This window comes from Leptodactylus fuscus, chromosome 6, assembly GCF_031893055.1.
Source record: "Leptodactylus fuscus isolate aLepFus1 chromosome 6, aLepFus1.hap2, whole genome shotgun sequence".
Classification (NCBI taxonomy): domain Eukaryota; kingdom Metazoa; phylum Chordata; class Amphibia; order Anura; family Leptodactylidae; genus Leptodactylus; species Leptodactylus fuscus.
In genome coordinates this window covers 153422138-153494226 of record NC_134270.1, presented here as the reverse complement: position 1 = coordinate 153494226, position 72089 = coordinate 153422138, and the positions used below count along the sequence as shown (strand labels likewise).

The window sequence follows — 72089 nt, the reverse complement described above, 5'->3', positions numbered from 1 at the left end:
CTTTCATTTTCAGTAAACATTTAGCCATGTGTGAAGCTGTAGGCGTACAGAGAAGTACCGTGCAGCTGTAATAAACAGATGAGTGGCTATAAACTATACTTCACAAACAGAAGAGACACATTAGAAGAATGATGACTCTGACGATCCTGGACGTATTATTTATCAGGCTTCTTCATATGAAACTAGATCTTAATCTGAATGTTTTGCAAATTGTAAATGACTATGTTGCAACAGATGTGCCAAATATTAGGATGGTACTATCTATATACCATGCTGTACCCCATAGCGACCAATCATGTGTTGGTTGTTCATTAAAGAAGAATTTTCACCACCTTCAGCATCTTCAACTCTTGCATCCTGCAATAGGTGGTGCTCTACTGATTCTGGTGCAGTTGGAATTTTTTCTCTAGCCCTTACCCTTCGCGAGCAATCATTTCCGTAAGTTTGAGCACAATTATGTTTTCTGCTGTCAGGTGGGAAGTCCCTATGTGTGTGCTCCATCCAAGGACCGCCCACCTGACAGTGGAGATTATAATTGCGGTGAAGATAAAAGAAGCAGTTACTCAGGTATGGTGAGGGCTAGAGAAAAAATTCCAACTGCATTGGGATCAGTAGAGCGCCACTTATTGCAGGGTGTAAAGAGTTGGAGTTGCTGGAGGGGGTGAAAGGTCCTCTTTAAGATTGTCTACACTAGAAAGCAGAGAGGAACCCCCCTGGACCCCACTCTTCCATAGCCTTGTACTGTCAGGAAGCGTTCCTCAAAGTCCAACGATGATCCTAAGTAGTAAGGTCTGCCCTTCTGACAGTGGAGGGATACGGGTGCCGAAACTAGTAGTACCGATATCGCCAGCACTGCGGTTCATACAAGCAAAGCTGACAGTACTCTGAATTCTCTTACTGTACTTGTTTTGGAAGCAATTCGGTGAATAGGTCCAGACCATGAATAAGCAGCTCTGTCTGCCTTTCCCGCAGCAGGAAGTCACAGCTAAGTCTGGATACTACTCAGCAACTGAATCATGTACACCCAAACAATTTTATGTAGTCGACTCTTTTTCTGTCTGCAGCTGAGAAAACCCCTACAAGCTTCCCACCCACACTAAACAGGCTCGTACAATAGTATGCAGCTGTCAAACATTCTGCCATGTTAATTCATGGGCAAAAGTTTCCAGTCATTAGTAACAAAAAAAAGTGATTTCAAGGTTATTAGAGCTGAATATTCTAATTTTGGCAGGATGCTGACAGTCCCTTGTATTATATTGCAGCATATCGATAGGGGCTGTCTAGCTATACCTAAGATAACTATCTGCCAAATGCATGTTTGGCAAACAACCACCCGACCTGAGTCCCCCAACTGGGAGAGGGAATAGGGCTGTGTTCTACCTGGGAACAAAAGGATTGGGTAACTGAAGTCCAACAGCCTGAGTCTTACCTTTCCTGGAATCATACAGGAGGCTCCCATATATATTACATGGCTGGCTGAACCCAATCAGCAGGTTCAGCTGATATATATAATGTGCATGGCCAGCTTTAGTGAGACATCCCCTTTAAAGAAGACCTTTCTCTGCCCCAGATTCATGTCCCCCCATCTCTTCCCCCAAAATCATGTCCCCCCATCTCTGCTGTCAGTTTCATACCATTCTCCCCCCTTCATCTGCCCCCAGTTTCATGGGCCCCCTTCATTATGTTCCCCTCAATGTTTAACACAAAAAAAACACGTATATTCACCTTCCAACGCTCCCCCGCCGCTTTCTCCGCAGTGTCACTAACAGAGTTGTAGGCGCGATGTGACGTCATCACATCGCGCTTACACAGCCACTAGTCGGAGCGGCGTGACAAAGCAAGGAGCTGAGCAGAGACAGCTCCCTGCTTTAGTCGCGTATGTATTCAACTCAGATCTGCATCCGGAGGACATGCGTTCTGTGCTGGGGCAGGCAAGTGCTGGTGCGGGCAAGTGCCGGGGAGCCCCCAGAAGCTCTGTGGGCCCCGGCACTTGCCCGACTATGCCATGTGCTGATGCCGGCCCTGATACCTACAATTCTCACAGGTTGGGGGGTGTTGTCTATATAAATAGGTGGGACACACCCAATAAATTTACACAGTGTGATACTCCCGCTGCTTTTTTCAGTCCTTAAGAAGAGAAGTTCTGCCCTGTATCGATGTGAATAAAGACCTAGGGTGCACTAGAACGCTTATGCACACTCGGCTTTGCTATATCAGATGGGCTGACCGGCACACGGTGTAGTTGAGCAGAACTGGCTCAGCACTGCTAAGTCTCTGCATTCCCATAGGAATGCATTGGCCAGCCTTCGGCCAATCAGCGCTGGCTCTGCCGGAGGAGGCGGAGTCTAAGGTCGGACCTGAATGGAGACTGGTGTGGAGCGATCTTAGACTCCACCTCCTCCAGCAGAGCCAGCGCTGATTGGTCGAATTCCGTACTCTTGCCAATCAGCGCTGGCCAATGCATTCCTATGGGGAAAAGTTAGCTTGCGAAAATCGCAAGCTGACAGGGATTTCCATGAAATAAAGTAACTTATATGCCCCCAGACATGCTTCCCCTGCTGTCCCAGTGTCATTCCAGGGGTGTTGGCATCATTTCCTGGGGTGTCATAGTGGACTTGGTGACCCTCCAGACACGGATTTGGGTTTCCCCCTTAACGAGTATATGTTCCCCATAGACTATAATGGGGTTCGAAACCCGTTCGAACACTCGAACAGTGAGCGGCTGTTCGAATCGAATTTCGAACCTCGAACATTTTAGTGTTCGCTCATCTCTAGAATCTACGATTTATTGTCTTCACTCATCAAGAGAATGGATATCAGTCCTACATATTACATGTTATACAGCACCATATAAAGGTGTAGGAGGAACTCTAGAGCTGACTGTCGGACATGTAAGGAGGTGTAGTCTTGTAACACTGACACAAGTTGTTGTTGATATCTCTACAGCTTTCCGTTGGTGGAGATAAGTTTGGTAATTTGCAAACTCTACAACTTGCGGTCGATGAATACATTTACAAAACAAGATACAACTGAGTCGTCTAGAGTCTCGGTGATCTTACAGTAAGGAATCCTCATCTATCATGATGGTGAAGGCTTCTTTCTTCTAGATGTAGAAGATACTTGAATGTATAAACCTACAGATTACCCCTCCACTAGATTTTACCTTTGTCTCATCAGTCCATAGAACATGTTCCCTGAAGCATTGTGGAATATCTAAGTGGTCTTGGCCAAACTTGAGACAAGCCAGAAGTTGTTTTGGACTGCAATGGCTTCTTTTGCATTGTCCATTTTGTCCAGTAGTGGACACCTAAGACTCATGTAGAGGCTTCAGAAGGCCCATTGTTCTTGGATTGCCCATGCTCTTGGAGTCATCTCATAGGAAGGGTAACACCAGTTTTAAATATTCCTTATTTGTCTAACCATGGATTGATATATGCCCAGGTCTTTCCAGGAGGTACAGTTCACCCTAAAGCAGCTCATATATATATATATATATATATATATATATATTAGATATATGTTGTCCAAACTCAACAAACCATCCAATGTGAATGGAGTCCTGACTCTCCCCTATGGCAGATATCAGGGGAGATATGACTGGAGCAGATGGATTGCAGCTGCCCATTTGTTATGTTCATTGCCATACAGCTTTCTCCTCTCCTATCCCATACATAAGCTGAGCATGCATGTGTTTGGGAAGATCGGGGAAGACTGCTGTCAGCTGAGCCAGCATTATTTGACAACTATCCCATATGTATAACCCGCTCAAGTGTTTTTATCTTTAGAAGAACAGATTTGTCAGTAACCAGACGTGGTGTGCCTTTATTTAACAAGCAAAACACTTCCAGTCTGATGGACTTAACGGAGACGTCTTTCAAGGCACAAGCATTCTTGGAAGAACCAAGTGCACGTGTATGGTCGCGTGGGGTTGTAGGAATAATTGCTATTAGTTAATAAACATGGTTGTCTACTGAATGCATCTTTTGTATGTGATCCATACTTATGTTTCTCTTTCTTTGTCTAGGTGGACTTTACTGACCCCTCACCTACTTTAGGCGAAATTTTACGCGATGGTGGATTTGTATGCAGTCCCGAGGATGATCAATCACAAGAACCTGAGAGTTACAACAAAGTTTATTCTGTTATCATCCCAGTACTCTACAGCCTTGTTTTTGTGGTTGGAGCACTGGGCAACAGCCTTGTCCTCTTCATTCTGACAAGGAACCGTCGCTCCCGATCCAGCACGGACAACTTCCTCTTGCACTTGGCCATCGCTGACTTGCTGATGCTCTTTACTTTCCCCTTTTCTATTGCAGAGGCTATTGTTGGGTGGGAATTTGGAGATTTTCTCTGTAAGGCCGTCGGAGTCATCAGCCGTCTAAATTTCTACTGCAGTAGCCTCCTCCTGGGGTGTATCAGTATTGATCGCTTTCTGTCTATAATCTACGCTATTCACACCTTCAAGAAGCGAAGCCTTGTGACCGTCCACTACTCCTGCTGTATTGTATGGATCATTTGCTTTTTGCTTTCGATGCCCAATATATTTCTTTTAGGAGTCCAGCGAGTAGACAATAACACGTGGTGCACGTACAACCAAAGCCATTTTGCCACTAACCATTGGTGGCAAGCCGGGAGATTTGTGAATCACATTGTGGGGTTTCTCCTTCCCATGATCGTCATGACGGTATGCTATACCCATATAATAGTCAACCTATGCAGGTCCCCAAGGCGAGAGAAGAAAAAAGCGGTCAGAGTTGCTGTTGTGATCACCGTTGTCTTCTTCCTGTGCTGGACGCCGTACAACGTGGCGGTATTTCTAGATACTCTGGAGCAAAACGAATGGATAGAAAGTTGTGCGATTTATAATAACGTGGAAATGGCGATAACCGTTACGGAAGTGATCGGATACATGCACTGTTGTCTCAATCCCTTGCTCTACGCGTTTGTGGGGGCGAAGTTTAGAAATGACGCTCTGAAAGTCTTAAAACACATGGGGTGCAACAAGTTACAGATGTTTGACAGGGTCGCAACAGTCAGCAGGAAGAGCAGCAGCATCGACTCTGAGAGTCGGACAGTCATCTCCAGCATCTAAAGACATTACATGATGAAAGAGTGTGGCTTAGAGAGGACCTTTCACCCCTTCCACCAACTCCAACTCTTTACATCCTTTATGCGCCACTTCACTGGTTCCGTAGAATTTTTTTTCTCTAGCCCCCGCCATTCCTGAGCAATCTGTGTGGTTATTTTCATTCAAGTTATGCTCTCTGGTATCAGGTGGGTGGCCCTTGTCTTTCTGCCCCAGCCCAGGACCGCCCACTTGACAATAAAGAGCCTAGTTGTACTGAAACTAACAACTCTTATAGCTCAGGAATGGCGGGGTTAAGAGAAAAACTTCCAACTGTGCTGGAATCTTTGGAGCGACTCCTACTGAAGGATGAATTCATCTGTCTCTTCATGTCATCTCAGACAGACTGGATAATAATGAGATCAGGACTATATCTGTAGAAACCATATCATCGCTTCCAGGTCACACCAAATATTGATGGGATTTAGATTTCTCTTTTCTTCATTCTCTTAATTTTATTAATAGCTTAAAAAAATTAAACTGTTAACCCCTTTGTTTCTGAAACCATTCATATTTTGCAGTATTTTTTTTTCAAGCCTGCCTAAATTTTTTGCACATCTCTGTCTAGTTCAATCCTCCATTCCTGTATTACATTTTACAGATATAGTGACGATATTGTTTCAGTATATAGATAAGCAATCATATTACATGCATATAATCATAGTACCGCTCCATACGAGGTCTTGCCCTATAGAACCCTATAAGGGACCTATAGAAATCGACGAGTCCGTTCTTTCAATCTAATAGTGAAAATTGTGGCACTGCGTCTAGGAAATACAAAGCCATAGCAAGGCGCCAGGTAGCGGCGCACAGTGTCTATACGTGTGTGTAACATTGTAACGGTTGTATATAACACTGCTGACATGTATATTGCCTTAATAAATGCTATGCTAATGACTTGAGTGTTTTCTAGTGTTTTTATGGATAATTCTCTTTTTACAGAACATGTTTGCTATGAGCGAAGTCACGTGTTGGGAGTAGAGAAGGGTAACCCTATGAGATTCATCTTGCGAACATTTGGCAATTTCGCCACCTGTTTAGTTTTGGATTGTTCAGTCCACACTGAAGTTCTATTATTATATTCTGGGGTTTCTTTACACTCAGAGTAGACGTGAAGGCTCAGGGGAGATATGGAAACATAATAAGCAATGATACTCACCATCCCTTACCTCTCCTGGGCTCCCTTGCGGAGAATGGTGCAGAATTTCAGCGCTGAGAAAAAAGCCTCCCATTGACTTCAATGCTAGCAGAACAAGGAACCCATTGAAGTCAATGGGAGGTTTTTTTTGCAGCGCTGAAATTCCGCACCAAATTCCTCCATGTGAATGAAATAGCCAGTAATATCTGCTACTCATGACTGCAATGTGTGAACCCAGCCCTGAGCAGACCTGAATTACTCATGTTCCTGGCAGCCTGCTAGATACTTTCACCTCGCTCTTCAAAGCATGTATTGTGGTACTACCCGAATTACTCATGTTCCTGGCAGCCTGTCATGTCCTCTCCCCTCACCCTCCAACGTAGGTTTGGATGCTACAACCGACTCTTGAGTGTTCACAGCTTCTACATTGCTTAGTATACAGACATGTATCTGCAATCTACATGTATAGTATCTCATGTTACTAGACGGTAACAATATACAGTATATAGCTCAGTAATAGAGTTTTTGCCTTTGGTGTGTCAGTAGTTACTGTATCTCCATATTTTACCATGTCTTATATTATTGTATTTTAACCCAATAGTGACAAAGTATTAATATTATAGATGAGCGAGTACTATTCAAAACGGCCGTTTCGAATATCACGCTCCCATAGGAATGAATGGAAGCGGCCGGGACACCGACTTTGCCGGCCGCCGGCTGCTTAACCCCCTGCGTGCCGGCTACGTCCATTCATTCCTATGAGTGTGTGCTATTCGAATCGGCCATTTCGAATAGTACTCGCTCATCTCTAATTAATATCACATGAAGCCCATTTTATTACTACAACTCCATTCAAAGGGGGTTTTCTGGACTGTAATCCCATTTTTTTTTCTCTCTCTGTCTTCTAAAAGCCATAACTTTTTTTTTATTTTTCAGTTCACAGATCCATATGAAGGGCTTAGTTTTTGTGGGACAAATTGTTCTTCGTAATGATACCATTTAATATTCCGTACAATGTACTTTGGAAGCTGGAAACAAATCCAGAATGGAGTGAAATTAGAAAAAAAACTAAACTGAAACACCCCCCCCCCCCCCCCCCCGCCAAAACTGCATTTGCACAACATTCTTACGGGCTTCGTTTTTACGGCGTCCACTGTGCGATCAAAATGACTCACCCTATAGGGATCACAACGTACTTTTTTTTTCCCTATCAGTATGTCTTGGTAGAATAGGAGGAATTTCATGCAAACACGGGGAGAACATACAAACTCCTTGCAGATGGTTTGTCCTTGGTAGGATTCAAACCCAGGACTCCAGCGTTGCAAGGCTGCAGTGCTAACCACTGAGCCACCATGTTGCCCCTACTGTATTCTATGGGTCTCTATGATTCCAGGGATATCACATTTATATAGTATTTTTCAACTGCTTAAAAGAAATCTAAAACATTACAAAATAAAAAAAAACTAAATTCTTGTAGTTGCCATATTCTGATACATAGGGCTTATTTTTTGTGGGGCAGGATGTACTTTTTAGTTAGACCATTTTGGTGTATGTGTATTGTTTTGATTGCTTTTTATTCAATTGTTACTGAAGGTGAACAACAAAAAACGGAGGTTCTTTTAGGCTAAGGCCCCACGGGCCGTATCCGCAGAACTAAATTGCTGCCTGAACGCATTGCGGTTCTTTCCGCAGCGCTTTTAAGAGAAAGTTCACTGAGTTTTCCTCTGCAGACTTTCTCTTCCCATTATATCTACGGGAAAGCCGCCGGCATTTCCATAGATATAATTGACATGCTGCGATTTGCAAAGCCGCAACGACTTTGCAAATCGCAGCGTGTCCACACTGCGTTTTTTTCCGCAAAGTGAGCATGGGATTCGCATGAATACCATCCCCTTTGCTTGCACTGTAAAATGCCGCAATTTTTCCCACAGCGTTTCTGCCCATTTACGTCCTGTGGGGCCCCGGCCTTACTTTGATTTTTTCCCCCATTATGGTGTTAAGGAGCATCACGGTACAGGAAAAACATTGTAGACCGGGCGTTTTTGGACACAGAGATACCTAATGTGTATGCATTTTACTTTCTTTATATACGTTAATATCTGATCTAGGGGAAAAGGGGGGGATTTCAACTTGTAATATTTTTTTTTAACTATGGTTTGTAGAGCCCATAGGGGCCTTGAACTCCAGGGTGTCTGATGACTAATACAATGCAACTGCTAATGCATTGTAAAATTCCTATGTTTTGTATTACAGACTGCCTAGCACAGCCTGTAATAGAAGTAATTGAAAGACAAGCCTGGGAGTTTTCCACAGGCTCTCGGCTATCGTAACAGATTGCCGCCTCTGTATCTTGTTCCGGGGGGGGGAATCCATAGGTAAAATATGGCACCAGAAATGAATGATGCCCCAGGAGGATTATAATACAGCAGAGGAGACCCAGCAGTTATGGAGGCACTCAGCTCTTGACATCCGCCAAAAGGGTTAAAACACCCGACACCCCCTGAAAGGTTTACAAATGGTTTACATGCAGATAGACTATCTCTAAAAACCTGTCTCATGGATACGTAACCATACTGTGTGATTATATTCGGCTAGTGTGACCATGTAGTAGTGTAAAAAACAAAAAAAACTTTGCAAGTCTTCAGTAGGTGATACCTTTTTTAATGGCTAACTCATAATGATGACAGAATATGACGTTTCGAAGCTTCCTCTGAGCTTCTTCTTCAGATATAACTAAAAAACACTTTCTAGAGGCTGCATATTTATGTACAACAGGACACATAGGGATAGGATTACAGGAGGGAAGGGGGGAAGAGGCTTATTACTATATACTTATAACAACAAACAATCAATTGCCAGATCCCCCAGTAATCCTATCCCTATGTGTCCTGTTGTACATAAATATGCAGCCTCTAGAAAGTGTTTTTTAGTTATATCTGAAAAAGAAGCTCAGAGGAAAGCTTCGAAACGTCATATTCTGTCATCATTATGAGTTAGCCATTAAAAAAGGTATCACCTACTGAAGACTTGCAAAGTTTTTTTAGTTTTTTATATTTTATAACCACTGGCTAACACGGTACCAAAACAAACATTTTCCTTTTACCATGTAGTAGTGGAAGTCGAACATCACACACCTCTTATATCCACTGTTCCCTGGATTTCTCCAGTATCTCTGGATGGATAGTGTTTCACACGCTGGGCAGCAAATAATGCTCAGTAAGGAATAGCAGAGAGTAAACACAATACCTTAGAACGTATAATACAACATGTATTTGGAACTGCAGTCCGGCCCTGTTTACCAAGGACTCGAGGCCATTTTTGCCTGTTCTTCTTACTTATAATAAAACGACATACAAAGAGGCAGTGCACGATTTTCACATTTCATATCTTGTATTTACATTTTTTTTTTCAAAAATGTTTTCACATTTCACTGCTTTATTAAAAAAAAAAAAGATAAAAGCCACACTCACAAAAAGTATACATAGGAAGAGACAGCACTATACAGAGACGTTACACTGCACCAACTCCACTGCTTCTTCTCACCATAAACCTTTCTTACGGAAATGACTCAATTTGGCTTTAAGTACATGACAGATGGCAATGACTGAAGATACGGGACACGACATCACCTAAAATATGTGGACACCTAGAAGGGAATACTTAACACTGTGTTATAAAATTAAGGAATCAACCATTTTAGATGTCGCATTTTTGAAAAGCATTTGACACACAGACACAAGCACACTTGGCCAAGCCAAGGTCAGAAAGGTGGGACGTAAGGGGTGAAGGTTGAAGGGGTGTTCAGATGGTAGCCATTAAAGGTGTATGGGCACCTTCACTGATACCAAAGATCTGACTAGGCAGGGTCTCAAATTCGGTCGGGCAATTGGGAAAATTTGTGGTTGAGGGGTCGCATTCCTTCCAAATTCTGTATAATACAAGTTTATTTCTAGATAACCCCAGCAGCAGCCCCACAACGTATAATGTCCCCCATCAGTGACCCCGTACAGTTAATGTCCCTCCCCCCAGCAATGGCCCTATACAGTTTAATGACCCCCTCCTAGGAGTGATCCCATACAGTTTAATATCTTGCGGAAGTGGCATCATATAGTTTAGTGATGCCACACTATTTAATGTCCCGCAGCAGTGGCCCCGTACAGTTTAATGTCTGCAGCAGTGACCCCGTACAGTTTAACGTCCGCAGCAGTGGCCGTGTACAGTTTAATGTCTGCAGCAGTGGCCCCGTACAGTTTAATGTCCGCAGCAGTGACCCCGTACAGTTTTATGTCCGCAGCAGTGACCCCGTTTAGTTTTATGTCCGCAGCAGTGACCCCGTACAGTTTAATGTCCTGCAGTAGTGGCCCAATATAGTTTAATGTCCACACCAGCAGTGACCCCCACACAGAAGTGTTCCCCAGCCAGTCCATACCTCTCTACTCCAGACACACGTCACACCGGTGCGCTCAGAGCAGACAGGTAAGTATTTACAACGAAGGTGCCCCAGGCTGTTGCGGCAGAATTGGGAAAATGGCTGCAGGTCGCTGATAACCCAAGGGGAGAATGTGGTCTATGTGTTTGAGATCCATAGATTAAAATCAGATCTAGGTATGGCCAGCAGGGCTGTGGAGGTGAAATCATACTCAGAGTCAATTTTTAGTAGAGTTGGTACCAACTCTTGACTCCAGCTTCAAAACTATATGACAATTTTGACTTTAGGAATTTATGAGCTGGAGTCAGACTGTGGAAAAATAGAGGTTTGGCCTACTGACTCCATAGCCCTGATGGCCAGTGAAGTTCTTACACACCACGCCGAAATGAGGTCTATGGGTCTATCATAAAGGAAGGGTCACTGCCATGGCCAAAAAATTTAAGGGATTATACCACTGATCCATAGGATAGAGGATAAATACCTGATCAGTGGAGGTCTACCCACTGAAATCCCCCCCCAGATTCTGAGAATGGGGGGACCTTTCTGAAAGTAGTCATGCCTCTTGGTGGCCATCCCCTCCATTCACCTCAGACCCCAACGATCAGGTGTTTATGGTATAGCCTATGGATAACGGATCAATACTTTTTGTGCCTTGACCCTCCTCCTCTGATCACAGATTGGACAGCCCCTTTAAGACAGGCGTAGGAAACTCAAGTCTTAGTAAAGTTCCTCCACTGAATTATTCACTATTCTATTGGCCTCTATTAATGCAGGCAGCTGTTACTATGAATTTTCCTAAAATGGCTGAACCCATAGACATGGTGTCCACATACTTTTGGCATTGGCAATGACTTTTAAGACATAAGACATGAATTTTCTACCAATCAGGGTTGGGCCTCAAAAACAATTGTCGTATATGTCATGACCATCTTTGAGATCTTCGGCAATGCAAAACAAAGCTTCTTGAAATATTACCTCTCATAGCGACCTATATCGTAGTAAGTGGCTCATTTCTATTGGCCCAGTGGTTTAAGAAACCACTGAAACTGGGTTTATACTGATCTTGGCTGTCTGTTGTTCTGGTCCGTCGGAGGACCAGAACAACGGACAGGCGGATCACTAAGATAGCGGTTACCTACGGAGCCCGATAGACCCCACTGGCTCCCGTAGCGAGTCTGTTGTTTTTACACTGAAAGTGGTGAACAAAAAAACGTGCGTGTAGGACTTTTTCATCCACCGATTTCAGGTGGACATAGAGATGGAGACTCCAACGCAAATGTGAATGTAGCCTTAGTGGGTGCAAAGGCACCATCTACTTCAGCTTGAATAGGGCATTGTGCAGACAGTGACTTAGAATAGTCAGAGGATGAAGGTGAGTGAATGGAAAATGAATCATGAAAATGACCCAAGACATAAAAGAAGAGCAATAAAACCACTGTCAATAATGCGCATCCCCTGCAAGCAGATATTGGAAATCAAAGTACAAGGTAAAATTTACAGCAGTACAGTACATTGCGTAGTTTTTCATCCAAGATTTTCTAAAAGCATACAACAATGGACCACCAATGCCGGCTGTGAACAATAAGCAAGAATAGATGACATCATCGTATCCGGGGACTGGAGAAACTAATGAACAAAATACGAAGAATAGATTCATGGGGAACAATTCTGGCTCATGGATTCAATTTAAGGGGTTTGCTGGTCTGCTATAAGGAAATATGGCTGCCAAAGCTAGTGCAGTGTACTGAGCCAGAAGCAGATAGCTCTGTACACTGTATAGTGGCCGATCCTGGTTACTATTCCAGTGAATGGAAGCTGAGCTGATACGGCCATGATACAGTATACAGAGCTGTCAGCTCCTACCTCTGTACGTGATCATGGGGTACAAGCTTTTGAACCCTCACCAACCTGAAAATTCTGACCTATACTAAGGAAGGACAAGTCAGTTTTTCAGGCCAAGAAAGATTTTCTCTAGCGATGATGAGACATCAGTATGTCATGTGGGGGGTCCAACAACCAGACCCTGCATCAATAAGCCTTCCGATGCCAGAAGATACTGCAATAAATGGGTAACGTATACAGTCAAGTAATAGGAGTAGAGCTAGAGATGTAGCCCCACCCACTGCAGCACCCTCTGGTGCCGGGAGGCTGCAAGACCAGCCGATTGGTGCAGGATCCATGTGTCGGACCCCCACGAAATACACATAAATAATTTATACTGTGGACAGGTCATCAGTATGAAATATCCTCTTGGGGTCGGAGAACCCCTATAATGACCTATCATTCCTTAGTATACATTTTAATTTTCAGATCGGTGGAAGATCAAAAACAGTGACCACCGCGATCAGGTGGATTAAAATCCTGGTGAAACCTTTTAGTAAATAGACTAATCAATGCTTAAAGAGGTTGTCTGGGATATACAGTTTTCCGCAAGGAGGCCAGGGACTGTAACCCCCCCCCCCAAAAAAAAAACCCATATTTACCTATCCCTGGTGTTACGGTGACCAAACCTGCTGCTCTCTGGGTCTAAGGAAAGGACATGGGACGCATGAGGCGAGGAATAAGAATCAGGGCGCCAACATTGGCGGGAGACACTGGAGCACCAGGGACAAGGGAGCATGTGTTTTTTTCCCCCTCCCCCGCCTTCTCACAGAAAACTATATGTTCTCAAAAACCCCTTTAATGGGGATGCCATGGCATATATTGCAGTAATGTGAAATCAATCCATTATTCCCCATAGATCACTACAACAAAATGGCAGAAGTGGTACAAAAGCGTTGTGTCACTTTGTCTCCCATCCACTTTTTCGGGAAACCCAATGGTCTGAAGGAGACCATGGGGAATCCAAAAGAAGCCAAAGTCAATGGAAGACAAACCGACACAGCTTTACCCAAAGAGGTCAACCACCAGTTGGACATGGATGGCGTACTCTATAGATGTACTGCCAATGGTGCCACTGAGACAACCACTAAGGACAACTGAAAAAAAAAAAAATTAACAAAAAAACACCATAGTTTTATTACAGAGAAATACTTCTATGCCCTGCCATCCAGAAATTTGGCGATTTGTCCCCGTAGCCGAAACCATATCCAATTCTACTGTCAAAAAAAGACATTTTATCGTAATCTGCTCAGACTTCAGATAAAAAACAAAAATGCTGGAATATACCAAAGCCAAACTGATCCATCTATGGTTTCGAAGGATCTTCTGTTTTGCCGGAAGATGAGAGGTTGCACTGAAAAGACATAAGTTCTTCACTCATAACAACTACATTATTAAGCAAACACCGCAGCTCAGGACACACAACCAAAAGTGGACAACCTCTTAAAGATTTGCTTCTGAATTTCGGACAGAAGAGTGTGATTTGTAGCTAAGGAAGCTGCTGTAGACTGTTCAACCTTGAGAGCCATCTTCAAATGGAATCGTCGTGGAAGGAAGAACTCGGTTGGTGCTAGTGAGTCTCTGACACTAAAATGGTAAGTGTCCTGGTCCTGGGATGTATGTATCTAAGGATACACTACGCTGTCTCAATTGGTGTCCAACCATCATGCTTTGTTGTCCATGCAAGTGGCCACCGAGAGCTCCCTGTGGTGACAACATGGTGGAACTCTGGGGGTACATCTCTCCTGACACACTCCGCTGTTTCATTAACATGAAGTTCTGTTGCGCTGTCTGAGATGGAGGTGCCATTCCTGTCCTACCCATAGGGTGCATAGGTGGCATTCCCAGGGTTCTCTGTGGGCCTGGAAGACTTGGGCCTGAGCGACCCGAATGTTGCTCAACCATCATGTTCTGCAGGCCAAGAAGGTGCATATTAGTGGGGTGTGGTTTGGGGGGTTGTGTACTTCCTTTAGGAAAGTACTGCAGAGTACTGCTTGGCTTTTCTGATGGCATGATACGGGACAAGTCAAATTCTGGAATACCACTGGGTGATGGTCGGATTACCTCTCCGAGTTCTGGGTCCGTGAGCACAGCAGGAAGACCAGGACCGTAGGGTTCTGACATCCTGGGTGGCAGACGGGGCTGATTGGGTGTATCTTCTGGATAGTTCTGCTGCATGGCGTTATTTCCACCTCCCTGTGGTAAAGATGGATTGTGTGGAGGTCCAGGCTGCAGACGCGGTGGGAAGACCAGCGGGTTGGAGGACATCATTTGTGATCCAGGACCAGGACAGCAAGAATCTTGGGTCACAGAAGGAATCATCAAAGGAGTCTGTAAAGGGCCAATGGAGGGGTGCATGGGAGGACCAGGAGAACTAAGCATTGAAGTAGGAGGTTCATGGGAAAGTGGTGGCTGTCCTTGCAGACCAATGTTTCCTACTGGACTATGCGAAGAACTTAAATTCAAATGCAGAGAAATCGGAGGATTCATCCCGGGGCCTGAAACAAATAATACATCACCAGTAAATGTAGGTTTAGAAACCCCCTCCCCACATGCCCTCTACTCATGTAGGTGCCAGCCAGGACGAGAGTTGATAAAGAGTTGACTTTTTTCAACCCTATTATTGATGTCTTTCCCATTGGCTATGTAGCACCAACATATTCCACAGCGCCATAGAGAGATTACCATCACTCACATCAGTGCCTGATCCCCCTTAAGGCTCAAAAAAATAATTGGTGGGTGCGATGACCAGGCAATGCACCCACCACTCCGTTCAATTCAATGGCAGCACCAGAGCCAAAGTACACCGCTCAGCAATACCTGGCACTCTCATTGCAATGAATGGTGCGGGGTGAGTGTGGCCCAACCTAAGTACCATAGACCTGGCATTGAAGAGTCTTACCTTGCTGACTACCGGGTGGAAGGAGAACCCGATCTGGTAGTAAATCATCGTCAGAGGTGGCAATTGTTTTAATCGCATTGTGATACAATGGCGTAGAGCTGGGCATGGCGTACTTAGACATCTGCGACATCATCAAGGATAAAGGATTCTGGGTTGGTGCACCATCTAAAAGATTTTAAAAAAAAAATGACATCACAGTCTATAGGATTTATTATGAAGTCTTAAAGATACAGTGCAGTTGTAGAGGACGTATAGATTTTTAGGACTTAATCTAAGTCACAAATGCTGACGTATTACACAAGAAAGCAAGTAAACAACTAAACCAGTGTAGTAAACTATACCGCATACTAGGACTGTAGAGTTGGAGTTGGGGCAGTTTTGGTTGGAGTTGGGAAAAAAAAAAGTGATCGTCTCCAGCTTCAAAATAAAATGCTTAATTATTATATTATATACGAATGATATTCTACACTTATTAATATTGCATAATTCATTAGATGTATAGTTTGGTTATTACATGTTAATTATTATGTCTATTGTGACCTTATGGAGACACAATGTTAAAAATAAATAAAATAAAATTAAAAAAAAAAAGTGATTCCATCCGATTTTTGTTGATTGTAATTTCTGATATTGTGCGATTTATACTCCTGTTTGTAGTCATGTGAACCGACCAATGCCGATTGGAACCAGTTGTTACGGGCACTGGGATGTGACGCGTTGTGCTCAACATAACACTGCCATCTGGTTCAAGTATTTCCATACTCAACTCCTATTGCATATAGTTATATGAGGAAAGCCTGTCTGACCTTGACAAAACTAACCTTGAACTACCATCTTCTGGCCACCGGCTGTCATCCCGCCGCCATTTTGCACTCGTGCTGTCCGAACCAGCTCTTCCGTTCCTACTCCTGCTTGGGAACCTATGAGCTCGTTGCTCATTTTCTGTGACAATAACATCTGTTGGTGGGGTGTCATCTGAAGATTAAGGTTCATATTCATGTTGACACTCATGTTCATATTGAGGTTTCCACCGCCTCCTGCTGATTCCAGGTCCCTGCCTGCCCCTGGACGCCCCATGGTGGGGCTTACCATGTTTCGAGAACCTCCAAAATCCATACCCATGGTAGATCCACTACCCAAGCCATCTCCTTGGAACATAGAAGGGTCACCTGAACGTTGTTGCATGATCACTCGTTCCATATCGATGCCCTGCCCGCTAGGTCCCGACAACTGTCTCTGCAGGTGAACAGGGGAACGTTTCTCTAGCAGTTGTTGTCGCAAAAACTCATCACGGGAAGGAGGATTTAAAAACCTCTCCACTTCTCCTTGACCTCCTCCAGGATATGCAATTCCACTTTGTGGAAAGCCACCTTGCCCCCCACCCATTGGTGTCATATCTTCAGGCCATCTACCTGTTCTCTGCATGACTCCCATGGCGTCCATTGGTATGTTTTGCACAAGTCCATATCTGCCTGGAAATCTTGGACCCTGGAATGTTATCCCTCCACCTCGAAGTTGCATGGCTTCCTGTCCCTCTAAGGATCCAGGTAACCGATTACCAACCCACTGTTCTCCAGGCTTGTTGTGGTATGGCGGCGGAGGTCCCCGCAGCATCAAATCAGGGGCTGACCTCCCGTGTATAGTCATGTGCTCCTCCTTCCTCCTCTTTTCGGCATAATATTCCTCCTGGAGTTTTCTCCATGCAGCTTGCTCTGGTGTAAGACTGTCTTGTCCTAACCTCTGCATCATGAGACTCATCTGATGACCCATGTCTGGTCCTGGTGGAGGACCTCCCATTTCTTGATCCAATCCTGGGCCCCCCAAACTTTGAGTCTGTGTGATCATAGATTGCAAGGGCTCTTCATACTTTTTTATTGGAGTTGGTGGGTTTGAAGGGACATGAGGTGGAGGATGAGAAGGTACAGACCCTTCCACTGGACTTGTGTTGTGCCTTGAAAATGACTCACTGTCAGCACTGCTTCTAAGTAACAGCCTCTCTATGTCTCGTAACGTCTGAAGAGATCTTTCCCGATGCTCAAGCTGCTCTCTCGATAGACCCTCTGCACTCATTGGCACGTTGGGCTCTTGTGTACTTTCCAAAAGTCCAGGGTCATCGACAGGTAATGGGGCCGACGCAGCGGGTGGCGGATTGGAGTGGCTACTGGCAGGACGGCTACTGTTGTTTCCCGCCGTATTTGGGGTCAAGTCTTGTTTTGTCTCCTCCACTGCTGCTTCAGGTTGTAACACATTGGGGGGAGGCTGGATAGGCGTGCTTGCAGGATGACTGGCTGGTGCGGGTGAACTAGTAGGTGGTAGCGTGGGCACAGAATCCTCTCCTGCTGTATCTGGAGTGCTAGGTTGTTTCTGGAGAGCATCCTAAAAAAACGAGGAAAAGAAATATGTTGAAATATAGTTAAATAGGGTATCCCACAAAAACATGTATCGCCTACCCACCAGATGGATAATAAACGTGTGACTTTTATAGGCACCACAGCTGGAACCCCAACGTTCACTCACAGTAGTATTCCAAGCCCCTGGTCCTCAGTGAGGAGGAGAGTGAATTGAGTAGTGGTCACACATGCACACTGCTGGCCTACTCATGTCTATAGAGAGGACAGAAACAGCCAAGTGCTGTACTCAGGTCTCTCTAGCGCTCCCATAGGAAATAAATGGAGTGGCAGGCTGCATGCTCAGCCTGCTGCTCCATCAGGATAATGGCCTGACTGGATCATCATGAAATTATCCCCTACACTATTGATAGGAGATAACGCCTACAGTTAGTATAATCCCTTTAACACAGGGTAGTTTGTATGTTAATGCCCGGGGACTTTTTTCATATTTTCCCTCCTCGCCTTACAAATGTCATAACTTTTTTTTATTATTCTATCTACATAGCTAACGGCTTATTCTTTGCAACTTCTGGCTACCAGGGCAACCCCTCAGATGAATAATCCAAGAAGGGGCCACACGGTGGCTCAGTGGTTAGCACTGCAGCCTTGCAGTGCTGGGTCCTGGTGTTCAAATCCCACCAAGGGCAAAAAACCATCTGCAAGGAGTTTGTATGTTCTCCCCGTGTTTGCATGGATTTCTGATAGTGTGAAAAAAAAAAGAGTACATTGTGGGGCTCACAATCTACATGACCTCGGGCACATGCGGTGTAATAGACCACTAGAAAGCCAACAATGCCCTGAATTCAGGGCACTATCGGCTTTCCCGTTCTGTGCCCCCGCTGAAGAGCTATCAGTGCCAGTACCGTAGCTCTTCAGTGTCCGAAGGGCGTTTCTGACAGCCCCTCCTCACAGTAGCGTCTATTGCGCTGTAGGGGTCGTTTCTTACCATTCAGCGTCATGGCTGGGCAGTAAGGAGCGCCCCCTCAGACAGTACAGCGCAATAGACGCTACTGTGAGGAGGGGCGTTCCTGACAGACCGTCAGAAATGCCTTTCTGACACTGAAGAGGTACAGTACCGGCACCGATAGCTTTTGACTGAGGGCGACAGTGCACTGAATTCAGCGTACTGTGGGCTTTATAGCGGTGTATTGCACCACGTGCCCGAGTACATGAAAGGTCCTCTTTAAGGCTAATTTTACACACAGCAATTTTTGGAAAAACACCAATCACAGTTCCTGCTGATGAAGAGACAGGCTCCTGGCATAGAGTTATAATAGAGGACAGCTCAGCTTCCCTTACTGTATACTAAGAGTCAATAACTTATGTGGGACTATATATAGGAGAGAATTCTCACTCTGTGCTCCCAGACGGCAGACATGGTACTGCTGATATGATAATGTGTGGAAACATCATGCACATAGGAAGAGAAAGCAATAGAACATCCTCTTATACCAAAGTTATGAGTCGCCGTACAGTGATATAAACAAACTACAGTACATACAAGCAGATGACAATGGGATATTGAACTGAAGGGTTTGCACACCTCATCCAGCTTGGCTCGAGGAACATTTTGCTGGTGGTAAAGCAGGATGGAGTCTGCCCGGCCCTGTAAAACAGCTTCGGCTGCCCTGTGGGGAAAGAGGGGAAAATAAGAATATGTCTCCTGAAACTCAAACTTAAACTCTTAAACTCGCCCTTCACTCAAGCTGCAAACCCGAGCATAAATCACAACCCCTACAGTCTATACCCCCAGATACATGCTGTCACCACCTACTGATTTGGGGTAGTAGGAACCCAACTCACATATGCACACGTCTCTCTAATAGTCAGACGGCAAACACACTTACAGCCTACAGGGACCAATATTACAGCGAACACTTTAATACATAAAGGTTCAGTGCTTACAAAAACAGGAAAAACAAAAAAAGTCACATAAACGAGCAAAACACAAAATAAAAGCACAAAACCTTCCGAGTTACAGCTCTTCTGATCTCATGGATCTTAGGCTGGTCTTGCACGACCGTATTGAGTCTACGGTCCGCAAGTTGCTGATCAGCAACATAGACACCGCAGATGTCCGTGTCCTGCCGCACTCGGCCATAGAATTCTATGGGCGAGTCCGTGCAGTGCCGTGAATTCATGGCCTTTACGGACCTGCTCTATTCAGTGCGGAGGCCCGACACACCATGGATAAAGTATCCGGTGGTGTAAGAGGCCGCACTGAATATAAGGTGTCTGCAATTGAAGACCCTCAATTGCGGACTTACATTACGGCCGTGTAAGACCAGCCTTAGGAAGAATGTTAAGATGGCCACCACCCAGCTTGGCTGGCTCCAAAGGTGTTACAAAGTTTGTCTGGACACCAATGGTTTCCATAATGTTAGACCTTATCTCATGTTTCAGAGACGTCCTCCTTGAGTCTTCTCCCCGGTCAGTCAATGGACAGTGGATTGATATGGAGGCGAGTTCTGTGAATATTATTTGTTCCTGTCTAGTTTACCCCTCTGGGATGGGGGTTAAAATGTTTCTATGTCATCTACTGTGTCCACCAGACCTCTCCCCTTCCCCCAGTTTGCCTGTCTTTGCATTTTTATAGCCCCCTTATCTGTCTCCTGCTGGTTTCAAAGGAATGCCTTTCACACACCCTAAGTGACAAAACCATTGGGGTTCTCCTGTGACAAGTAATTAATCTGGAAATCATCAGGTCCAAAAATTACTTTTTATTCCCCTGGACAGCCCCTTTAAGGTACATCTATCATAGCCCACAGTCGGTGATATAGGTTATCACATTTAGAATCAATGACTTACGTGTTTGCCAAGTATGTTGTGAAGACATAGACGTATTGTGAGGGAGCTTTGGATGGACCTCCTGGCCCTCCTCCCTCTCCATGTAAGCCTTGGTTGGCCCCATGGGATGTGCTGGAAGAACTGGAGTCATTGAGTCCTGGAAGGGAAGCTGATCCTGCTCCTGGCACTGTAGGAGCGGTTATTGTAGATTCAGTAACACTACAGCCTAGGAAGATGGAGAGAGAAAAGAACACTGAGTAGTCGCTCTCATAACCAGCCTGTTCTCCAACATTACAATTATTTCCTATATAGGCATGGAAGGTTGTTTCACAGGTTGCCTAAAGACCCAACTTGAGCCCTTTCACTCTTTTAATAGGCTCCCCTCCTCCCAGGTGGAGATGGTGAGGTCCTGGTCGTCTTATGCCCTCTTGCTTCTGGAAAACATGGCGGATCCCTTAATGCACCACCCTCTTCCATTCCTTGCAATCGCAGTATTGTCTGCCCAACTTAGTGACCTACAGCGATCGACAAATATTGCACTTCTACTACTGTATGATGGATAAACTTTAATTAAAAAATAGTCATCCCTCTGGTGATTCCGGCACAGTTGGAATTTTTTCTCTGGCTCTGACCATTCCTGAACAATCAATGCAGTTAGTTTTGATGCCTGATACGCTAACTAGACACCCTAATGTCAAGTGGGTGGTGTCAGGTAGGAACAGGCAATTTGGGAATGACTCAGAGCTCCAATCAGAGGTGACAGTGTTAATAAACAAAATCACATCCCCTTACCTGTTCCTGCCTGACACCACCCACTTGAACTTAGACAGTCTAGTGAGCGTATCAGGCACCAAAACTAACTGCAATGATTGCTCAGGTACGATGTGGGCTAGAGAGAAAAATTCCAATGTGCCAGAATCAGTGCAGGGATGGCTATTGAAGAATATACACACACACACATATATATATATATATATATATATATATATATATATATATATATATATATATATATATACACATATACATACACACACACAGACATATACTACATATTTATAGGGAAGTACAAGTGTCTTACTATGAGAGACCACTAGATTCTTCTCATCCTCTTCACTGTCTGGTCCTGAACACCACTCATCTCCACTATATGGCTGTTTACGTTCCAAAACACAGCGCCTCTTGCTGCGAGGGGGTGCCTCTCCTGAAAAAAGTTCAACACATAGCAGGTAAAAGTCGAAACGTCAACACCAATGTTTTACGAATTATTTTGTAGCCAACGTCAACAAAAGAGCAGAAAGAGATCGGGTTACTTTTTGTTCATTTTCTTTAGGAGTTGTGAGGTCAGGACAGGCAGAGTTCGTGCATGGTCAGGTGCAATGGTCAGAGCTCCAAGCTGCCGGCATTACAATGTGTTTTTTCTCTTCCTATGGGTGGATTTATCTGTACCCCAGGCAGGCGAAAATCACTTACTAATGATTACATTGGAAAGAAACCAGGACCAGGAATGGTTCTGCTACCTAAAGTGAAATGTAGAGCTCAACATTCACTTGTGCAGTGAAAGCCTTCACATGCTGTCAGCTTTATATATTACCTAAAAGCTGAGTTATAAATGCTAAAATCCAATTACACAAGTGAAAATGCAGCGGGGACACCGCGTGCCTAATTCTCTACAAGTGGTAGTAATAAAAATGACCTCATGGGTCAAATGGGTTATACAAATTGTAGCAATGAACATATGGCCTTAGGCTAAAAAGAGGTAATTTGTAGGCCTGAATGTGCTAAAAACCTTCACCTATAATGTAATAACGTAATCACCGTGCTAGTCTGACCAGACTAAAGCCAAAGTCTAATAGGACACTTCAGCCAGAGGCGCAGGGAGGATCCGCTTTTTGACGTGGTTGGTAAACAGAGTCATTCTTCGTTGCTTACAGAGTCCAATTTCAATATTTGCAGACTATATTAACTTCTACAAAGACATTAACATAAAAGAGGATGGCGCGGAGGGATCAGAAGAAGCTTGGGACAAGTCCAAAGTCGTTGCAGAGTAATGTAGATAAATTTAAAGGGATCCTATCATTCAGATGGAATTTATGGTGACTAACACGTCAGAATAGCCTTAAGAAAGGCTATTCTTCTCCTAACTTTAGATGTCTTTTCCACGCCGCTGTTCCGTAGAAATCCTGGTTTTCGCCGGTATGCAAATTAGTTCTCTCACAGCACTGGGGGCGGGCTCCAGCGCTCAAACAGCACTGGTGGCGTCTCCAATGCTGCGAGAGAACTCTCCAGTGCCGCCTCCATCTTCTTCAGGAACGGGCTCTTCCTGTGTCTTCTTCCGTAGCAGGCGGTGAAACTTGTAGGCCTTGGGCAGAGCCTACTGTGCATGCCCGCGGCCACAAGAAAAATGGCCGCTTACACAGTAAGTAAGCGGCCATTTTCTTGTGGCCTGTGGGCATGCGCAGTTGGCTCTGCCCGAGGCCTACAAGTTTCACCACCTGCGTTGGAAGAAGACACAGGAAGAGGCCTTTCCTGAAGAAGATGGAGGCGGCGCTGAAGATTTCTCTCGCAGCATTGGGGACACCCCCAGTGCTACGAGAGAACTCATTTGCATACAGAAACAAAATGGGATTTCTACCAAACGGCAGCGTGGTGAAGACATCTAAAGGTAGGAAAAGAATAGCCTTTCTTAAGGCTATTCTGAGGTTTTAGTCACCAAAAATTCCATCTGAATGATAGGATCCCTTTAAAGGAACCCGTCACGTGGCTATACAATACAGCTGTTATGGGATTCCTGCCCCTCATCCGTACATCATGGGGCACTTAGGTAGTTGAGAGGTCTTGGCTGTACTATTGTAGAGAGCAGGGATAGGGATAGAGACGTAAAGTGAAGCTCCTGGACCCCAATGCAAAGTCTGTAATGTTCCCCCACTTACCAAGTGCGACCTATAATACTTGTGTTATCTTATGTTGTTGAGAGACCTTTGGGCCCTCTCAGGCTCCATGGCCCGATAGCGATTGCCACCTCTGAACTCCCTAGAGCTGGGTAGGAAGTTGGAAAGGCCAGGTAATGTACCCCTAGCCCTATCCATGGGGAAACAAATCTGTCTCTGTGGCGCCACCTACTGGATATTCTAAAGTCTATATCCAACCTTGCAACGTGATTTGGGATATCAGCCAACCAAAGATCCGTCCCAAAAGGAACTATTAATCCCCTAACGTGCAGATTATAACAATTAGCCTGCATCCTGGAACAATACTTCCGGCTGGAGAAGCGAACAGTACGGCATGTGAATAGCAGCAGATGTTGCGTAAAACACGTTATTTGATCCATCTTAAAGAAGACCTTTTACCACCTCCACCAACTCCAGTTCTTTGCATCTTTTAAGAAGCACCTTTCGCTGATTCCGGAGCAATTAGAATTTTTTCTCTAGCCCCCACCATTCCTGAGCAACTCGTGCTGTTATTTTTGGTGCCTGATATGCTAACTAATGTCTAATGTCAAGTAGGCGGTGTCAGACAGCAGTGGGTAAAAGGCGTGAGCTCCAATAAAAAGACCCCCTTGCCTGCTCCTGCCTGACTCCAGTCACTTGACATTACCTACTTGTTGACATATCAGGCACCAAAACTACCTGCACACATTGCTCAGAAATGGTGGGGGCGAGAGAAAAAAGAGACAGATTTGTAAAACAAAGAAATAAAAAGTGCAACGTCAGCCAGGGGGCGCAGCTGAGGTTCTGGGACATATAAGGATTTCTTTATATAGGTGTAACTTTTATTTCTGAGGCAAAATAGGATAAGAAGAAAAGAGAAGATGAAGGGAGGAAGTGCTGGGATACTCGTGTTTGTGTCCACTTAAACAATGATGGATTATCCTTATAATAGGTCATTAGATGTCCAAGCCTTAAAGAGGGTTGGTCACCAGAACCCAACATATCAAGCCTTGCAGATAGATAAGTTACAATCACCAGGACCAGCATATCACCCCAGCCCTGCAGATAGACAGGTTACTGTCACCAGAACCAGCATATCACCCCAGCCCTGCAGATAGATAGGTTAGTGTCACCAGAACCAGCATATCACCCCAGCCCTGCAGATAGACAGGTTACTGTCACCAGAGCCAGCATATCACCCCAGCCCTGCAGATAGATAGGTTAGTGTCACCAGAACCAGCATATCACCCCAGCCCTGCAGATAGATAGATTAGGGTCACCAGAATCATACTGTGTTTTCCTCGTGCCCATTGCCAAATAGGCTCTTCTGAGCAACGAGAGTGTTCCCATTGCTCCAAAGGGTTGCTGGCAACACCCTCGTGGCTCCAAACAGATCATCTGTATATTGTCAAAAACAGCGATATCTCCACAACTGAGGCATCGATTCACAAGGAGCGGGCACCATATGACTCAGGTGACCCTAACCTATCTATATGCAGGCTGGGTTTTGGTAACAGGCTCCCTTTAAGAACACTGCTGAATAGCACAATGGAAGGACTGTCATGCTCCTGAGACTAAGCTACAGTCCGTATGGATGAAGAGGATAGTTCTGGTCAATATGAACTACCATAAAAACACCCAATAACATGACTGTGTTAACATCTTACCTTTTGGTTCTGGGTCCAATGAGGGGGTCTCCGGCTCTTTCTGCTCGGCTACCTCCCCAGCTGGCTCTCTTTGCCCATTGCCATGGTTTGGAGCCTGGTTCTGTGCGGTTTTCAGACCCACACCACTTGGTGACATGTGATTGGGTTTGGGGCCAAGCAGCCCTGTCCCTTTGGATCCTTGGCTCACATTTGCAGGCTGTGATTGTCCACCATTGCTAGATGCCTTCCCATGGTTGGTCAGTTTGCTTTCAGGGTGCATTGGATAGGCAGAGAATTACACTGATGATAAGAGGGATGTCAAGGACCTGGACAACAAAATGAGACACGTTTTAATAGTACTATAAGTATAAACTCGAGAAAAAAATTCAACAATTTTTGGTAACAGCAGCACCCCTCACCACCACTGCAGGAGGGAATCTTAACACTATACCAAATTTTAAAAATACCAAATACAAAAATGTTCCTTTTATATATATTTTTTGAAGCTTTTGGGTTTTTTCTGTTTCTTTAGTTCTTCTTGGGGACCTGAACTTCTATGAAGTTATCGCTTATATAATACACGGAAATATTTCTGTTCAGCTAGAGGAAAAAATAGCATCAATCTCTATCCTTGGCCTAAAAACACCCATAAAAGTAAATGGGAGAAGAAAAAACTCTAAGGTTGAGGCCCCTGTTGTTGCAGATTTTCCTGTCTTTTTTTGGGCCAAAACCATTAGTGTATTAAGCAGAATGGAGAGGTATAAGGCCGGGTTCACACAGGGATTTTTGGACCGGATTATGACGTGGAGGCCACCTCAGAATCCGGTCCATATAACAGCTAGCCACTGGCATCCAGTCGCGATATTCCGCTCCGGATTAGGCCCAAATGAATGGGCCTAGTTGGGTGGGAGGTGTCGCACCGTGGACGCGTGGTGGATTTCGCAGGGCAGGTGGCTTCTTTTTTCCGAGAGCGGCACAAAACCGCTACCGGGAAAAAAGAAGTGAACGGTTCCCATTGAAGTCAATGGGGGGCGTTTTTTTGGGACCGGATTCTGAGGTGGCCTGCGCGTCAAAATCCAGTCCAAAAACCCCCGTGTGAACCCGGCTTAAGACCTCCTAGATATTTTCCGTTCCTGCTGCAACCACTTTTGGCTTTGGCCAAAAAATCGCTGCTAAAATTTGCAACAAAAAAGCCTTAGCCTAAAGACGATTTTGAGGCGGTTTTTGAGAATTTTTTTAATGTGCACTAGGCAAAAAAAACTTCTTCACAAACTTCTTAAGGCTGAGGCCCCACGTTGCAAAAAAGCAGCACTCGAGATCAGATCAGATCAACCGTAGAAAACGTTCTATTTCTTCACGACTTGGACTATCAGGACCAATTTTACAGATCTGATTTGGCCATTGAAGAGAATGGGTGTCGCACAAATGCCGTCTTGGCTTAGTCGTGTGAATGAGACATTACCCTTAGTCCTTTACCCCAGCTGCTGTATTACCACCCAGATACTGTATTCAGCATCTAAGAGGTTAAATAATCTAAATCCAAGTGTAAGAGACGAGGTGAAGTCCACATAATACTGTGATGCCCTGTGTCCGCGCTATCACTATGACGTACTGCGGGAACTGTATAGTATCGGGAGGTGAGGGGGTCTTCTTTGGTTTTCGGTAGATTGTCCAATGACTCCATTGCAGCAGAACACGGCAGGAGCGACTCTAGTGCGTTACATTGGAATAACCAATTCTCACCGTTTGGATGGAGTGGAAGACTCCAACATAGATCAACCTAGGGCAGTGAGGTTTATAAGATGCCCCCATACACATCAGACACCCCCAGCCCAATCAGCAGTTTGGGCTGGCACGAATCTAATGTATGTGGTCACCTTAAGAGCAGATGAGAAGGTCCTGGCAGCTTCCATTAGTCTGCATGTTCTCTGTGAGTTGGCAAGGTGGCCGCAGAACGCTGTTAGACACATTGAACAGTCAACAGCAGGGAGACGCAGAAACAACAAGGATGCCGAACAGAAAATCCTGGAAAACAAACTGTTCCTGTTGTACATTATATAAGCTGTCACATACACACATCTTCCCACGTGTTTCCACAACAAACTGGTTACCCAGCTACACAGCTTCCTGCCGCTGACGATCTAGGTCGAAGTAGAAAAATACTTCATTCGGTTGCGTTCACATCTGCGTCCAAGGCGCCATTATTGCAGGTTTCGTCAAAAAATGCCAAACTCCCTAAGGGTTAGTTCACATGGAGGAAATTGAAGAGCTGACGGCTAGCCGCGATGGGATGCCAATGTAGTGCGTAAGTATTCCGTCGTACCATCCCGACATGATGAGGCCCAGATACATAGAGGGAGTCTCAAGCCGTGGACCCCACAAGCGCAGTCCACGGCAAGATCGAGCAGGACGCTCCTTTTTTTCCACTTCCTGTAGTGATCTCTGACTCCCATTGAAAATATTGGAAAGGCGGATTCGGGAGATATCTTCCAGCTCTGTGCACTGGATAGTAGCGGCATTGGAAGCAACCAATCTGACTGTTGGCCCCTCCACTTATCGTACATTTATGGCATAAGGATAGGAAAAAATTCTGGAACAGGCCTTTAGAGTGCAAGCCTTTGGACTGTATGCACCAATGAAATCACACCCCTGTATATAAGGTTCCTAGCTTATCTAGTTCCTGCAAAGATGTTTCCTGTGTATATCCAACTAGCCATATTTGACCTCTGCCCATTAACTTGACTCTGAACCTGTGCCACCTGTCCTGACCTATGGCCTGGATTACCATTATTCACAAACTCTGCCTGTCCTGACCTCAGCCTGTCCCCTGACCACATCTTTGCCTGTCCCTGTAGATGCCAAAGACAGATATCTCTCGAATTGTCTGGATCGGCTGCCACTGAACAGAGACTACTGTAGCAAAGTCCAGATCCCTGCATGGGGTTAAGGGGTTGAAAGATTACAGGGGGGCACTCAAAACAACTTAGGAGTACCCCTAAGTCATGTCATGTGTAATGCACACTCACTGCATTACACATGCATGTATGTTTCACTGAGACATGCATGTGGTCATGAGATATCCACTAACCTGAAGGGGTATTTGTAGACATCTGCTAAATACTACACTGGAGGGGTCCCCAGAAAAAGTCCATGTGTTGCTATCTGCAGCGCCCTGTCCTTGCACATTGCTGTGAGTGGCGCAGTGGATTCTCTTTGTAAACTAAAGCAGCTCTGTAGTAATGACACAGCACAAGTCACACTCCGTACTATAAAATATGCATTATACTCAGAAGCAGGGACACTGGCATCTATCACAGAGACGTCTGCAAGAGGCTATACTCCGACTGCTCTAATATTTATATACCATTGCACCACATAGCAAGTATATTAGTCTGGGCTAGAACCTGATCAAACGCAATAGCCAAGTTCTGACCCATCACAATCTGACCATCTGCTGCTTAGATATAACTTTACATTACACTCATTGTACTTTGCTGCTTTCTGTCCATTGAGCAACAGCCAGACCTAGTGAATGGGACTGGGACCTAGTTTAGGGGAACTAGATTCAGACATATGGCTACCGTGTAGGAGTATGTGGCTAGTAGCATATTCATCCCTTAGCAAAATACTGCATAATAGGATAAGTAATAAATGCAGATTCTGCAACAAATAGATGGAGATATGGGTGTTGGAAAAAGTCCATTATGTGTGGACATAGCCATAAATGTGACATTAACACCCGCAAAAACAGGCCCCAAATATGAGAGAGGGGGAGTACGTGTACACTGGAGGTGGGAAAATAGTTTAGGGGCTCCTGTGCGGATAATAAGGTAGTGGGATAACTGCCCTAGTTTCTGGTGTCCAATGGTTTTGTGTCTTGGGCCTTGTTGTCCAGTGGTTTACCCCAACTCTAGTCCCTGTTGTCCAAAGGGCTGTATCCTCAGTTACTGTTATCCACTGCCGTATCTACCTAATCCCAGTTATCCAAATATGTTCCTTGCTAGTCCTTGATCTCCAGTGGACTGGACTCCAATCCACTGGAGATCAAGGACTAGGGAGGAACATAGTTGGCCAACTGGGACTAGGTAGATAAAGCAGTGGATAACAGTAACTGAGGATCCAGTGATTTACCTCCCCAGTCCCTATTGTCCAGCGATTTACCTATCAAATCCCTATTGTCCAGCGATTTACCTCCCCAGTCCCTATTGTCCAGTGACTTACCTCCCCAGTCCCTGTTGTCCAGTGATTTACATCCCCAGTCCCTATTGTCCAGTGATTTACCTCCCCAGTCCCTATTGTCCTGATTTACCTCCCCAGTCCCTATTGTCCAGTGATTTACCTCCCCAGTCCCTTTTGTCCATTGGTTTATCTCCCACGTCCCTTTTGTCCATTGGTTTAGCGCTCCAGTCTGGTAGTTTAGAGCCCCCCAGTCTCCTGCTATCCAGTCTGTCTTTTCCAGAGGATTAGCTCCTTAGTCATTGTAATCCAGTGGATTATCACTCATGGTAATCCACCAGATCCGGCAGTGCAGCAATAGATGCCACATATAGCCGAGTCCAATGGATTTTTTCATTACTCTTATTAGCTATGCTTCCAAATTTTTGTACCATTTTGGCCACTAGGACACCATACCTGTATCTGTACAATAACACGTTGACCTCTCTGGAATTTAAAGCATATGACCACTATAGCAAGTGACTGACTGTATAACATAACATACCATCGCTGCAGCCAATACACAGCCCTGTAGGAAGGACCAGAGGGCTTTTTATTGGAAATTTAACCCATTTTCTGTCTTTTCATAACATTTTAATAGCTCCTAAAACCCCTTTAACAAATGTAATCCTTCCATAGATGAGACGGTGTCGCCATAAGGAGGTGGCAGAGTGAGTTTTCCTTTTCTCACTGCGGCTTACCAGCCTTGCAAACCTATGTATGGAAGTTATGGCAACAGCAAAGCTCACTGATCTACGCTGTTTCCGCAAATGCTATTCACTTTTCTCTTCATTGTTTGGGTCCGTCGAAGGACCCAAGCAGCGGAGACGCTGACTTCTAGAACACTGGTTACACGTGGAGCCCAGCAGACCCCATTAATGGGGTCCGTCGGGTGTCATTTGTTTAGGAACTGAAAGTGGCAGAGATATAGTCCTCCTTGCAGGAGTTTCTTATGCTAGGTTCACACCAGCGTTCAGGTACGAAAAACGGAAACCCTAATCACTTAAAAATCGGTTACATGCAAAAACCCACAGACCCCATAGACTGTAATGGGGTCTGCCAGGTTTCTGCCAAAAATGGCGGACAGTAAAGTTCTGCTTGCAGGGCTTTTCTTTACGCCTATTTTAAGCAGAATGGGGAATGGAGTCTTCAACGCAGATATGAGCCTAGCCTCAGACTCTGTCCTGCATTTGTGTATGCCTCCGATTTCATTATACCCTATTCTGCCATGTGCACGAGGTCTCGTTTTGCTGAGATATTCACAAAACCACAGCACATACGCCAAGGGCGTGAACGCAGCCTAAGGGACTCTTTGAGGAAAAGCAAATATATCCGCATGATATTAGGATCACCAGACGCATTTCTACATACAGAATAGTTGACATTGCGACTCAGCCGCCTCTATCAGGTGTTCACTTTACCCGACATCCATTATAGCAAGGGCTCAAGGAATATAAAGTACAGCTTACTAAACTAGCGGGAAAGAGGTTATCCCTAAAGGAGCCGTGCCAACGTTATAACGTTATTTCCTATCAATAGAGTAGGGGATAGTAGTCTAAGACCAATCCTGACAACAGGGCTCCAGTTCTCCCGTCCTGATGGAACGTCAGGCCTAGCAAGAGTCCTGCCACACCATTCATTCTCTATGGGAGCAATGGAAATAGCCAAGTATTCAGCATTCAGTTACCTCCAGTGCTCCCACTAAGAATGGAAAGGAGCAATAGGGATCATGGTCAGAACCGATCATAAAGTTATCCCTACCCTATCGATAGGGGATAACCTCATAACTTGGTACAACCCCTTAAAGATGGCCAAACATTCTAGAAGTTGGTTGATGGTTTAACCAATATCTGGTACATGATCATTCCACCAATGTGGTCATAAACGTTCAATCCCACTGCAAGTAATGGCAGATGTATTGCTTGTATATAGGCCATAAAAAATGTAGGCACCTCAAACTTCTATCTAGACAATAACGTTCTGTCATCGGTTACTTAAAACTATTGTTTGTTGTTAAATTGTATCCATTTTTGTTGAATCTGCCCGTCTTGATCAACTTTAGGTCTAATGTATATGGCCACCTTTACTAGAAGGAAGGCACCCTACATTGAAGCCATGGGAGGCAGATTTGGGGGTAGAAGATGCAGATGAATTTGAGGTAGAATCTAACTCAAAATAAGTGCCGAATTCCACTGCCAGAGCATATCATATAACTTCTGTCCATTATAGGACTTCTATTGATTGTATTTAGGACATTTTTCCCTCTGCAGGTTCTAGCTGTAGTTTGAACTTCTCCCTGAGCTGGTATAAGGTTGATGAGGTTGGATGAAGACACAGGTCCATCAAAACACACCTATAACCCTACAGTGCTGATCCAGAGGAAGGCAAAAAAAACAACAATATGGCTGATGGCAAATGCCCAATGTCAGGGGAAAAAATTCCTTTGTAAACCCAACTCCAAATCCGACAATCAGTATAAAACCCGAGATTAACCTGTCATGTCCAAAAGCCTAAAATCCTTAACCTGTAATATTTTTTCCTTCAAGAAAGACATCCAGGCCCCTCTTGAACTTGCACAGTAAAACCACAATCACAATAACTTGTGGCACTGAGCACCATAGTCTCACTGCTCTTACAGTAAAGAATCCCCATCTATGATGCTGATGACATGTCCTTTCCTCTAGGTGTAGATGTCCCCTTGTCACTATCACTGGCCTAGGCGTAGAGGATGTCCCCTTGTCACTGTCACAGGTGTAGAGAATGTCCCCTTGTCACCGGCCTAGGTGTAGAGGATGTCCCCTTGTCACCGGCCTAGGTGTAGAGGATGTCTCCTTGTCACTTACCTAGGTGTAGAGGATGTCCCCTTGTCACTGGCCTAGGTGTAGAGGATGTCCCCTTGTCACTGTCACTGGCCTAGGTGTAGAGGATGTCCCCTTGTCACTGGTCTAGGTTAGAGGATGTCCCCTTGTCACTGACATAGGTGTAGAGGATGTCCCCTTGTCACTGGTCTCGGTGTAGAGGATGTCTCCTTGTCACTGGCCTAGGTGTAGAAGATGTCCCCTTGTCACTGGTCTAGGTTAGAGGATGTCCCCTTGTCACTGACATAGGTGTAGAGGATGTCCCCTTGTCACTGGCCTAGGTGTAGAGGATGTCCCCTCATCACTGTCACTGGTCTAGGTTAGAGGATGTCCCCTTGTCACTGACATAGGTGTAGAGAATGTCCCCTTGTCACTGTCACAGGTGTAGAGAATGTCCCCTTGTCACCGGCCTAGGTGTAGAGGATGTCTCCTTGTCACTTACCTAGGTGTAGAGGATGTCCCCTTGTCACTGGCCTAGGTGTAGAGGATGTTCCCTTGTCACTGTCACTGGCCTAGGTGTAGAGGATGTCCCCTTGTCACTGGTCTAGGTTAGAGGATGTCCCCTTGTCACTGACATAGGTGTAGAGGATGTCCCCTTGTCACTGGTCTCGGTGTAGAGGATGTCCCCTTGTCACTGTCACTGGCCTAGGTGTAGAAGATGTCCCCTTGTCACTGGTCTAGGTTAGAGGATGTCCCCTTGTCACTGACATAGGTGTAGAGGATGTCCCCTTGTCACTGTCACTGGCCTAGGTGTAGAAGATGTCCCCTTGTCACTGGTCTAGGTTAGAGGATGTCCCCTTGTCACTGACATAGGTGTAGAAGATGTCCCCTTGTCACTGGCCTAGGTGTAGAAGATGTCCCCTTGTCACTGGTCTAGGTTAGAGGATGTCCCCTTGTCACTGACATAGGTGTAGAGGATGTCCCCTTGTCACTGGTCTCGGTGTAGAGGATGTCCCCTTGTCACTGACCTAGGTGTAGAGGATGTCCCCTTGTCACGGGTCTAGGTGTAGAGGATGTCCCCTTGTCACTGGTCTCGGTGTAGAGGATGTCCCCTTGTCACTGACCTAGGTGTAGAGGATGTCCCCTTGTCACGGGCCTAGGTGTAGAGGATGTCACCTTGTCACTGGTCTAGGTGTAGAGGATGTCACCTTGTCACTGGTCTAGGTGTAGAGGATGTCCCCTTGTCACGGGCCTAGGTGTAGAGGATGTCCCCTTGTCACGGGTCTAGGTGTAGAGGATGTCACCTTGTCACTGGTCTAGGTGTAGAGGATGTCCCCTTGTCACTGGTCTCGGTGTAGAGGATGTCCCCTTGTCACTGACCTAGGTGTAGAGGATGTCCCCTTGTCACGGGCCTAGGTGTAGAGGATGTCACCTTGTCACTGGCCTAGGTGTAGAGGATGTCCCCATGTCACTGTCCTAGGTGTAGAGGATGTCCCCTTGTCTCTGGTCTAGATGTAGAGGATGTTTCCTTGTTACTATTACAGGCCTAGAAGTACAAAGATCATTAGAACGCTCTTTGTGTTGTCCCTTCATGTATTTGTACTTTGTGATCAGATCTCCCCATAACCATCTTTTATCTAAAATGAATAACCCAAGGTGAGACAAGATGACATACATTGTCCACATTAAATAAAGGAGAATCTGCTGTATAACTGCCTCTCATTTAGTCAGAAACAGCTGTAGGACATACAAAGAGAAGTACTGACCTGTACTAATGTGAATAAAGTAGTGGGATATGATAGAAACTTCCTATTTAGCTGCAGCATCAGCCCACTCTACTTTCAGTCATCTGACCCTAATTCAGAGCGTCACAGATCCATAAGTTGCTATCAGTTCAGTTTAGAGGACCTTGGTCAGGAAATTAAAGGAATTTTTTTTTTTCATCTGGGCAAGTTATTTCTTATCTACAGGATAAGGGATAGTTTGCAGATGGGTGGAAGTCTGACTACTGAGATCAGCGAGGGAGCGCCCAGATGGGAAAACCCCTGGAAGACTAAGTTTTTCCACAGCGGATTATCCAGGAAATCTGCAGAAAATCATTTAAGTGTTACATTGCTAAGAATGGAACGAGCAAATACCTGGCAATTTTGCCAAGTCTAAACGTGGACTATGGCTTAGTGCATAGAGAGAGAGCCTGCATAGTGGCGGACATAGTCCTTAAAGGGATTCTACCATTAAAATCACATTTTTTTCTCGATGACATGTAGGAATAGCCTTCAGAAAGGCTATTCATCTCCTACCTTTAGAAGTCTTCTCCGCGCCGCCGTTCGATAGAAATCCTGGTTTTCGTCTGTATGCAAATGAGTTATCTCGCAGCACTGGGGGCGGTCACCAGCGCTCATACAGCACTGGAGGCGTGCCCAATGCTGCAAGAGAAATCTCCAGCGCCGCCTCCATCTTTTTCAGGAATGGCCTCTCTGCGGGTCTTCTTCCGGAGCTGTGTTCAAACTTCTATGTCTCGGGCAGAGCTGACTGCGTATGCCCGGGCCACAAGAAAAATGGCCGCTTATACAGTAAGTAAGTGGCCATTTTCTTGTGGCCTCTGGGCATGCGCAGTCGGCTCTGCCCGAGGCCTAGAAGTTTGAACCCAGCTCCGGAAGAAGACCATTCCTGAAAAAGATAGAGGCGGCGCTGGAGATATCTCTCACAGCATTGGGGATGCCCCCAGTGCTGTTTGAGTGCTGAGGACCGCCCCCAGTGCTGCGAGAGGACTCATTTTCATACAGACAAAAACCGGGATTTCTACCGAACAGCAGCGCAGAGAAGACATCTAAAGGTAGGAGAAGCATAGCCTTAAGAAAAAATGTGAGTTCAATGGTAGAATCCCTTTAAGGGTCGGTTTTATAACACTATAGATAGACAATCTGTGCCCCAATGGTGAAGCACTGTGTTGAGGAAACATACCATAGACAAAAAGACCCCATATAACACATAGGGGGGTACAGTACGAGCCTGGAGACGTCTAGGGCAGTCGTATTCCAGATCTATATCCCCCAGCTTTTTGTACTATAAGTTGGATCGATGAAGTTTCGGAACCCGAAATGATTTTTAAGCAAATCTGACAAAATTTTCTTACTACACAAGTAACATGAACGTGCAAACTATCAGTCTGAGAACTTGCCATCAGTTGAGATGCCCAAGTTCACCAGACGTCTATGTCTTGAGGCTGGATACGACTACAGTGTTTAGTTTTCTTTATGGACTTCCTAAATTTTGCAGTTTGGACCTGGTTTCACCAATACAGTAGACTAGATGTTAAAGGTGTCATAAGAGTCGAAGCCACCTCCAATATGATCCAATACTGCTTGGCTGTGATGGTATTGGCTACGTCTTGGACGTCTTAGGTGGGTTGAGGTAGGTTCCTCACCTACGACAGCACACTTGCTGTGGCCCTGGTGTACATGACGCCCACTTGGACACCTCAGTTAGATGTTACCTTGCAGTTCACCAAATCCCATTAACACAATGCAATGAAAAAATCCAACTTTTTACCATTTTTCTGCCATGTGATGTCAGGTTGACTTGCAGAAGGTACAATTTTGGTCGATCTTTGTGACCAGGACCATATGCACCATGATGGCCTGTATCGAGTGCTAGAAATTATGGATCAGAGGTGTAACTTGAAGCACTGGGCCAAGGGTAAAATTTGAAGTGGGGTCCCTACCTTGTATATCTTAGACCTTAGGGGTCCCCTGCGGGTCCATGACAAGTGGTGACTTCTACCATTGAACCCCCTATAACTACAACCCTGCTGAAGTCATGCATAGCAGATTTCCATGATTCATCTGATGTGCGTCCAATCTGGTCAGCATGGGACCAGTGTAGACCCCGGGATATCGCTGTGTGGGCGTAGTGTGTGGCCCTGGCTATTACTACTACCTGTACAGATAGGATGCTATTCTGTAACGTAAGCCATCCCGCTCTTTAGGAAGGATTGATCTGCGTTAGTACTGTTATATTTAGCCCTGATGACCTAGGCAGGAGCGTAGCTGGAGTAAGGGGGCAACAGGGGCATTTGCCCCAGGTGTTGAAGGCCAGAGGGGGTGCAATAAGCCAGTTAACCTTGGTCCGGGTACAAACATTTTCCCAAGTGAAGCAAAGTCTTTGATCCCGCATATGTGTTAGTGAAACGCGTTGAAGTGTATGCTACAATCCAAGGCTTGGTTAGGGGATAGTGTGAGAGCCCAATTTTTTGTCCCCAGCCCTCTCTTGCCCGTTGCCCTACTCCGACCCTTTCCTATCTCCTTTCCAAACCCAGCTAACTTTCTACATAAACAAAAAAGTTACAGTATCTCGGGATGACTACGACGACGCGCCACGTCTATGGACTGTAACAATAGTTCCTTGTAGCATACACATAACCTGCCCGATGCATGATGGGTACTGCCAGCAATGCCAATGATGATTCAGTGCAGGATACAATACCAGGTAACAGTCGGCCCTATAAGTGCCAGCTGTCAACGTGACCCTTCGGCCTTGTACACACACACGGTCGGTTGTAATCAGACTACGACGTAGAAAAGGCAAGGTGTGAATGGTAGCGTATCAATATTGCACATCTGCCAGGTGTGAACAGAGACATGACACCACGCTGTAACGTTTACATTGCGATCAGTGGAACGTCCGCCAAACATTGCGAAATTCGCCAACTTAACGCGTGGTGTAGCCGTCCTATGTGATACGTGTTGTGATGTCATAGCACGGTGTATAGGTGACACAATGACGGAGCGGCGAGCACACGTGTCGTCACAATGTGTCGCTTTGTCTAGTGTGCGGTCGCTCGGTGTGGGCACAGATGGGTGCTGGGGATGTACAGCTGCTACATACAGATGGGCACGGTGCCTGCTGCTGCCACTCTCTACACCTGGCTGCAGCCTTGTCCTTGCCGCTTACCTCTCCTCAGTGCTCTCCCCTGCGGCCTCCCATCTTGTCTCCGTCTCCGGCCTCCTGTAGGGGATCCCGAGCTTCCCCTCTCCCCCTCTCAGCATCCGCAGCTCGGGGGCTGAGGGGGAGAGAGAGCCGCAGCTGAGGCGAGCACCGTGCCCCCTCCTCCGAGCTGCAGGGCACGGCGGGCATGTAACCAGGCTGCCCGGCACTTCCTCGCTTACAATCCGGGCATGTGCCAGGGAGAGAACGGAGGGGGACCCCGGGAAGGATGATCCCCCTCCCCGCGGTGCAGGACTGATAACCCCGCTCCCGGGGGCTTATGATCTCGGATGTGGGAAGACACTGGATCGTACAGCCGCTCTGCCTGCCCGCTGTCAAAATAAGAGCCTCTCCCCTCTAACTGCTTCCTGCTCTCCCTCCTCCTCCTGTCTCCTGTGCTCAGTCCTCCCAGCCTCCCGCACACCTGGGACACACAGCCAGGGAACCCAGCAGCCTGACAGGCAAGGAAGGCGGGGGTGGAGGGCAAGGAAGGCGGGGGTGGAGGGCAAGAAGACCGGAGAGGAGACGAGAGAGGTCAGGAGGAAGGCGAGAGACTGGGGGATAAGGAGGAAGGCGAGAGACTGGGGGATAAGGAGGAAGGCGAGAGACTGGGGGATAAGGAGGAAGGCGAGAGACTGGGGGATAAGGAGGAAGGCGAGAGACTGGGGGATAAGGAGGAAGGCGAGAGACTGGGGGATAAGGAGGAAGGCGAGAGACTGGGGGATAAGGAGGAAGGCGAGAGGCTGGGATAAGGAGGAAGACAGGAGGCTGGGGGATAAGGAGGAAGGCGAGAGGCTGGGGGATAAGGAGGAAGGCGAGAGACTGGGGGATAAGGAGGAAGGCGAGAGGCTGGGGGATAAGGAGGAAGGCGAGAGGCTGGGATAAGGAGGAAGACAGGAGGCTGGGGGATAAGGAGGAAGGCGAGAGGCTGGGGGATAAGGAGGAAGGCGAGAGACTGGGGGATAAGGAGGAAGGCGAGAGGCTGGGGGATAAGGAGGAAGACGAGAGGCTGGGGGATAAGGAGGAAGGCGAGAGACTGGGGGATAAGGAGGAAGGCGAGAGGCTGGGGGATAAGGAGGAAGACGAGAGGCTGGGGGATAAGGAGGAAGGCGAGAGGCTGGGGGATAAGGAGAGGAAGACAGGGGGGATAAGGAGGAAGACAGGAGGCTGGGGGGATAAGGAGGAAGGCGAGAGGCTGGGGGATAAGGAGAGGAAGACAGGGGGGATAAGGAGGAAGACAGGAGAATAAGGAGAGGAAGACAGGAGACTGGGGGATAAGGAGGAAGACAGGAGAATAAGGAGAGGAAGACAGGAGACTGGGGGATAAGGAGGAAGACAGGAGGCTGGAGGATAAGGAGGAAGACAGGAGAATAAGGAGAGGAAGACAGGAGACTGGGGGGATAAGGAGGAAGACAGGAGGCTGGGGGGGATAAGGAGGAAGACAGGAAACTGGGATAAGGAGGAAGACAGGAGACTGGGGGGATAAGGAGGAAGGCGAGAGACTGGGGGATAAGGAGGAAGGCGAGAGACTGGGGGATAAGGAGAGGAAGACAGGAGGCTGGGGGGATAAGGAGGAAGGTGAGAGACTGGGGGGATAAGGAGGAAGACTGGGGGGGATAAGGAGGAAGACAGGAGGCTGAGGGATAAGGGTCAGTTCACACGTGAAAACCGCCTAGCTTATTTGTGCGAGGTAAAAAACCTCGAGGAGTTTTTTTGACGCTGTTTTTTGCATTCCACGCGGTTTTTGACGAGGTTTTCGCTAGCGGTTTTCGCTAGGGTTTTTTTTTCCTATATGTGCTATAGAAACTGCAGGCGAAAACCGCGCGGTTTTTTGCAAAAAACCGCGCGGTTTTGTGTGCAAAAAACCGCGCGGTTTTTTACCGCGCGGTTTTCGCCTCCCATTCACTTCTATGCAATTCTTCAGGCGTTTTCCGCCTGAAGAAAGGTCATGTCGCTTCTTCAGGCGGAAAACGCTAGGAGGAAAAAAAAAGCTAGTGGTCTACATAGACCACCATGTTAAAGGAGAGGTTTTTGAAGCGAATTCTGCTGTCAAAAACCTCCCCTTTGCCCACGTGTGAACTAGCCCTAAGGAGGAAGACGGGAATAAGGAGGAAGACAGGAGGCTGGGGGGATAAGGAGGAAGACAGGAAACTGGGGGATAAGGAGGAAGACAGGAGAATAAGGAGAGGAAGACAGGAGACTGGGGGATAAGGAGGAAGACAGGAGACTGGGGGATAAGGAGGAAGACAGGAGGCTGGAGGATAAGGAGAGGAAGACAGGAGGCTGGAGGATAAGGAGGAAGACAGGAGGCTGGGGGATAAGGAGGAAGACAGGAAACTGGGGGATAAGGAGGAAGACAGGAGAATAAGGAGAGGAAGACAGGAGGCTGGGGGGATAAGGAGGAAGACAGGAGGCTGGAGGATAAGGAGGAAGACAGGAGAATAAGGAGAGGAAGACAGGAGGCTGGAGGATAAGGAGGAAGACAGGAGGCTGGGGGGATAAGGAGGAAGACAGGAAACTGGGATAAGGAGGAAGACAGGAGGCTGGGGGGATAAGGAGGAAGGCAAGAGACTGGGGGATAAGGAGGAAGACTGGGGGGATAAGGAGGAAGACAGGAGGCTGAGGGATAAGGAGGAAGACGGGGATAAGGAGGAAGACAGGAGACTGGGGGGATAAGGAGGAAGACAAGAGACTGGGGGGATAAGGAGGAAGACAGGAGGCTGGGGGATAAGGAGGAAGACAAGAGACTGGGGGGATAAGGAGGAAGACAGGAGGCTGGGGGATAAGGAGGAAGACAGGAGGCTGGGGGATAAGGAGGAAGACAGGAGGCTGGGGGATAAGGAGGAAGACAGGAGGCTGGGGGATAAGGAGGAAGACAGGAGGCTGGGGGATAAGGAGGAAGACAGGAGGCTGGGGGATAAGGAGGAAGACAGGAGGCTGGGGGATAAGGAGGAAGACAGGAGGCTGGGGGATAAGGAGGAAGACAGGAGGCTGGGGGATAAGGAGGAAGACAGGAGACTGGGGGATAAGGAGGAAGGCGAGAGACTGGGGGATAAGGAGGAAGACTGGGGGGATAAGGAGGAAGACAGGAGGCTGGGGGATAAGGAGGAAGACAGGAGGCTGGGGGATAAGGAGGAAGACAGGAGGCTGGGGGATAAGGAGGAAGACAGGAGGCTGGGGGATAAGGAGGAAGACTGGGGGGATAAGGAGGAAGACAGGAGGCTGGGGGGTAAGGAGGAAGGCGAGAGACTGGGGGATAAGGAGGAAGGCGAGAGACTGGGGATAAGGAGGAATACTGGGGGATAAGGAGGAAGACAGGAGGAAACTGCAGGCGAAAACCGCGCGGTTTTTTGCAAAAAACCGCGCGGTTTTGTGTGCAAAAAACCGCGCGGTTTTTTACCGCGCGGTTTTCGCCTCCCATTCACTTCTATGCAATTCTTCAGGCGTTTTCCGCCTGAAGAAAGGTCATGTCGCTTCTTCAGGCGGAAAACGCTAGGAGGAAAAAAAAAGCTAGTGGTCTACATAGACCACCATGTTAAAGGAGAGGTTTTTGAAGCGAATTCTGCTGTCAAAAACCTCCCCTTTGCCCACGTGTGAACTAGCCCTAAGGAGGAAGACGGGAATAAGGAGGAAGACAGGAGGCTGGGGGGATAAGGAGGAAGACAGGAAACTGGGGGATAAGGAGGAAGACAGGAGAATAAGGAGAGGAAGACAGGAGACTGGGGGATAAGGAGGAAGACAGGAGACTGGGGGATAAGGAGGAAGACAGGAGGCTGGAGGATAAGGAGAGGAAGACAGGAGGCTGGAGGATAAGGAGGAAGACAGGAGGCTGGGGGATAAGGAGGAAGACAGGAAACTGGGGGATAAGGAGGAAGACAGGAGAATAAGGAGAGGAAGACAGGAGGCTGGGGGGATAAGGAGGAAGACAGGAGGCTGGAGGATAAGGAGGAAGACAGGAGAATAAGGAGAGGAAGACAGGAGGCTGGAGGATAAGGAGGAAGACAGGAGGCTGGGGGGATAAGGAGGAAGACAGGAAACTGGGATAAGGAGGAAGACAGGAGGCTGGGGGGATAAGGAGGAAGGCAAGAGACTGGGGGATAAGGAGGAAGACTGGGGGGATAAGGAGGAAGACAGGAGGCTGAGGGATAAGGAGGAAGACGGGGATAAGGAGGAAGACAGGAGACTGGGGGGATAAGGAGGAAGACAAGAGACTGGGGGGATAAGGAGGAAGACAGGAGGCTGGGGGATAAGGAGGAAGACAAGAGACTGGGGGGATAAGGAGGAAGACAGGAGGCTGGGGGATAAGGAGGAAGAAAGGAGGCTGGGGGATAAGGAGGAAGACAGGAGGCTGGGGGATAAGGAGGAAGACAGGAGGCTGGGGGATAAGGAAGAAGACAGGAGGCTGGGGGATAAGGAGGAAGACAGGAGGCTGGGGGATAAGGAGGAAGACAGGAGGCTGGGGGATAAGGAGGAAGACAGGAGGCTGGGGGATAAGGAGGAAGACAGGAGACTGGGGGATAAGGAGGAAGGCGAGAGACTGGGGGATAAGGAGGAAGACTGGGGGGATAAGGAGGAAGACAGGAGGCTGGGGGATAAGGAGGAAGACAGGAGGCTGGGGGATAAGGAGGAAGACAGGAGGCTGGGGGATAAGGAGGAAGACAGGAGGCTGGGGGATAAGGAGGAAGACTGGGGGGATAAGGAGGAAGACAGGAGGCTGGGGGGTAAGGAGGAAGGCGAGAGACTGGGGGATAAGGAGGAAGGCGAGAGACTGGGGATAAGGAGGAATACTGGGGGATAAGGAGGAAGACAGGAGGCTGGGGGATAAGGAGGAAGACAGGAGGCTGGGGATAAGGAGGAAGACAGGAGACTGGGGGATAAGGAGGAAGGCGAGAGACTGGGGGATAAGGAGGAAGACTGGGGATAAGGAGGAAGACTGGGGGGATAAGGAGGAAGACAGGAGGCTGGGGGATAAGGAGGAAGACAGGAGGCTGGGGATAAGGAGGAAGACAGGAGCCTGGGGGATAAGGAGGAAGACAGGAGGCTGGGGGATAAGGAGGAAGACAGGAGGCTGGGGGATAAGGAGGAAGACAGGAGGCTGGGGGATAAGGAGGAAGACAGGAGGCTGGGGATAAGGAGGAAGACAGGAGGCTGGGGGATAAGGAGGAAGACAGGAGGCTGGGGGATAAGGAGGAAGACAGGAGGCTGGGGGATAAGGAGGAAGACAGGAGGCTGGGGGATAAGGAGGAAGACAGGAGGCTGGGGGATAAGGAGGAAGACAGGAGACTGGGGGATAAGGAGGAAGGCGAGAGACTGGGGGATAAGGAGGAAGACTGGGGGGATAAGGAGGAAGACAGGAGGCTGGGGGATAAGGAGGAAGACAGGAGGCTGGGGGATAAGGAGGAAGACAGGAGGCTGGGGGATAAGGAGGAAGACTGGGGGGATAAGGAGGAAGACAGGAGGCTGGGGGGTAAGGAGGAAGGCGAGAGACTGGGGGATAAGGAGGAAGGCGAGAGACTGGGGATAAGGAGGAATACTGGGGGATAAGGAGGAAGACAGGAGGCTGGGGGATAAGGAGGAAGACAGGAGGCTGGGGATAAGGAGGAAGACAGGAGACTGGGGGATAAGGAGGAAGGCGAGAGACTGGGGGATAAGGAGGAAGACTGGGGATAAGGAGGAAGACTGGGGGGATAAGGAGGAAGACAGGAGGCTGGGGGATAAGGAGGAAGACAGGAGGCTGGGGATAAGGAGGAAGACAGGAGCCTGGGGGATAAGGAGGAAGACAGGAGGCTGGGGGATAAGGAGGAAGACAGGAGGCTGGGGGATAAGGAGAGGAAGACAGGAGGCTGGGGGATAAGGAGGAAGACTGGGGGGATAAGGAGGAAGACAGGAGGCAGGGGGATAAGGAGGAAGACAGGAGGCTGGGGGATAAGGAGGAAGGCAAGAGGCTGGGGGATAAGGAGGAAGACTGGGGGGATAAGGAGGAAGACAGGAGGCTGGGGATAAGGAGGAAGGCGAGAGACTGGGGGATAAGGAGAAAGACAGGAGGCTGGGGATAAGGAGGAAGACAGGAGGCTGGGGGGATAAGGAGAGGAAGACAGGAGGCTGGGGGATAAGGAGGAAGACAGGAGGCTGGGGGATAAGGAGGAAGACAGGAGGCTGGGGGATAAGGAGGAAGACAGGAGGCTGGGGGATAAGGAGGAAGACAGGAGGCTGGGGGATAAGGAGGAAGACAGGAGGCTGGGGGATAAGGAGGAAGACAGGAGACTGGGGGATAAGGAGGAAGGCGAGAGACTGGGGGATAAGGAGGAAGACTGGGGGGATAAGGAGGAAGACAGGAGGCTGGGGGATAAGGAGGAAGACAGGAGGCTGGGGGATAAGGAGGAAGACAGGAGGCTGGGGGATAAGGAGGAAGACAGGAGGCTGGGGGATAAGGAGGAAGACAGGAGGCTGGGGGATAAAGGAGGAAGACAGGAGGCTGGGGGATAAAGGAGGAAGACAGGAGACTGAGGGATAAGGAGAGGAAGACAGGAGGCCGGGGGGATAAGGAGAGGAAGACAGGAGACCGGGGGGATAAGGAGGAAGACAGGAGGCTGGGGGATAAGGAGGAAGACAGGAGGCTGAGGGATAAGGAGGAAGACGGGGATAAGGAGGAAGACAGGAGACTGGGGGGATAAGGAGGAAGACAAGAGACCGGGGGGATAAGGAGGAAGACAGGAGGCTGGGGGATAAGGAGGAAGACAGGAGGCTGGGGGATAAGGAGGAAGACAGGAGGCTGGGGGATAAGGAGGAAGACAGGAGGCTGGGGGATAAGGAGGAAGACAGGAGACTGGGGGATAAGGAGGAAGGCGAGAGACTGGGGGATAAGGAGGAAGACTGGGGGGATAAGGAGGAAGACAGGAGGCTGGGGGATAAGGAGGAAGACAGGAGGCTGGGGGATAAGGAGGAAGACAGGAGGCTGGGGGATAAGGAGGAAGACAGGAGGCTGGGGGATAAGGAGGAAGACAGGAGGCTGGGGGATAAAGGAGGAAGACAGGAGACTGAGGGATAAGGAGAGGAAGACAGGAGGCCGGGGGGATAAGGAGAGGAAGACAGGAGACCGGGGGGATAAGGAGGAAGACAGGAGGCTGGGGGATAAGGAGGAAGACAGGAGGCTGGGGGATAAAGGAGGAAGACAGGAGACTGAGGGATAAGGAGAGGAAGACAGGAGGCTGGGGGATAAGGAGGAAGACAGGAGGCTGGGGGATAAGGAGGAAGACAGGAGGCTGGGGGATAAAGGAGGAAGACAGGAGGCTGGGGGGATAAGGAGGAAGACAGGAGGCTGGGGGATAAGGAGGAAGACAGGAGGCTGGGGGATAAGGAGGAAGACAGGAGGCTGGGGGGATAAGGAGGAAGACTGGGGGGATAAGGAGGAAGACAGGAGGCTGAGGGATAAGGAGGAAGACAGGAGGCTGGGGGATAAGGAGGAAGACAGGAGGCTGGGGGGATAAGGAGGAAGACAGGAGGCTGGGGGATAAGGAGGAAGACAGGAGGCTGGGGGGATAAGGAGAGGAAGACAGGAGGCTGGGGGATAAGGAGGAAGACAGGAGGCTGGGGGGATAAGGAGGAAGACAGGAGGCTGGGGGGATAAGGCGGAAGACAGGAGGCTGGGGGATAAGGAGGAAGACAGGAGGCTGGGGGATAAGGAGGAAGACATGAGGCTGGGGGGATAAGGAGGAAGACTGGGGGGATAAGGAGGAAGACAGGAGGCTGAGGGATAAGGAGGAAGACAGGAGGCTGGGGGATAAGGAGGAAGACAGGAGGCTGGGGGGATAAGGAGGAAGACAGGAGGCTGGGGGATAAGGAGGAAGACAGGAGGCTGGGGGGATAAGGAGAGGAAGACAGGAGGCTGGGGGATAAGGAGGAAGACAGGAGGCTGGGGGGATAAGGAGGAAGACAGGAGGCTGGGGGGATAAGGCGGAAGACAGGAGGCTGGGGGATAAGGAGGAAGACAGGAGGCTGGGGGATAAGGAGGAAGACAGGAGACTGGGGGATAAGGAGGAAGACAGGAGACTGGGGGATAAGGAGGAAGACAGGAGGCTGGAGGGATAAGGAGGAAGACAGGAGGCTGGGGGATAAGGAGGAAGACAGGAGGCTGGGGGATAAGGAGGGAGACAGGAGGCTGGGGGATAAGGAGGAAGACGGGACTGGGGGATAATAGAGGAAGACAAGAGACTGGGGGATAAGGAGAGGAAGACAGGAGGCTGGGGGATAAGGAGGAAGACAGGAGACTGGGGGATAAGGAGGAAGACAGGAGACTGGGGGATAAGGAGGAAGACAGGAGACTGGGGGATAAGGAGGAAGACAGGAGACTGGGGGATAAGGAGGAAGACAGGCGGCTGGGGGGATAAGGAGGAAGACGGGACTGGGGGATAAAAGAGGAAGACAAGAGACTGGGGGATAAGGAGGAAGACAAGAGACTGGGGGATAAGGAGGAAGACAAGAGACTGGGGGATAAGGAGGAAGACAAGAGACTGGGGGATAAGGAGGAAGACAGGAGACTGGGGGATAAGGAGGAAGACAGGAGACTGGGGGATAAGGAGGAAGACAGGAGACTTGGGGATAAGGAGGAAGACAGGAGGCTGGGGGATAAGGAGGAAGACAGGAGACTGGGGGATAAGGAGGAAGACAGGAGACTGGGGGATAAGGAGGAAGACAGGAGACTGGGGGATAAGGAGGAAGACAGGAGGCTGGGGGATAAGGAGGAAGACAGGAGACTGGGGGATAAGGTGGAAGACAGGAGGCTGGGGGATAAGGAGGAAGACAGGAGGCTGGGGGATAAGGAGGAAGGCGAGAGACTGGGGGATAAGGAGGAAGACAGGAGGCTGAGGGATAAGGAGGAAGACGGGGATAAGGAGGAAGACAGGAGACTGGGGGGATAAGGAGGAAGACAAGAGACCGGGGGGATAAGGAGGAAGACAGGAGGCTGGGGGATAAGGAGGAAGACAAGAGACTGGGGGGGATAAGGAGGAAGACAGGAGGCTGGGGGATAAGGAGGAAGACAGGCGGCTGGGGGATAAGGAGGAAGACAAGAGACGGGGGATAAGGAGGAAGACAGGAGGCTAGGGGATAAGGAGGAAGACAGGAGGCTGGGGGATAAGGAGAGGAAGACAGGAGGCTGGGGGAATAAGAGGAAGACAGGAGGCTGGGCAAATAAGGAGAGGAATAATAATAATAATAAATTTTATTTATATAGCGCCAACATATTCCGCAGTACAATTTGTAGGGTTCAAGTACAGACAAAAAGATACATTACAAAGAAAGTAATTTCACACAATGGGACATGTGGGGTGACACAAGAGGTAGCAGGGGCAGCATTGCTTATACAGGGGGTCAGATCATTCTGTAATAGAGGTGACTGTCATTACATAAACATAAGACTTTATGAGCCGTCACCAGTCGTGTCCTTTAACATGTAGATGGAGCTTGGACCTATAAAGTTAGCCTGAGATGGCATCATATCGTGTGGGGTAATGTGGGAGTGGGGCAGAGGAGGGTTAAATTTTGGGGATTCTAATTATAGTCCGGAAGGGTTTACGTTAGAAATTGTGATAGGCTTGTCTGATAAGATGTGTCTTTAGTTTGCGTTTGAATCTGTAGAAATTGGGAGTTAATCTGATTGTCCGGGGTAGAGCATTCCAGAGAAGTGGTGCAGCTCGGGAGAAGTCTTGTATACGAGCGTGGGAGGTTCTGATAATAGAGGATGTAAGTGTTAGGTCATTGAGTGAGCGGAGAGCACGGTTTGGGCGGTAGACAGAGATGAGGGAGGAAATGTATGGAGGTGCGGCATTATGGAGAGCCTTGTGGATGAGAGTGATAACTGTATATTTTATTCTATAATGAATAGGCAGCCAATGTAACGACTGGCACAGACCAGAGGCATTGCTGTAGCGTCTAGCCTGATAGATGAGCCTGGCTGCTGCATTCAGAATAGATTGTAGAGGGGAGAGTTTAGTGAGGGGAAGACCGATTAGTAAGGAGTTACAGTAGTCAAGGCGAGAGTGAATCAGAGAGACAATAAGTGTCTTTAGTGTATCTCTGGTAAGGAAAGGGCGAATTCTGGAGATGTTTTTGAGATGGAGGTGACACGAACGTGCGAGTGATTCAATATGAGGGGTGAAGGAAAGTTCTGCGTCAAACATGACCCCGAGGAAGACAGGAGATGGAGGGAATAAGAGGAATATAGGAGACTGGAGGAATAAGAGGAAGATAGAAGTCTAGGGGAAGAGGAAGAAGACAGGAGACTGGGGGAATAAGAAGACAGGTTACTGAGAAAATAAGAAGAAAGCAGGAGCTGGGTAAATAGGCAAATAAGAGAGGTGGAGGATGAAGACAGGAGACTGAGGGAATAAGAAGAGAAAGGCAAGATACTCAGGGAATAAGAATAGGAAGACAGGAGACTGGGGGAACAAAGAGGAATACAGGAGACCGGTGAATAAGAAGAGGGAGCCAAGATACTGAGGGGAAAAGAAGAGGGAGACGTGAGAGTAGCGGAATAAGAAAAGGAAGACACGAGGTTTGGGAAATAAGAAGAGGCTGTGTAGGAACAAAGGAGACAGGGAATAAGAAGAGGAAGACAGGAAACTGGTGGAATATGAAGAGGAAGACAGGAGATTCAAGGAATAAGAAAAGGCAGAGAAGGAACACAGGATGAATAATAAGAAGTCAGAAGTTGGGGGAACAAGAAGAGTTTGAAGAGGAAGACAGAGATTGGGAGAATAAGAAGAGGAAGACAGAAACTGGGGAATAAAAAGAGGCTGAAGATGAAGACAAAAACTGAAAGAAGAAGAGGAGATTGATGAAGAATAAAAGACTGAAGGAATAAGAACAGTTGAGAAAGGTAAGGGACTGAGGGAACAATAAGGCACTCAGAAGGAACATGAGAAAAGGTCATAAGAGGAGGTAAAAAGATTGAGGGGATAAAAACAGGCTAAAAAAGAAGACATGAGGGAATAAGAAGAGACTGAAGAGGGGGAGCACAGGAGTAATAAGAAGAGGCTGAGGAAAAGAAGATTGAGAGAATAAGGAGACAGTGACGCTCAAGACAGATGGCTGAGGAAATAAGAAGAGGTTGAGGAAAAAAGACAGCTTTGTGGGGTAGGTATCCATGGCTTATTAGCTGCATAGTAGCCCAAGAACCATGCCAAGCATCGGATGTAATGATGTCAAGCACAATGTGACCACTGAACCCCGGAGCAGTGGAAACAAGTTCTGACAATTTGCATGTCTGTTTCTGGCCGTCTGATGGACAAAGTCTGCCGGCGTTGTGTCAACTGGAAAGTTTCATGAAGGAGCAAAAAACTTATGGGGGTGTTTTTCTGGGTTTGGCCTAGGCTGTATGTTGCGGTGAAAGGAAACCATAATGCTTCAGCATACCAAGACATTTTGGACAGCTGTATATTTCCAACTTTGTGGAATAGCTTGGGGAAGACTCTTTTATGTTTCACCATGACTGTGCCCCAGTGCACAAAACAAGGCCCATAAAAACATGGTTAGGAGAGTTTGAAGTGGAAAATCTTGAATGGCCGCACATAACACCTGAGCTCATCCTTATCCGATATCTTTAGGATGAACATAGATTGGGATCCAGGCACTCTTGTCTGACCTCAGTGTCCGACCTCACCAATACTCTAATGGATGGATTGACAATTCCCAAAGACAATCTCCGAACCTTTCCTGAAGAGTAGAGCTGTTTTAGATGGGACTGAATGGTTCACAGGCCACATGACAGATGACTGTGACGTCTTGTATGGTTGCAATCTAAAGTTTATTGCTGAGCCATAGAGAAAGATCCTGAAGCTCCACTACTTTCTGTAACTAAATCTGTATTTGTTTTCTATATAGATGTGGTCAGTGACTTACCAATAGAGGGAAATTTGAGAATACATTTTTGGTAGTAGTTGGCCTAACCGAACAAATCTTTGCACTTAGGATCCATTTTGAATACCCTGAAAGGAATACCCTGATTGATAGAACTCTACTGTAATTTTTACCAAATTCGTAATTTTGGTTTAGCAAGTTGGCCCATTCTCCAAGAGTGGGGGAACAAGTCCATAGAGAGCCCTCACCCTGGATGACATCAATGAATCAGACTGTAGGAGTACAACAAACATCTTCTCCCGAATTTCAACTAAGGTCAGCCCCCAAGGAGTCACATATGGAAGAGCTTCCAGGACGTATCAGAACATTGACCTGACCACGACCTCCATCAATTAAAGCGACATGAGACTTCAGCCTATGGGAAGTACATCACATAATACAAGATAACAAACATCACTACATAAAGTTGTAACACACTGACTCTACCGACATTGTGCTCCCCTCCCTATCACAGGCGGTGTTGTAACCTGGGCTTTACTCCTCCTATGCAACAAGTTAACCTCTTGAAGGTTCACATCTGCACCATCTTACAGCCAAATGGAATTTTAGCTCCAGGGAGAAGATCGATGAGGCAATCATAGATTTGATGTGCAGAAATTGATTCCACTCCTCCTCACTGAAACCATTGCAGAGTACAGGGTATAATTGGGGTTAACTGACTTTAGGTCTGAGATCTCTAGAAGGACTACCTTCTTGGAATTATCTGGAACGATGGTATAAATGGTTCCCGAAACTAAATAATGCAGATAGCAGTATTAGGGGGAGAAAGAAGTTTGCATTGGCTCAACACATGGTTTAGGAGCAGCATATTAGTTCTTGACACTTCTCACGTAGATAATGGACTTCAAAACTTCTGTATGTTTCATTTCATCCTTGCAGGGTCATTCCATTGTGTATGTAAGGGAAGGTTGAGCCACTATAATTTGAGGATATAGCAGTTCTTTGGTGTTCCTACATATATTCACCTACTGCAACTCCTTAAGCATAGCAGCCGTCCTAGCCACTCCAGTGAACATTTAGAAATTTCTCTTCACTTTTTGCTTGGGTATTAGTAAAAGTGTTGAAGAGCCTACCTGGGTGCCGGTTCCTGCTCAGATGACTGGAACGCAACTATACATTTCAGACAGGAACACAGAGTTACAAAGTGAGATTCCGAGCCAAGTCAGACTCCAGGGTATTGGAAAAACCTTAATAGCACAAGCAGGGAACACTCCCTGCAGACCATTATTAGATTGGTTCTGCATATCCTGGGGTGCAGAATCTTATATATTCTCCTTTTTTTTCATTATTAACCTCCAGAAGGAGCTGTGAACTTTACTTCTCCATGGCCTCCCAGCGAACACTCTCACCCCGCTCCAGTCCACCTTAAACTGTGTTACTTGCTTAATTCACCTCGCCCCCCATTCTTCATCGGCTGCTCCCCTCTGCCAATCCCTTCACTAGCTACCCATTGCCCAGCGAATAGAGTTTATGTTACTATCACTGACATACAAAGCCATCCACAACCTGTCCTCTCCATATATCTCTGACCTAATCTCCCGCTACCTGCCCACACGTAACCTCAGATCCTCCAATGACCTCCTACTCTGCTCTGCTCTCATCCGCTCCTCACACAACCGCCTCCAAGATTTCTCCCGTGCATCCCCCATACTCTGGAACTCCTTACCAAGACACATAAGACTGACCCCACAATCACAGGATTCAAGAAGGCCCTGAAGACTCACCTATTCAGGAAGGCCTACAACCTCCAATAACACTATCACCGCACTGCCATCTGTACAGTCTCCCCCTCTCCTTCTGTCTCTATCCTTCTCCCTCATAGATTGTAAGCTCTCGCGGGCAGGGCCCTCTACCCCACTGTGCCAGTCAGTCATTTTTAGTATAATATTTGTTTTGTATATTTTGTGCACAGTATGTAAACCCGCAAATGTAAAGCACCATGGAATTAATATAATAATGTACAGCACCATGGAATTAATATAATACTGTATAGCGCCATATAATTAATATAATAATGTCCAGCACCATGGAATGTAATAATGTACAGAACAATGGAATTAATATAATAATGTACAGCACCATGGAATATAATAATGTACAGCACCATGGAATATAATAATGTACAGCACCATGGAATTAATATAATACTGTCCAGCACCATGGAATTAATATAATAATGTACAGCACCATGGAATTAATATAATACTGTCCAGCACCATGGAATTAATATAATAATGTACAGCACCATGGAATTAATATAGTAATGTACACCACCATGGAATTAATATAATAATGTGCAGCACCATGGAATTAATATAATAATGTACAGCACCATGGAATATAATAATGTACAGCACCTTGGAATTAATATAATAATGTCCAGCACCATGGAAATAATATAATAATGTACAGCACCATGGAATTAATATAATAATGTCCAGCACCATGGAATTAATATAGTACTGTACAGCACCATTGAATTAATATAATAATGTCCAGCACCATGGAATTAATGGTGCTGTAAGCGTAAATAATAATATATGCTGCATTAAGTACAGGTGTATGGGTTAGATTCTCCTTTGTATTGGTTACAGCATTACTAATGGGAACGTTACAGCCTGTTTTCTATTAAAAGGAAGTTAGATAGGTTAAGTATATTACAAAAATGTTCCCCAAACACCTCTTGACACAACAGCAAAAAAGGGGGCTGCTTAAAATAATTTAAATAACAGTTGTCTTCAGCTAACCCCCCAGAGAAAGTCCCATTGCTGCAACAACTTGAGTAGAGGCCGTTGGCAGTCTTCTATTATTGAGAAATCATTATGCATGTTCCTGTTATGTACCTGCTAGATTCAATGTAATATACCGAACTCATCTCGCCTCAGCACCTTAGAGGCTGTAGTAGTACTGACACAATGCTATATATCTGGTAGATGTGCCCAGTGGTAGCCTCCCTATGGTGGCAACTATAGGCCATCATCCAAGAGATTACCGGTCATAGAGGTCCCATAACTCCAACAATGTTATGATAACGACCACCAAACCATTGGTTTACATTGATACAGTGTGCCCTTAGCAGTGAGTATCATTGTAGCCTCTAGAGGACATAAGCCCATGGTGATCTCCACTCGATCCGTACAGGCACAGTGGATAATTTCCAATAGGTGGGGCAGCCGTGGATATCCCCCTCTTACTCACAGGATTCCGGATATTACATTACTTTGTAATAGTAGTGCCATTGCTTTACTTTAGATTAACCATCTCTGGACATTGACCCCCGCTCCGATAATGTATCTGTACAATGTTCCTGTTACTCCTGATTATTTATACATTTTTTTTTATCTACCTCTGATATGCACCATATGCTTGTACTGGCATCACAAGATGGTTCTAGGTTTTATTTATTTTATTACTATAATAAAGTTTATACTTTTGACACTAAGTGGCTGTCAATGTCAATCAGCTGCTTCTAAAGCCAACAGTCCGATACTAAAATCCACTCAGAATAATGGGGGTGGTAAGAAAAAAACAAAAAACTTGAGTCTTTAGAGACAAGCGTCTTACTGTAAGGTGAGAAGGGAATCGGAAGGTCTGTATACAGTCAACACTCCGAGAAAGAAATGTTAGAGCCTTCTCTACTCCTGATTCTTCGAGCCCAGTATGTGGCAAGAAGTTTTACGCTAATGGAATAGGTCTCAATAATTCCAGTTGTTCTCAACTATTTTCCAGTATGTCATTGAATGCCAGGGACACAAGTTTCTGAGTTGACCGTAAAAATCACTTCCTTCCTCCTCCTCTCCCAATTATTTCCTTTGTCAGTTTCTATTTTCTATGTTGACTATGGGTCAGAACAAGTAATGTCTCGCAATAGGGTGAGACTAGTAAAGGGACTTCTTAGACCAGGCCCAGCTAAGAATTCTGGGTAAGGAATACAAATAAGATCTCATTTCTCACTAGGGTTGAGCGATTGTGTTTGGAAAAGATCGGATTCTGATCGGTGATCGAGAAAATTTTACGATCGCGATCTTTTTAGGTGGGCTAGAGATCAGTAATATTTCCCACAATGCTTTGCTTAGCCTTCACACTGAGTATACGCTCCGCTCATCCTGAGCAGAGTGTATACTCAGTGTGAAGGCTCCGCTGCGGTTCCATAGGAATGAATGGAAGCAGCCGGCACACAGCCTTAACCCCCTGCACGCCGGCTGCCTCCATTCATTCTAATGGGAGACTAAACTAACATCTCTAGTAGCTACTTACCTCCAGAGATGGCTGCTCTGGTGCCCGGTGTTCTCCTTCTTCTTCGCCTCGCTGCCGCTCCACGCTGCTCTTCTTGCCTCGCAGCCGCCGCCTCCCAGGTTAGTGTTTAAAGAGCTAGGAAGATGGGGCTTGTGGCTTAGGAGAGTGTGGGTGGGTACAGGGCGAGGAGACGTGACGTCTCCCCTCCCAGTACCCGCCCACACTCTCCTAACCTGGGAGGCAGGGGGCAGTGAGGCGAGAAGAGCAGCGTGGAGCGGCAGCGAGGTGAAGAAGAACACCGGGCACCGGAGCAGCCATCTCTGCAGGTAAGTGGACACCAGGGGGGACTAAGTAGCCAGAGGATTTAAAAAAAATCCTCTGGCTACTTAGTGATTAAAAAAAATCACTATGCAGCGTGGATTCTAACAATTAAAGCGTTCAATTGTTAGATTCCATGCTGTATAGTGAATAGGATTGCTTTTAAAATACGATCTCCGATTAATTAAAATAATCCCATTGACTTGCATTGGGATCGGAATTGGGATCGAGATCGGGTTCGAATGAAAAATGATCGGAAATCGGATTTTAAAATCGATCCTGAAAAGTCAAGATCGGCTCAACCCTATTTCTCACTATATTACTCTTTTCTACAATAGGGCAGTTTAGGTGTTGGTGATGTATTACTGTAATATCCTTGGGGGTCTAGTGTTTAGCAGTTAGTACTTAGTTTCTCTAAGGGTTTAGGGTGATGTGGTGGTTGGAGAAATAACTGATATCCCTGAAAGTCTAGGTATTCCTAACTCTGTATCATTGCTACACTAGTACTTAGTATACAATTTTACAAGTACCTTTTATTACAAATTTCTAGAACTAGTGACATATCCACCATTGTTCACCCCCAGTGACTTGTGTCACTTATGATTATGGCCACCGCTGTGTTATGGCAGCGGTGGCCCTGTTTGTGCTGATGCACCCTGGCCAGGTTGATAGGATCGCACAATCCAGACACATACATAATAGTGTCCAACATTTGCAATTTCCAGTGATATATATTACACTGCTTTCTAGGTAGACATTCAGTATGGCAGATCAGGTTATTGATCAGGTAAGGTAACTTCAAGACGGCACAAGGTAGAGATGAAATATTAATAGACAGCAAAGCTCAGCTAACCGAAGCCTGTACAGCCATCTGATATAAATGATGCATTGGACACATACGGCTTCTCTTTTCCTTTATTCATGGCCAGTGATTCTTGTACAACTTGTACTTATTGTTACGTGACACATTAAGCTGCTTATATAATATCTACAGATTGCTGCCAATATTGATTAACTCTATAAAATCCGTAACATACTGTGATGTGTTCTGCAAAGTGAAGAACATTTAGAAGAGTAATGAAACAAGTTCTATAATCTCAAATGTATCACTGATATACTGGATTGGTATCTACACCTGTGAGGTCGGTGCCCTATAGGGCTGTTTATATGTACATTCTATGTAGTTACATTGGACAGGAGGAGAAACTAGATAGGATATTGCTTTTTTTTCTTGCATCCCCTATACTTTTCGCCTATGCCTCATTGCCTGGGCTTGTTGGAGGACCCTAAATAACTAAATGGCTCCTTAGCTTTCCTTAACTGGTCTCTTCTAAATAGGAGGCCGAAACATTAGAAGTGACCACAGGCTGCACTTATATCTATGAGAGGATTTTACCGTCCTTTTACTTTCCTATATGCTACAATGTTATTAATCTACTTTACAAGTAAAATGTGCTGCCTATATAAATATATGGGCATATGCCAGCACATATGGATCAGGTTCTCTAATTCTATCTAATTGTTAGATAGATACTTAGACTAAGCAGTCCTCGAATGTGCCTGATGTATCGCAGAGGCTGATGGTAGATCATAAATCTGGAGAAACTCTAAACTGTCAAGACTAAGGTTTACACCAACTATTAGTTGACTTAGTTATTAATTGATGACTTATCCTCAAGATAGGTAATCAATTTCAGATTGGCAGGGAGCCAACAACCAGACCCCAGACAACCAGCTGGTTGGAGAGGCTGTAACGTTGAGTAAGTAACGCAAGCCTCTTATACACTTACCAAGCACAATGCCATAGGTTTATGCAATAGCAGTGTTTGGTATCAAAACTCTGCCCAGATTCACTTAAATGGGACGGAACTGTGGTCAGGCCATGCGACTGATGAACATGACATCACATGGCCTCTGAATCAGAAACTCAAACAGCTGATCTATGGGGGTCCGTATTTTCGTACCCCCACTGCTCAAAAATTTATGACCTACCCAGCAGATATCAAATGTTATGCTGATGACATATCCAAAGGCTAGTGCTCGCTCCTCAGAACTATAGGTCTGCTGTATTCATGAGGGCAGTGCTGTCATCTCCACATAACTATAGGTCTGCTGTACTCATGAGGGCAGTGCTGTCATCTCCACATAACTATAGGTCTGCTGTATTCATGAGGGCAGTGCTGTCATCTCCACATAACTATGGGTGTGCTGTATTCATGAGGGCAGTGCTGTCATCTCCACATAACTATGGGTCTGCTGTATTCATGAGGGCAGTGCTGTCATCTCCACATAACTATAAGTCTGCTGTATTCATGAGGGCAGTGCTGTCATCTCCACATAACTATGGGTCTGCTGTATTCATAAGGGCAGTGCTGTCATCTCCACATAACTATGGGTCTGCTATATTCATGAGGGTAGTGCTGTCATCTCCACATAACTATAGGTCTGCTGTATTCATGAGGGCAGTGCTGTCATCTCCACATAACTATGGGTCTGCTGTATTCATGAGGGCAGTGCTGTCATCTCCACATAACTATGGGTCTGCTGTATACATGAGGGTAGTACTGTCATCTCCACATAACTATGGGTCTGCTGTATTCATGAGGGTAGTGCTGTCATTTCCACATAACTATGGGTCTGCTGTATTCATGAGGGCAGTGCTGTCATCTCCACATAACTATGGGTCTGCTGTATTCATGAGAGTAATACTGTCATCTCCTCATAACTATGGGTCTGCTGTATTCATGAGTTCAGTGCTGTCATTTCCACATAACTATGGGTCTGCTGTATTCATGAGGGCAGTGCTGTCATCTCCATATAACTAGGAGTCTGCTGTATTCATGAGGGCAGTGCTGTCATCTCCACATAACTATGGGTCTGCTATATTCATGAGGGTAGTGCTGTCATCTCCACATAACTATAGGTCTGCTGTATTCATGAGGGCAGTGCTGTCATCTCCACATAACTGTGGGTCTGCTGTATTCATGAGAGTAATACTGTCATCTCCTCATAACTATGGGTCTGCTGTATTCATGAGTTCAGTGCTGTCATCTCCACATAACTATGGGTCTGCTGTATTCATGAGGGCAGTGCTGTCATCTCCACATAACTATAGGTCTGCTGTATTCATGAGGGCAGTGCTGTAATCTCCACATAACTATGGGTCTGCTGTATTCATGAGGGCAGTGCTGTCATCTCCATATAACTAGGAGTCTGCTGTATTCATGAGGGCAGTGCTGTCATCTCCACATAGCTATGGGTCTGCTGTATTCATGAAGGCAGTGCTGTCATCTCCACATAACTATGGGTCTGCTGTATACATGAGGGTAGTACTGTCATCTCCACATAACTATGGGTCTGCTGTATTCATGAGGGCAGTGCTGTCATCTCCACATAACTATGGGTCTGCTGTATACATGAGGGCAGTGCTGTCATCTCCACATAACTATGGGTCTGCTGTATTCATGAGGGCAGTGCTGTCATCTCCACATAACTATAGGTCTGTTGTATTCATGTGGGTAGTGCTGTCATCTCCTCATAACTATGGGTCTGCTGTATTCATGAGGGCAGTGCTGTCATCTCCACATAACTATAGGTCTGCTGTATTCATGAGGGCAGTGCTGTCATCTCCACATAACTATAGGTCTGCTGTATTCATGAGGGTAGTGCTGTCATCTCCACATAACTATAGGTCTGCTGTATTCATGAGGGCAGTGCTGTCATCTCCACATAACTATAGGTCTGCTGTATTCATGAGGGTAGTGCTGTCATCTCCACATAACTATAGGTCTGCTGTATTCATGAGGGCAGTGCTGTCATCTCCACATAACTATAGGTCTGCTGTATTCATGAGGGTAGTGCTGTCATCTCCACATAACTATAGGTCTGCTGTATTCATGAGTTCAGTGCTGTCATCTCCACATAACTATAGGTCTGCTGTATTCATGAGGGCAGTGCTGTCATCTCCACATAACTATGGGTCTGCTGTATTCATGAGGGCAGTGCTGTCATCTCCACATAACTATGGGTCTGCTGTATTCATGAGGGCAGTGCTGTCATCTCCATATAACTAGGAGTCTGCTGTATTCATGAGGGCAGTGCTGTCATCTCCACATAACTATGGGTCTGCTATATTCATGAGGGTAGTGCTGTCATCTCCATATAACTAGGAGTCTGCTGTATTCATGAGGGCAGTGCTGTCATCTCCACATAACTATGGGTCTGCTATATTCATGAGGGTAGTGCTGTCATCTCCACATAACTATAGGTCTGCTGTATTCATGAGGGCAGTGCTGTCATCTCCACATAACTATGGGTCTGCTGTATTCATGAGGGCAGTGCTGTCATCTCCACATAACTATGGGTCTGCTGTATACATGAGGGTAGTACTGTCATCTCCACATAACTATGGGTCTGCTGTATTCATGAGGGTAGTGCTGTCATTTCCACATAACTATGGGTCTGCTGTATTCATGAGGGCAGTGCTGTCATCTCCACATAACTATGGGTCTGCTGTATTCATGAGAGTAATACTGTCATCTCCTCATAACTATGGGTCTGCTGTATTCATGAGTTCAGTGCTGTCATCTCCACATAACTATGGGTCTGCTGTATTCATAAGGGCAGTGCTGTCATCTCCACATAACTATGGGTCTGCTGTATTCATGAGGGCAGTGCTGTCATCTCCACATAACTATGGGTCTGCTGTATTCATGAGGGCAGTGCTGTCATCTCCATATAACTAGGAGTCTGCTGTATTCATGAGGGCAGTGCTGTCATCTCCACATAGCTATGGGTCTGCTGTATTCATGAGGGCAGTGCTGTCATCCCCATATAACTAGGAGTCTGCTGTATTCATGAGGGCAGTGCTGTCATCTCCACATAGCTATGGGTCTGCTGTATTCATGAGGGCAGTGCTGTCATCTCCACATAACTATGGGTCTGCTGTATTCATGAGGGCAGTGCTGTCATCTCCACATAACTATGGGTCTGCTGTATTCATGAGGGCAGTGCTGTCATCTCCATATAACTAGGAGTCTGCTGTATTCATGAGGGCAGTGCTGTCATCTCCACATAGCTATGGGTCTGCTGTATTCATGAGGGCAGTGCTGTCATCTCCACATAACTATGGGTCTGCTGTATACATGAGGGTAGTACTGTCATCTCCACATAACTATGGGTCTGCTGTATTTATGAGGGTAGTGCTGTCATTTCCACATAACTATGGGTCTGCTGTATTCATGAGGGCAGTGCTGTCATCTCCACATAACTATGGGTCTGCTGTATTCATGAGAGTAATACTGTCATCTCCTCATAACTATGGGTCTGCTGTATTCATGAGTTCAGTGCTGTCATCTCCACATAACTATGGGTCTGCTGTATTCATGAGGGCAGTGCTGTCATCTCCACATAACTATGGATCTGCTGTATTCATGAGGGCAGTGCTGTCATCTCCACATAACTATGGGTCTGCTGTATCCATGAGGGCAGTGCTGTCATCTCCTCATAACTATGGGTCTGCTGTATTCATGAGTTCAGTGCTGTCATCTCCACATAACTATGGGTCTGCTGTATTCATGAGGGCAGTGCTGTCATTTCCACATAACTATGGGTCTGCTGTATTCATGAGGGCAGTGCTGTCATCTCCACATAACTATGGGTCTGCTGTATTCATGAGGATAGTGCTGTCATCTCCACATAACTATGGGTCTGCTGTATTCATGAGGGTAGTACTGTCATCTCCTCATAACTATGGGTCTGCTGTATTCATGAGGGCAGTGCTGTCATCTCCACATAACTATGGGTCTGCTGTATACATGAGGGTAGTACTGTCATCTCCACATAACTATGGGTCTGCTGTATTCATGAGGGTAGTGCTGTCATTTCCACATAACTATGGGTCTGCTGTATTCATGAGGGCAGTGCTGTCATCTCCACATAACTATAGGTCTGCTGTATTCATGAGGGCAGTGCTGTCATCTCCACATAACTATGGGTCTGCTGTATTCATGAGGGCAGTGCTGTCATCTCCACATAACTATGGGTCTGCTGTATTCATGAGGGCAGTGCTGTCATCTCCACATAACTATGGGTCTGCTGTATTCATGAGGGCAGTGCTGTCATCTCCATATAACTAGGAGTCTGCTGTATTCATGAGGGCAGTGCTGTCATCTCCACATAGCTATGGGTCTGCTGTATTCATGAGGGCAGTGCTGTCATCTCCACATAACTATAAGTCTGCTGTATTCATGAGGGCAGTGCTGTCATCTCCACATAACTATGGGTCTGCTGTATACATGAGGGCAGTGCTGTCATCTCCACATAACTATGGGTCTGCTGTATTCATGAGGATAGTGCTGTCATCTCCACATAACTATGGGTCTGTTGTATACATGAGGGCAGTGCTGTCATATCCTCATAACTATGGGTCTGCTGTATTCATGAGGGCAGTGCTGTCATCTCCACATAACTATGGGTCTGCTGTATACATGAGGGCAGTGCTGTCATCTCCACATAACTATGGGTCTGCTGTATACATGAGGGCAGTGCTGTCATCTCCACATAACTATGGGTCTGCTGTATTCATGAGGGCAGTGCTGTCATCTCCACATAACTATGGGTCTGCTGTATACATGAGAGTAATACTGTCATCTCCTCATAACTATGGGTCTGCTGTATTCATGAGGGTAGTGCTGTCATCTCCACATAACTATAGGTCTGCTGTATTCATGAGGGCAGTGCTGTCATCTCCACATAACTATGGGTCTGCTGTATTCATGAGGGCAGTGCTGTCATCTCCACATAACTATGGGTCTGCTGTATACATGAGGGCAGTGCTGTCATCTCCACATAACTATGGGTCTGCTGTATTCATGTGGGTAGTGCTGTCATCTCCTCATAACTATGGGTTTGCTGTATTCATGAGGGCAGTGCTGTCATCTCCTCATAACTATGGGTCTGCTATATTCATGAGGGTAGTGCTGTCATCTCCACATAACTATAGGTCTGCTGTATTCATGAGGGCAGTGCTGTCATCTCCACATAACTAGGAGTCTGCTATATTCATGAGGGTAGTACTGTCATCTCCACATAACTATAGGTCTGCTGTATTCATGAGGGCAGTGCTGTCATCTCCACATAACTATAGGTCTGCTGTATTCATGAGGGCAGTGGTGTCATCTCCACATAACTATAGGTCTGCTGTATTCATGAGGGCAGTGCTGTCATCTCCACATAACTATGGGTCTGCTGCATCCATGAGGGCAGTGCTGTCATCTCCACATAACTAGGAGTCTGCTGTATTCATAAGGGCAGTTCTGTCATCTCCACATAACTATAGGCCTGCTGTATTCATGAGGGCAGTGCTGTCATCTCCACATAACTATGGGTCTGCTGTATTCATGAGAGTAATACTGTCATCTCCTCATAACTATAGGTCTGCTGTATTCATGAGGGCAGTGCTGTCATCTCCACATAACTATGGGTCTGCTGTATTCATGAGGATAGTGCTGTCATCTCCTCATAACTATGGGTCTGCTGTATTCATGAGGGCAGTGCTGTCATCTCCACATAACTATGGGTCTGCTGTATTCATGAGGGCAGTGCTGTCATCTCCACATAACTATAGGTCTGCTGTATTCATGTGGGTAGTGCTGTCATCTCCTCATAACTATGGGTCTGCTATATTCATGAGGGCAGTGCTGTCATCTCCACATAACTATAGGTCTGCTGTATTCATGTGGGTAGTGCTGTCATCTCCTCATAACTATGGGTCTGCTGTATTCATGAGGGCAGTGCTGTCATCTCCTCATAACTATAGGTCTGCTATATTCATGAGGGCAGTGCTGTCATCTCCACATAACTAGGAGTCTGCTGTATTCATAAGGGCAGTGCTGTCATCTCCACATAACTATAGGCCTGCTGTATTCATGAGGGCAGTGCTGTCATCTCCACATAACTATGGGTCTGCTGTATTCATGAGGGTAGTACTGTCATCTCCTCATAACTATGGGTCTGCTGTATTCATGAGGGCAGTGCTGTTATCTCCACATAACTATGGGTCTGCTGTATACATGAGGGCAGTGCTGTCATCTCCTCATAACTATGGGTCTGCTGTATTCATGAGGGTAGTACTGTCATCTCCTCATAACTATGGGTCTGCTATATTCATGAGGGTAGTGCTGTCATTTCCACATAACTATGGGTCTGCTGTATTCATGAGGGCAGTGCTGTCATCTCCACATAACTATGGGTCTGCTGTATTCATGAGGGTAGTACTGTCATCTCCACATAGCTATGGGTCTGCTGTATTCATGAGGGTAGTACTGTCATCTCCTCATAACTATGGGTCTGCTGTATTCATGAGGGCAGTGCTGTCATCTCCACATAACTATGGGTCTGCTGTATTCATGAGGGTAGTACTGTCATCTCCTCATAACTATGGGTCTGCTGTATTCATGAGGGCAGTGCTGTCATCTCCACATAACTATGGGTCTGCTGTATTCATGAGAGTAATACTGTCATCTCCTCATAACTATGGGTCTGCTGTATTCATGAGGGCAGTGCTGTCATCTCCACATAACTATGGATCTGCTGTATATATGAGGGTAGTACTGTCATCTCCACATAACTATGGGTCTGCTGTATTCATGAGGGTAGTGCTGTCATTTCCACATAACTATGGGTCTGCTGTATTCATGAGGGCAGTGCTGTCATCTCCACATAACTATGGGTCTGCTGTATTCATGCGAGTAATACTGTCATCTCCTAATAACTATGGGTCTGCTGTATTCATGAGTTCAGTGCTGTCATCTCCACATAACTATGGGTCTGCTGTATTCAAGAGGGCAGTGCTGTCATCTCCACATAACTATGGGTCTGCTGTATTCATGAGAGTAATACTGTCATCTCCTCATAACTATGGGTCTGCTGTATTCATGAGGATAGTGCTGTCATCTCCACATAACTATGGGTCTGCTGTATTCATGAGGGTAGTACTGTCATCTCCTCATAACTATGGGTCTGCTGTATTCATGAGGGCAGTGCTGTCATCTCCACATAACTATGGGTCTGCTGTATACATGAGGGTAGTACTGTCATCTCCTCATAACTATGGGTCTGCTGTATTCATGAGGGCAGTGCTGTCATCTCCACATAACTATGGGTCTGCTGTATACATGAGGGTAGTACTGTCATCTCCACATAACTATGGGTCTGCTGTATTCATGAGGGTAGTGCTGTCATTTCCACATAACTATGGGTCTGCTGTATTCATGAGGGCAGTGCTGTCATCTCCACATAACTATAGGTCTGCTGTATTCATGAGGGCAGTGCTGTCATCTCCACATAACTATGGGTCTGCTGTATTCATGAGGGCAGTGCTGTCATCTCCACATAACTATGGGTCTGCTGTATTCATGAGGGCAGTGCTGTCATCTCCATATAACTAGGAGTCTGCTGTATTCATGAGGGCAGTGCTGTCATCTCCACATAGCTATGGGTCTGCTGTATTCATGAGGGCAGTGCTGTCATCTCCACATAACTATAAGTCTGCTGTATTCATGAGGGCAGTGCTGTCATCTCCACATAACTATGGATCTGCTGTATACATGAGGGCAGTGCTGTCATCTCCACATAACTATGGGTCTGCTGTATTCATGAGGATAGTGCTGTCATCTCCACATAACTATGGGTCTGCTGTATACATGAGGGCAGTGCTGTCATTTCCTCATAACTATGGGTCTGCTGTATTCATGAGGGCAGTGCTGTCATCTCCACATAACTATGGGTCTGCTGTATACATGAGGGCAGTGCTGTCATCTCCACATAACTATGGGTCTGCTGTATTCATGAGGGCAGTGCTGTCATCTCCACATAACTATGGGTCTGCTGTATACATGAGAGTAATACTGTCATCTCCTCATAACTATGGGTCTGCTGTATTCATGAGGGTAGTGCTGTCATCTCCACATAACTATAGGTCTGCTGTATTCATGAGGGCAGTGCTGTCATCTCCACATAACTATGGGTCTGCTGTATTCATGAGGGCAGTGCTGTCATCTCCACATAACTATGGGTCTGCTGTATACATGAGGGCAGTGCTGTCATCTCCACATAACTATGGGTCTGCTGTATTCATGTGGGTAGTGCTGTCATCTCCTCATAACTATGGGTCTGCTGTATTCATGAGGGCAGTGCTGTCATCTCCTCATAACTATGGGTCTGCTATATTCATGAGGGTAGTGCTGTCATCTCCACATAACTATAGGTCTGCTGTATTCATGAGGGCAGTGCTGTCATCTCCACATAACTAGGAGTCTGCTATATTCATGAGGGTAGTACTGTCATCTCCACATAACTATAGGTCTGCTGTATTCATGAGGGCAGTGCTGTCATCTCCACATAACTATAGGTCTGCTGTATTCATGAGGGCAGTGCTGTCATCTCCACATAACTATAGGTCTGCTGTATTCATGAGGGTAGTACTGTCATCTCCTCATAACTATGGGTCTGCTGTATTCATGAGGGCAGTGCTGTCATCTCCACATAACTATGGGTCTGCTGTATTCATGAGAGTAATACTGTCATCTCCTCATAACTATGGGTCTGCTGTATTCATGAGGGCAGTGCTGTCATCTCCACATAACTATGGATCTGCTGTATACATGAGGGTAGTACTGTCATCTCCACATAACTATGGGTCTGCTGTATTCATGAGGGTAGTGCTGTCATTTCCACATAACTATGGGTCTGCTGTATTCATGAGGGCAGTGCTGTCATCTCCACATAACTATGGGTCTGCTGTATTCATGCGAGTAATACTGTCATCTCCTCATAACTATGGGTCTGCTGTATTCATGAGTTCAGTGCTGTCATCTCCACATAACTATGGGTCTGCTGTATTCATGAGGGTAGTGCTGTCATTTCCACATAACTATGGGTCTGCTGTATTCATGAGGGCAGTGCTGTCATCTCCACATAACTATGGGTCTGCTGTATTCATGCGAGTAATACTGTCATCTCCTCATAACTATGGGTCTGCTGTATTCATGAGTTCAGTGCTGTCATCTCCACATAACTATGGGTCTGCTGTATTCATGAGGGCAGTGCTGTCATCTCCACATAACTATGGGTCTGCTGTATTCATGAGAGTAATACTGTCATCTCCTCATAACTATGGGTCTGCTGTATTCATGAGGGCAGTGCTGTCATCTCCACATAACTATGGGTCTGCTGTATACATGAGGGTAGTACTGTCATCTCCTCATAACTATGGGTCTGCTGTATTCATGAGTTCAGTGCTGTCATCTCCACATAACTATGGGTCTGCTGTATTCATGAGAGTATTACTGTCATCCCCTCATAACTATGCGTCTGCTGTATTCATGAGGGCAGTGCTGTCATCTCCACATAACTATGGGTCTGCTGTATACATGAGGGCAGTGCTGTCATTTCCACATAACTATGGGTCTGCTGTATTCATGAGGGCAGTGCTGTCATCTCCACATAACTATTGGCCTGCTGTATCCATGAGGGCAGTGCTGTCATCTCCACATAACTATGGGTCTGCTGTATTCATGAGGATAGTGCTGTCATCTCCACATAACTATGGGTCTGCTGTATTCATGAGGGTAGTACTGTCATCTCCTCATAACTATGGGTCTGCTGTATTCATGAGGGCAGTGCTGTCATCTCCACATAACTATGGGTCTGCTGTATACATGAGGGTAGTACTGTCATCTCCTCATAACTATGGGTCTGCTGTATTCATGAGGGCAGTGCTGTCATCTCCACATAACTATGGGTCTGCTGTATACATGAGGGTAGTACTGTCATCTCCACATAACTATGGGTCTGCTGTATTCATGAGGGTAGTGCTGTCATTTCCACATAACTATGGGTCTGCTGTATTCATGAGGGCAGTGCTGTCATCTCCACATAACTATAGGTCTGCTGTATTCATGAGGGCAGTGCTGTCATCTCCACATAACTATGGGTCTGCTGTATTCATGAGGGCAGTGCTGTCATCTCCACATAACTATGGGTCTGCTGTATTCATGAGGGCAGTGCTGTCATCTCCATATAACTAGGAGTCTGCTGTATTCATGAGGGCAGTGCTGTCATCTCCACATAGCTATGGGTCTGCTGTATTCATGAGGGCAGTGCTGTCATCTCCACATAACTATAAGTCTGCTGTATTCATGAGGGCAGTGCTGTCATCTCCACATAACTATGGGTCTGCTGTATACATGAGGGCAGTGCTGTCATCTCCACATAACTATGGGTCTGCTGTATTCATGAGGATAGTGCTGTCATCTCCACATGACTATGGGTCTGCTGTATACATGAGGGCAGTGCTGTCATTTCCTCATAACTATGGGTCTGCTGTATTCATGAGGGCAGTGCTGTCATCTCCACATAACTATGGGTCTGCTGTATACATGAGGGCAGTGCTGTCATCTCCACATAACTATGGGTCTGCTGTATTCATGAGGGCAGTGCTGTCATCTCCACATAACTATGGGTCTGCTGTATACATGAGAGTAATACTGTCATCTCCTCATAACTATGGGTCTGCTGTATTCATGAGGGTAGTGCTGTCATCTCCACATAACTATAGGTCTGCTGTATTCATGAGGGCAGTGCTGTCATCTCCACATAACTATGGGTCTGCTGTATTCATGAGGGCAGTGCTGTCATCTCCACATAACTATGGGTCTGCTGTATACATGAGGGCAGTGCTGTCATCTCCACATAACTATGGGTCTGCTGTATTCATGTGGGTAGTGCTGTCATCTCCTCATAACTATGGGTCTGCTGTATTCATGAGGGCAGTGCTGTCATCTCCTCATAACTATGGGTCTGCTATATTCATGAGGGTAGTGCTGTCATCTCCACATAACTATAGGTCTGCTGTATTCATGAGGGCAGTGCTGTCATCTCCACATAACTAGGAGTCTGCTATATTCATGAGGGTAGTACTGTCATCTCCACATAACTATAGGTCTGCTGTATTCATGAGGGCAGTGCTGTCATCTCCACATAACTATAGGTCTGCTGTATTCATGAGGGCAGTGCTGTCATCTCCACATAACTATAGGTCTGCTGTATTCATGAGGGCAGTGCTGTCATCTCCACATAACTATGGGTCTGCTGCATCCATGAGGGCAGTGCTGTCATCTCCACATAACTAGGAGTCTGCTGTATTCATAAGGGCAGTTCTGTCATCTCCACATAACTATAGGTCTGCTGTATTCATGTGGGTAGTGCTGTCATCTTCTCATAACTATGGGTCTGCTATATTCATGAGGGCAGTGCTGTCATCTCCACATAACTATAGGTCTGCTGTATTCATGTGGGTAGTGCTGTCATCTCCTCATAACTATGGGTCTGCTGTATTCATGAGGGCAGTGCTGTCATCTCCACATAACTAGGAGTCTGCTGTATTCATAAGGGCAGTGCTGTCATCTCCTCATAACCATGGGTCTGCTATATTCATGAGGGTAGTACTGTCATCTCCACATAACTATAGGTCTGCTGCATCCATGAGGGCAGTGCTGTCATCTCCACATAACTAGGAGTCTGCTGTATTCATAAGGGCAGTGCTGTCATCTCCACATAACTATGGGTCTGCTGAATTCATAAGGGCAGTGCTGTCATCTCCACATAACTATGGGTCTGCTGTATTCATGAGAGTAATACTGTCATCTCCTCATAACTATGGGTCTGCTGTATTCATGAGGGCAGTGCTGTCATCTCCACATAACTATGGATCTGCTGTATACATGAGGGTAGTACTGTCATCTCCACATAACTATGGGTCTGCTGTATTCATGAGGGTAGTGCTGTCATTTCCACATAACTATGGGTCTGCTGTATTCATGAGGGCAGTGCTGTCATCTCCACATAACTATGGGTCTGCTGTATTCATGAGAGTAATACTGTCATCTCCTCATAACTATGGGTCTGCTGTATTCATGAGTTCAGTGCTGTCATCTCCACATAACTATGGGTCTGCTGTATTCATGAGGGCAGTGCTGTCATCTCCACATAACTATGGGTCTGCTGTATACATGAGGGCAGTGCTGTCATCTCCTCATAACTATGGGTCTGCTGTATTCATGAGGGTAGTACTGTCATCTCCTCATAACTATGGGTCTGCTATATTCATGAGGGTAGTGCTGTCATCTCCTCATAACTATGGGTCTGCTGTATTCATGAGGGTAGTACTGTCATCTCCACATAACTATGGGTCTGCTGTATTCATGAGGGCAGTGCTGTCATCTCCACATAACTATGGGTCTGCTGTATTCATGAGGGTAGTACTGTCATCTCCACATAGCTATGGGTCTGCTGTATTCATGAGGGTAGTACTGTCATCTCCTCATAGCTATGGGTCTGCTGTATTCATGAGGGCAGTGCTGTCATCTCCACATAACTATGGATCTGCTGTATACATGACGGTAGTACTGTCATCTCCACATAACTATGGGTCTGCTGTATTCATGAGGGTAGTGCTGTCATTTCCACATAACTATGGGTCTGCTGTATTCATGAGGGCAGTGCTGTCATCTCCACATAACTATGGGTCTGCTGTATTCATGAGAGTAATACTGTCATCTCCTCATAACTATGGGTCTGCTGTATTCATGAGTTCAGTGCTGTCATCTCCACATAACTATGGGTCTGCTGTATTCATGAGGGCAGTGCTGTTATCTCCACATAACTATGGGTCTGCTGTATTCATGAGAGTAATACTGTCATCTCCTCATAACTATGGGTCTGCTGTATTCATGAGGGCAGTGCTGTCATCTCCACATAACTATGGGTCTGCTGTATACATGAGGGCAGTGCTGTCATCTCCACATAACTATGGGTCTGCTGTATTCATGAGGGTAGTGCTGTCATTTCCACATAACTATGGGTCTGCTGTATTCATGAGGGCAGTGCTGTCATCTCCACATAACTATGGGTCTGCTGAATTCATAAGGGCAGTGCTGTCATCTCCACATAACTATGAGTCTGCTGTATACATGAGGGTAGTGCTGTCATCTCCACATAACTATGGGTCTGCTGTATTCATGAGGGCAGTGCTGTCATCTCCATATAACTAGGAGTCTGCTGTATTCATGAGGGCAGTGCTGTCATCTCCATATAACTAGGAGTCTGCTGTATTCATGAGGGCAGTGCTGTCATCTCCACATAACTATGAGTCTGCTGTATACATGAGGGTAGTGCTGTCATTTCCACATAACTATGGGTCTGCTGTATTCATGAGGGCAGTGCTGTCATCTCCACATAACTATGGGTCTGCTGTATTCATGTGGGTAGTGCTGTCATCTCCTCATAACTATGGGTCTGCTGTATTCATGAGGGCAGTGCTGTCATCTCCACATAACTATGGGTCTGCTGTATACATGAGGGCAGTGCTGTCATCTCCACATAACTATGGGTCTGCTGTATTCATGAGAGTAATACTGTCATCTCCTCATAACTATGGGTCTGCTGTATTCATGAGGGCAGTGCTGTCATCTCCACATAACTATGGGTCTGCTGTATTCATGAGGGCAGTGCTGTCATCTCCACATAACTATAGGTCTGCTGTATTCATGAGGGCAGTGCTGTCATCTCCACATAACTATAGGTCTGCTGTATTCATGAGGGCAGTGCTGTCATCTCCACATAACTATAGGTCTGCTGTATTCATGAGGGCAGTGCTGTCATCTCCACATAACTAGGAGTCTGCTGTATTCATGAGGGCAGTGCTGTCATCTTCACATAGCTATGGGTCTGCTGTATTCATGAGGGCAGTGCTGTCATCTCCACATAACTATGGGTCTGCTGTATACATGAGGGTAGTACTGTCATCTCCACATAACTATGGGTCTGCTGTATTCATGAGGGCAGTGCTGTCATCTCCACATAACTATGGGTCTGCTGTATTCATGAGGGCAGTGCTGTCATCTCCTCATAACTATGGGTCTGCTGTATTCATGAGGGCAGTGCTGTCATCTCCTCATAACTAAAGTATTGGCCCCCTCAGCCTAATACTTGGTAGCACAACCTTTAGACACAATAACTGTGCACAACCGCTTCCGGTAACCTGCAATGAGTTTCTTACAAGGCTCTGCTGGAATTTTAGACCATTCTTCTTTGGCAAACTGCTCTAGGTCCCTGAGATGTGAAGGCGGCCTTCTCCAAACTGCCATTTTGAGATCTCTCCACAGGTGTTCTATGGGATTCAGGGCTGGACTCATTGCTGCCACTTTACAAGTCTCCAGTGCTTTCTCTCAAACCATTTTCTAGTGCTTTTTGAAGTGTGTTTTGGGTCATTGTCCTGCTGGAAGACCCATGACCTCTGAGGGGGACCCAGCTTTCTCACACTAGGCCCTACATTATGCTGCAAAATGTGTTGGTCGTCTTCAGACTTCATAATGCCATGCACACGGTCAAGCAGTCCAGTGCCAGAGGCAGCAAAGCAACCCCAAAACATCAGGGAACCTCCGCCATGTTTGACTGTAGGGACCGTGTTCTTTTCTTTGAAGGCCTCTTTTTTTTCCTGTAAACCTGACCAGAGAACATTCTTCCAAAACGTTTTTGACTTTCTCAGGTAAGTTTTGGCAAACTCCAGCCTGGCTTTTTTATGTCTCTGGGTAATTAGTGGGGTCTTCCTGGGTCTCCTACCATACAGTCCCTTCTCATTCAGACGCCGACGGATAGTACGGGGTGACACTGTTGTACCCTCGGACTTCAGGGCAGCTTGAACTTGTTTGGATGTTAGTCGAGGTTCTTTATCCACCATCCGCACAATCTTGCGTTGAAATCTCTCATCAATTTTTCTTTTCCGTCCACATCTAGGGAGGTTAGCCACAGTGCCATGGGCTTTAAACTTCTTGATGACACTGCGCACGGTAGACACAGGAACATTCAGGTCTTTGGAGATGGACTTGTAGCCTCAAGATTGCTCATGCTTCCTCACAATTTTGCTTCTCAAGTCCTCAGACAGTTCTTTGGTCTTCTTTCTATTCTCCATGCTCAATGTGGTACACACAAGGACACAGGACAGAGGTTGAGTCAACTTTAATCCATTTCAACTGGCTGCAAGAGTGATTTAGTTATTGCCACCACCTGTTAGGTGTCTCAGGTAAGTAACAGGTGCTGTTAATTACACAAATTAGAAAAGCATCAGATGATTTTTCAAACAGTGCCAATACTTTTGTCCACCTCCTTTTTTATGTTTGGTGTGGAATTATGTCCAATTTGGCTTTTTGACAATTCTTTTTGTAGTTTTCCATTGAAGACAAATTAAATGAAGATAATATTACCAAAGAATTTCTGCTTGCAATCATTTTCTGGAAGAAACTGAGTATTATCTGACAGAATTGCAGGGGTGCCAATACTTTTGGCCAACACTGTAACTATAGGTCTGCTGTATTCATGAGGGCAGTGCTGTAATATCTTCACAAATATAGGTCTGCTGTATTCTGCTGTTTGTAAATACTGATTGTTTCAATGGCTGGTCAATGATCAGTAGAAACTATAGACATGTGTCGGGGGAAAATCATAATACCCCAGAGATATGCTGTCTGTAAAGGAAAATTAATTAACAGGCCAAGATCGGCCTCCGCCATCTTTTAGCCTGGAGAATCATGAAGACACATGGTGGTCGTGTATCAAAATGGATTCTGGTTTAATGGTGGCTAGAACAAAGTATATATCACATGGCATAGACAGAACAGGATTGGCTAGTATAATTAGCTTAACATCTATTGGTGGAGAAGTTTGTAACAATAGCCCTGATGCATATCTATTGGATAAGAAACTGGAGAGAGGTCACACCCCCCTGAGGACTCTAAAATGGAGTCTTGTGAGCACATGGTCTGGTGACCGCATGATCACACAAAATGGCGGCCATCAGCACATGTCTCAAATACACATCCTAGATGTCTATCTCATGGTATTCTAAAGACAATAGACATCCTTGTTGGAGACAATTAACTTAATTACCCTTCTCTTGTCCCTTTATCTTAAAAAGGGTCTTTGGTCTTTGATCCTTTCCTAACAATGCCCGTGGTTCCTGCCGAACTGTCTCCATTTTAATTAGTTTCTTTGTAAGATAGCATCACCCAATACACAGAGCATAGTATTTACATAACCAGTCTGGCAAGATCCAAACTGCATCTCTCTGGGAGAGAGAGATGGACAGATAGAACCATCTCAGCCCCCACCTCTATACACAATTTTTCATAAGATATTATTGTTCCCCCACACATGTGTATGGTGCCATAAGAGAGAGAAAAAGCAGTACAATAGAAGGGGAAAACACAAGCACCATTGGGATAGCTTTTCTGTTGCATTTTTTGCTGCATCTCACTATGTGTGTCCTTAAACAC

General features: G+C 46.4%; 2 protein-coding genes across 2 annotated transcripts; one reads left to right on the top strand and one right to left on the bottom strand.

Annotated features, from left to right (window-relative positions):
• The first annotated feature begins 131 nt into the window (after positions 1 to 131).
• Positions 132 to 5092, top strand: CXCR5 (C-X-C motif chemokine receptor 5). The gene is made up of 5 exons (XM_075279125.1): positions 132 to 254; positions 474 to 567; positions 3442 to 3454; positions 3786 to 3912; positions 4025 to 5092. Exons 1-5 carry the CDS (start codon positions 132 to 134, stop codon positions 5090 to 5092), a joined length of 1425 nt encoding a protein of 474 aa, XP_075135226.1.
• Positions 5093 to 13426: 8334 nt separating this feature from the next.
• BCL9L (BCL9 like) lies at positions 13427 to 37644 on the bottom strand. Its single transcript, XM_075277601.1, has 8 exons — positions 37195 to 37644; positions 25250 to 25554; positions 21734 to 21856; positions 20674 to 20878; positions 19409 to 19493; positions 16297 to 17851; positions 15476 to 15640; positions 13427 to 15071 (listed from the first exon to the last, which is right to left on the bottom strand). Exons 2-8 carry the CDS (start codon positions 25506 to 25508, stop codon positions 14161 to 14163), a joined length of 3303 nt encoding a protein of 1100 aa, XP_075133702.1. The 5' UTR covers positions 25509 to 25554; positions 37195 to 37644; the 3' UTR covers positions 13427 to 14160.
• Positions 37645 to 72089: the final 34445 nt, after the last annotated feature.

Excerpts from the sequence above, each read along its gene's own strand:
- CXCR5 (XM_075279125.1), top strand. The coding sequence starts at position 132 with ATGACTCTGACGATCCTGGACGTATTATTTATCAGGCTTCTTCATATG. Across the intron at positions 255-473 it reads ATGTGCCAAATATTAGGATG|GTGGGAAGTCCCTATGTGTG; the intron begins GTACTATCTATA and ends TTCTGCTGTCAG. Across the intron at positions 3,913-4,024 it reads TGGAAGAACCAAGTGCACGT|GTGGACTTTACTGACCCCTC; the intron begins GTATGGTCGCGT and ends TTCTTTGTCTAG.
- BCL9L (XM_075277601.1), bottom strand. The coding sequence starts at position 25,508 with ATGCACCCTGAAAGCAAACTGACCAACCATGGGAAGGCATCTAGCAAT. Across the intron at positions 17,852-19,408 it reads CTCGAGCCAAGCTGGATGAG|GATGCTCTCCAGAAACAACC; the intron begins GTGTGCAAACCC and ends TCGTTTTTTTAG. Across the intron at positions 15,072-15,475 it reads TCCACCCGGTAGTCAGCAAG|GCCCCGGGATGAATCCTCCG; the intron begins GTAAGACTCTTC and ends TATTTGTTTCAG.